Genomic DNA, 53,291 nt, shown 5'->3' on the forward strand with positions numbered 1-53,291 from the left:
TTTTTTTTAAAGATTTTATTTATTTGAGACAGAGAGAATGAGAGAGACAGAGAACACATGAGAGGGGGGAGGGTCCGAGGGAGAAGCAGGCTCCCTGCCGAGCAGGGAGCCCGATGCGGGACTCGATCCAGGGACTCCAGGATCATGACCTGAGCCGAAGGCAGTCGCTTAACCAACTGAGCCACCCAGGCGCCCGTGTTCCAACAGGTTTTACACAATAAAAGAGCTCTATTGTCAGAGTTGGGAACTGTTGTTTCTGCCTGCTCAGCATTCATCCCTCCCCTTGCTTGGAAACTATCCCTCAGCTTCCTTTGGGGACCCACCCTGCTCCCAAACCCTCCCATGGTTCCTGTAGTCTGCACAGGGTTGACCCCACCCATACACATGACTCAGACTGGGGGGGGACCCTGATTCAGTCCTGGACAAGGAGGATTTTCCTCCTCGCTGGCCATGGCAATCAGTTCAGGGAGCAGCATGAGACTCAAGCCAGGCAAGAGAGACTCATTTCAGGGCTTTTTACTAGAATCACTGGGAAGGAAAAGCCCTTTAGCCCTTTAGATCACTAGAAACCACCCCATGGAAAGGGCCTGCCTAAGAAGGCAGTACAGAAGAAAATAAAGTCAAAAGATGAAGACCAAGCACTGATCGCATCTCCTTCAAGCCCCTGGATTCAGCTGTGCCTGAACCCCACAGATAAAACCTTAGGCTGTTCGAATACCTGAACCAAAAAATTCCCTTTTTTGCTTGAGCACTTGTAACTGTAAGAATACGGACTCATGCACTGGATTATACAAAGTAAAACAAGGTTCCTTTACTATAGGGTTTCACAGAGCCTTCAAAATATTATTATGCAGTATGAATCTCAAACAGGGTGATATAATCTGCAGCCTCTCCCAAACTTAGGTATCCAATGCAGTTTTTTTGAAGACCATATCACAGTTTCCCTTCCATAGAAAACACCTTCAGAAAAGCTAACAGATAATTACCTGTAGGTTAACCTCATATTCAAATATTCCAAAGCTCCATTCCTTTATAATTCTGGACAAATTAGACAAATGGGAACTCATGTGTCCAGCACTGTTGATTCATTTGCCCAGACTTTAAAAATGTAGGTGTATAATTAATCATTTGTATTAAATTGGGATCATAAGCATAAACTATGGTATATTTTTCCAGACTTCATAAAATGTACGTGCAGCTGTGTGTGTACATACACTTTTTTAATTGCTACATTGGGGTCACAATTCCTGAGCTGCCATACTGTTGAGTTCTACATTTTAAACCATACTTTGGTGTCGAACCCCACTGCCAAGCTGTCCTTTCTGGTTAGGTCTTTGGCTCTAGCAGAAACCCCTGCTGCTCTTCTGAGGGCCAGTAAACCAGATAAGAGAAGCTCATTGGAACTGTATTTTTTTAAAAAGGAAGGAAAAATGAGGCAGAGGAGCCAATATGAGCAGAGTGAGCACCAGGATCGGGGGTGCACACTGCATGAAGTACCTGAGTTTCCATACATGAAACGCATGTCAGGGATTTTGGCAACTTAAAGGCAGCATGTGTCCAGGCTCTGGCCTCAGTTTTGGACATGGAAGTTTCCAAATAACTGGCCTTCGATATGGGAGGTGTTACAACACCGAGCCAAACAAAGAGCTGCTCCAAATTGATAGTAAGCACTGAACTCTGCTTAGGAACTTCAAAACGAAAAGTGAGGTTTGTGGGGTTTTTTTAAGTCTGGGAGAGCCTATCATCCTCAAAATTCCATTTCTTAGTTTATAAGTCATTCACTGGCAGAGACGCCAAATTTTAGTCATTTTTCAAGCATTCCGTCTGCCTATGTTTCTCAAGTCGCTACTTGCCTGCTTCAACGGTATTTGTGGGCTCCCCTGTTTTATGATCCTATGACATGAAATGGAAGGAGATTGGGACAGTGAGGGAGTAGCCCCACTGCCCCCTTGCCAGTGAAAGAATAGCCTTGGCCATGGGGAGATGGGCAGGGTGCAGGTGGACAGGCAGGCTGGTCTGGGCACCAAAAGCCCAAGAAAATCAGTGTTAGATTCCATCACAGGCATGGAAAGTTCCTGAATCCTTTTGGTTAACATTAACCTGGGTTTGCTGCCACACCCCAGGTCTTGACAAGAAAAAGCCATCAGGACTTCTCATGTCAGTGTCCAAAGATCCAGAGACAGGGACCAGGGGCACCTGTGATGCAGAAGTAGGACGTAAAGCACAGCCCAGCCTAGCGTTACCCTGATGCCTTTTCCAGAATCCAGAGCTTATGTTCTGGAAGGTTTACAGGCTCCAGGGCTCATGCTGCACCCCCAAAGTGGGGAGGAGCCAAGCACCTGCTAGGCCAGCCGTGTGGAAATTCCAAGCCTGCTCTGCCAAAGAAAACACCCCTGCCTGCCCGCCACCCCCAGTATTTATGCTCAGAAGGGCCTCTGTCTTCCCGCTTCCAGGCTGCTGACCAGATGTGGGCTGGCGGAATGGCAGGGCAGGCCTGAGGAGCCAGAGCGCCATTTAATCTGCGGCTAGAACCTGTGCACACCCCCACCTGGCCTGCTTACTTCCTCTTGGCAACCGCACAACTGAAAAGCACTTTGCGAGGAAACCAATCCTCAGTTCATCTTTATGCCCTGAGTAACCAGATCCCAAAAACGTGCATCACTGTGGAAAGGTATGGGCGTGCCAGTCCCATTGCTTTGCAGTTGTCAGTTTCCCTCCTGCTTTAGAGGCAGCAGCTTGGAGTGCGGTGGGGAGGACAGTGATTCTAACTATGTAGGTTATTTCCCATATATTTATGGCATTGAGACTGCAATGAAAGGTGTTCGGAGGGCACGACGTGAAAGCAAACCGTGAGACAGAATGCTTGCACCCCCAGCATGGAGCCTGGCCAGGACTGCTCCCCCTCGTGTCGCAACCAGGTTGCAGGGTCTCTGCTCAGTGGAGGGCTGTCTCCGAGCCCCCCAGGCCCTCCCTCTGTGAAACTGTTGGTGATACCTAAGAAGGGTCGGAGGGAGGATGGCTGAGGCCAAGGATGCTGGTGGGGGAGCACCATCTGATGCTATGTACACAGGCTTAGAAAAAGCCTGTGGTTCAGAAGCAAACGGCCCACACCAGGGCCCCCATCACCTGGACACACCGGTTGGCCTGGTACTTATTCCACACTGCCCACGTTTGCCCTTCTGTCCAGTCAGGGGGGAAAGTCACCCTCTAGGTATGCTGTCCAGTTAAGAAAATGCCAACAAAATCCCATTTGTGCTTTATCACTTTCACCTAGCTCCATCTATGCGAGGTCAAGGGGCAGCCTACCTGTTTGTGCTGGTCTCCTTCCTGCCCCGCTCACACACACCATAGTAAGCTATAATAAAGCAATAATGAAATTATCAAATGCCGTAGTGAAGAAGATGGGAGGAGGGTCATCAGTGGACAAGGGGTTTCAGGAAAGGTGAAGGAGACAAGACGTAGATGGGAGAATGAAGACTGACAAGTGCAGAAGGAGAAGCCGCTGCTTCAAACAAAACTGTCCCAAGAGAGCTGGAGCTGATAGGGAGCAGGTGTGCAAGGCAGAGCCCGGCCGGGGTTTGGGGTTGGAAACACCAGCTACCGTAGAAAGCAGGGGGACAAATGGTGCTAACAATGGGGATGGCATCTCCACCCTCCAGCCCCGGCCAGGCCTAAGACCTTAGAGCCAAGCCAAGAAAGGGAGGCTCTTCCTTCAAGACACTGACCCTTGTGAACATGCAACAAGTAATAGAATGCAGGGTCCTTTAACCTGTTCTTAGTGCTGTGTTTATACCTTAATTGGGAGGCAAAGTAGAGAGGGGATTCCTGATCCCCAAAAAATGAGAGTGATGTGCTGGGGCCCTGACTCATGCAGGTGGCCCACCATCCAGCGAACCAGGGGATAGGACCTGCCCTGCCCACATAGGGGCTGCCCTGTGCATGGCACAGGCAGGGAGTGGGATCCCATCCCATATCCGTGGCACCATATGGTTTGGGCACCATACCTCAAACCAGCAAACCATGTCCAACCAGTGCAGGGCTTCCACACCAACAAATCCCACTAGCTGCAGCCCATTGGCCCATCGGCCTCACTGGGAGACTCTGCTTTCCTCCGATAACACAGAGTTTGGGGGCGCCTGGGTGGCTCAGTCGGTTAAGGGTCTGCCTTTGGCTCGGGTCATGATCCCGGAGTCCTGGGATCAAGCACCAAGTCTGGTTCCCTGCTCAGCGGGGAGTCTGCTTCTCCCTCTCCCTCTGCCCCTTCCCCCCTGCTTGTGTGCTCTCTCTCAAATAAATAAAAGAGTTGGCCATCTTTGGCTTCAAAAGTCCTATCGCTGTTTTCTTCCCCGGAACCTCATCCCCAGAGCATACTGAGTTCTCCACTGGAGCAGGTTCCCTGCTTGGCCGTAAGATGTATTCTCTCTTTGCTCTCTAATAATTTTTCTCTCTTAATGTGCATATAGCTTTGAGGTGCTGGGCTGTGGTAGGTGATGAAGCTCCCACTTCATTCTCACAAGTGAGAAATTATACAATCTAAATTATAAATTCGTCCATATTTTCTGGAGAAGACCACGTGTTTGAAGGCCTCCATCGCCAGGGCTTGTCGAACACAATCCTATCACGTGCTACAGCAGTGCACTCATGCGTGTGCGGGTGTTTTAATAGAGCTGTTTCCCACAAACTCTTACATGGAAGCGGGATACACAGAACCGATGAACAAGAAGCCCCTGTCTCCCTCCTCCTGGCCCCAGTTACTTCCGAAGATGCCATTTCCAGGGAGCACAGGGAGCAACCCCAACTCAGAAAAACTAGAAACTATATGGGGAAAAAAAGTGAGTATTTTCCTTTGTAAATTAGGCCAAATAGAACACATGAGCAGTCCTGCTTACCTTCACACTTGTAAACAATGGCCAATAAAATCATGAGTAGATTCAGCGAGGCAGAAGTCAGCAGCCATCTTCATCATCCTCATCATCCTCACTCTCATCCTCACCTATATCTAAATTAGAGTTAACCATTAGCCAGGGCTAAGGGATTGACATATATTCTATCATTGACACCAACAATGAAGCCATGGGGCCACTACTGCTATTATTCACATTTTAAAGAATTTGACCAAGGTCTCCTAGCCAATGGGTGACAAGGGCCAGGAAGCAAGCCCAGGTCTGCTGGACTTTCTCCTTACACATATGTTGCTAACCACTGGGTTCCACTAGTCCCTGTAATAGCTACCTGTATCCCCTTTGTGTAGTTTGTGTTTCCTGTATTTTTCACTGTATTAACCACGTTCATAATAATAAGGATATTTTGAGACCAAAAAAGGACAGGTAGTAGGAGAGAGCAGATTCCTTAATTCTGGGAGACGTTGGCAAGGTAGGGATGCCCTAAGTGGCTCATCTGGCCTGGGGTCACCCTGGAGGTCACCCCTACATGGCACAAAGGAAGGACTCAGGGGAAATCCCTCACCCCAAGAGGGCTAGCACTCTTTAATCAGCCAGGTCCATCCATCCTTCTTCAGCTTCTTTGTACTCATCAGAAACATTAGAAAAGCTTATCGGTCTTGATATACTGAGCACTATCCTATAACTACACTGAGAAGGGGGAGAGAGAAGCAGGAAGTATAAACGAATTAAAATTCCCAATCTACCGAAACAGACCATGTCTAAAATCCATAAGTTAACCAACAATAGTATATGCATAGGACTTAGGAATATAAAGGAAAATATTAGCAGAAACAGATAAAATAATTTTAAATTCTTCTATGGGGAAGCAATAACGGGGGGAGGCCAAGGTGCTGGAGCCTAAGAGATTATTGCATTTTTATAAGCATTTAGCACTAGGTGGCTTTTCAAGTCAACTGCCAATATTTCTCTGATTTGTAAAACTTACGAAATAAAAGTAATAAAACCTACCCTCCTTAGTGGTCTTCTTTAGCTTAACACACTCCAGGAAGGAGCTCAGACAGAGAAAATGTGGTTTGATGTGCTGGGGGAGCCGTGCGATCTGGGACACAGCAGATAGGAGGTACCTGGCCCCATGGGAAGAACACTGGATCTTGAATCTGACGCCTGGGTTCCTATCTTGACCTTGGTGCTCTCCATGCTGTATGGCCTTGGGCAAGGTGCATAACTTCCCTGAGCCTCTCTACCCCATAGAGGCAGGTATCCAGACACCAAATAAGCAACAAGAGTATTAAATGATTTTGATCCCAACCCAGTGACACAAACCAACCCCATAGGGAGGCCACAAGGCACGGGGACCTGAGAGGTCTGGGCCAGGTAAGGAAGAGCCTTGGAAAGACAGGACCCCAGATAAAAGATACAGGTTTCTCACCCATGAACCAGGCACTGAACCTAAACCCAGCTCTACAGACTTGAGCCGAAATTTCCTCCTTTACACACCATTCCCAAGTTTATTCAGACCATGGAGTAGATTTTGGGTTCTGTGGACTCAGAAGGGAGGTGAGTGTCCCTGCTGTCAGTCCGCATCACTCTGAGTGAGGTTCACCCACACCGTGAACCCATCTGACCTGGCATAGGTCCTCTTGGACAAAATCTTTCCTCAATTCTTTCCCATTAAAAAAAATTTTTTTTAAATCATCGAATTACTTAGCCTTAGAATCAAGCCTTTGATCCAAAAGAGAAACCTCCAGCCCTTTCTCCAGGGCAGGGTCCAAATCATCACTATGTCAAGCTTTGTCACAAGTCTGGTCACAGCTGTTATTTTAGGAAAAGCAGATCTAGCCTTCTAAGAACCAGCCCAGCATAGGGCAATTTTTTCAGGCTCCAAGTACTTAGAGAGCCCACAGTTTCTGCTCACAGCCCAGGGGGAGCCTGCCAACTACCCGGTTGCCAAGGGTCCCTTTGCCTCCCCCTCGCCCTGGAATCAGAGCCAGCACTGGTTTGGGGGTAAGAGAGACCTGGCAAGTCCATGCTCCCCTGGGACTGCCGTAGGATCTCTTTCTCCCCTCTCCCCTTCCTGTGCCTAAAAAAACCCAAGCCCCATTCAGACAGCACTATTCTTACCAGTGTGTCATGGTGTGAAAAGGTAGAAAGATGCCCCGTAAAGCAGCCCTGGGCAGAGCGAACACAAAATTCCAGACTGAGTTCAAAGCACTCCCATGAGTACTGGAGTGCAATGGGGGCTGCAGTCTGAAACCTCCCCAAAGGTCCCAAGGAACACAGCCCGTCCTCTGCATAGACAGCACGTGGGGGTGAACACATAGACCTGCAGATTCATTCCCCCCAAAATAAAGTTTATTCTTCAGCACTTCATACTTGGCAAGGGTAAATTACAATGTCAATTCATACAATGATTAAATTAATAAAATATTTCTGGTTCAGAGAAAAACCCTTGAGACCAGCTTTGATTCCATCAGCACAAGGTAAAGGACCCAAGTGGGGGAGGCAGCAGAGGGAGGGTTAAGGGGAATACTTAGCCAGTGATTAAATGTCATTTTCCTTGAGTCAAGCGATTCTCATTTTATTCAAGTGTCCTGGAAATGATGATGAAGACTATTTTTTTTTTCCATTTTGGGGAATTCTTTTTTGGCCAATGAATAACTCTCAATCATCTGCTTTTAAAAGTATTGTGCAATTTCTAAGTAACGATTTTTAAAAATCAGGCTGACACTGCCAACTCCCGCTGGCTGGGGTTTTCCGAATCACCTACAGAAAAACAGCTGCTCTGCAGAGAGCCTGTCTGGGAAACTGGCCTGTATATCCTGTGCCCCAAAGCATCCGTTTCCTCAAAGATGTATCCAGGGGGCTCAGCGTAGGAAGCCAGGCACCTGCCCATATCCTTGGGAGTATAACTGATGCTGTATGTGGTCTGGCCCTCCACAGGGATATTTCCTTGGGGGCCGGCCCAGGGAGGCTTACAACTTTTGGTATTGATGGGTGGGTGGGGCACATAGTGCGCCCGAGTCGTGGTCAGACAATCCAAGGGCTCGGTGGGAATGTTCAGCTGGGGAACAGGCTTGACTAGTTCTGGGCGCATGCCAGGCCACTGTTTATAGTCGTCCTTGGTGGTAGTGGAGCCTTCAAAGCGGCTGCCACCCTTCTTGACTGAGAGCACCGGTCGGCAGGACTGAGCTGGGGCACCCTTAGGGTATGTGTAATGGGCCTGCACTGTTGTCAGAAGGTCCATCTTTTCTTCAGGAGGGACATAGGTGACAGGAATTTTGGAGAACATCTGGGGCGTTGGCCAAGCTTGGTACTTATCTCGAAACTCAGTGGTGTTAGAGAAAGGTGTGTCTAAACCACAGGGTCTGGCTGCTGGTTTCAAGCTCTTGGCTGGCTCTCCCATCAGGCCCCGGTAGGATTCTTTGTGGGTGGTAAGACTTTCAAAGGGGATTTCACAGGGTCTGAACTTCTCTGCTTCATACACAAAGTGCTTCTCCATAGGGTGGGCCACGTAGCTCATCTTGTAGTTAGTCAGATCCTCCAGGGGTATGTTACAGAGCTTGGGCATGGCCAGAGGCTTACAGCTCATGGTGTTCACTTGGCCCTTTACAGAATAGTCATCCTGGTGTGTAGTTCTACTATCAAACCTGGTTGATGCTGGCCGGTAGTGGCGTTCTGGACGAAGAAGCTCTCGTCTTGGTTGGTTCCAGGGTAAGTAATCAGCTGAAAATAAAACAATAGTGGTAATTACTTTAAATCAAGTCCACTTAACCTACATGTATTCTAAAGGGCCCCAAAACCTTAAACCAGTCTCCAATGAGATCATCCTTGAGACAAAGGAAGAATAGAGTAGATCTCTTCCACTACCTCAACCAAGGGCTTAATATTTCAACTTTATGGTATTTACAAGTTACTATGGCAGAACAGATAAATTTACAGGAGTCTCATCATAACCCACAATGCTACATGCAGGGATTTTAGAGGGTCCACAGCTGTGGGAGGATCTAGGAATTTGATTCCAGCTGAGGAGTGCAACCACTGGTGTACCTTGATCCAAGAACAGTTCTGTTCCTCTATGGGGAAGGGGCCCTCTCTGAATCAGCACAGAGTGGGAAGATGAGCATGGTGAGACAGGCGAGTCACAACCCACTGCTGGTGGGCCACCAGCCAGACCAAGCAGATCTCCCTTCTCATCCATGCGGTGACCATGATTATATCCCTATAACCCACACATTTAATCCACATAAATCAAATATGCTGCCCCAAGGGAATAAAGGCATTGTATTGGTTGGAGAGAGAACAGCAGCTGCCGCATGCATAGAGTTTATCATGTGATAGGCAATATTCTAAATACTTTCTATATTAACTTATTTTATCTTCAGACAGGCCTAATCAGGTGGGTGCTTTCGATATGCCCATTTTATAGATGCAGAAAGAGAGGCACAGAGAACTTAGGGAACTTGCCCAAGGTCGCTTGGCTAGAAGTGAAAAAGCATGGCTGCAAATCCAGGTCCAGAATCCATGCACTGGACCTACTCCACTACCTGGTTCTGACAATCAAGGAACACTGACTATGTACCAGCTAACTGTGCTCAGGGATATCCATACATGACCTTGTTTCATCTTACAATAATCCTTTGTATGGTGTAATTATCTCTATTTTACCAATTTCCAAGATCAGGTCTCAGCCTAAGAAACTTTTCTAAAAGTCATATGGCTAGAGAATTAAGAGTTGGAATTTAAATCATACAGTTGACTCCACAAACTCATGCTCTTCCCACAGCCTCTATTACAGCTAGGAGCACAATATATCTAGAGAGAATGAAGGTTTAAGGAAAGACTAATGAAATATAATCAGAGAATATTGGCAGAAGAAGAAGAATTTCAGAACACTTGAAGAATGAAAATAGGCCAACCATATCTAGGGGATATCTGTCTCAAGAGGAACCTTTGCTGTGGGACTGGCATGGCCACGATAATACGAGGCCTGCACCTAAAGGAAATCTCCCCTAAAGATGGCCTCCGTGCATCCTGAGGAGCAAGTTTTGTCCTCAAATTGCACTATAGGATGCTTTTAAAGTAACTTCCCCACACAAATCCTAGGGGCAGCTTTGAAACTAAAAATCTAGGTGAGAGGAGCATCTAAGTGGCTCAGTTGGTTAAGCAACTGCCTGCAGCTCAGGTCATGATCCTGGAGTCCCGGGATCGAGTCCCACATCAGGCTCTCTGCTCAGCAGGGAGTCTGCTTCTCCCTCTGACTCTCCTGCTTCTCATGCTCTCTCTCTCTCATTCTCGCTCTCTCAAATAAATAAATACATAAATAAAATCTTTAAAAAAAAAATCTAGGTGAGAAAAATAGGATAGCAAACCATACCATTCAAACACCTTGATAATGCTTCCATTCTTTTCATATTACTGGGCTCACAGCCAAGTCCTACATTGCCCCCACTGTGTCCATCAATTACCAGATCTAAAGAAACCAATATGAAATCCTAGTGAACCCTCTGAATCCACAGGGAATTCTCCTGCTTACAGCTTTACAAAGAGTTAAGAACAAAAGCAGCTTCTCAGGAGCCTTGGTTATATACAGCCAATACCAGGGGAGTCCACAGGCACACTTTTTAAAAACACTTTTACTGAAATATAATCTGTATAACACAAAATGCACCATCTTACATCTTTTAATTATGCAATAACTTTTACAGAGCTGGGCAACCATCACCAAAATCCAGTTATAGAACATTTCTGCCCCAAAAATATTGATCAAGCCCATCTGCAATTTATCTTTACTCCCATTACCAGACAACCATTCTATCTGCTCTTGGTCTCTATAGATGTGCCTTTTCTGGACATTTTATATAAATAGAATTACATAACATATAGTGTTCTGCATTTGGCTTTTTTTCATGGAACATAATTGAGATTCATCCCTGTTGTAGCATGTATCTGTTCACTCCTTTTATTGCTGAATAGTATTACATTATATGGATATACCAAATTTTGTTTACCCATTCATCGACTGATGAATATTTGGGTTGTTTCTACTTGTTGGCTATTAGGAAAATTTCTGCTATGAACATTCATGGTCAAGTCTTTGTGTGGATATATATTTCACTTCTCTTAGGTAGATACCAAGAGCAGAATGGCTAGATTATATGGCAAATATATGTTTAACTTTTTAAGATAATACAAACTTTCCAAAGTAGATGTACCATTTTACATTCTCACCAGCAATTTGTGAAAGTTCTAATTCCTCCATACTTTCACCAACACTTTCTTTTAAATTATAGACACTATAGTAGGTGTTTAGTGGTATCCCATTGCAGTTTACATTTCCCCAATAGCTCGTGATGGCAATAAAAAGAAACATAGAGTTAAACAAAACGAGCAGACACAGGAATGTGTCCCAAATGAAAGAACTAGACAAAGCCACACACACAAAAAAAGAGCTAAACAAAACAGAGATAGGCAATATGCTAGATAGAGAATTAAAAGTAGAAGTCATAAAGATACTCAATGGACCCAAGAGAAGAGTTTTCAGTGAGAACTTCAACAAAGAGACAGGAAATATAAAAAAGAACCAGTCACAACGGAATACATAACTGAAATTAAAAATACACCACAAGGGAATCAACAGCAGATTAGAGGATGCAGAAGAATGGGTCAATAATCTGGAAGACAGGATAATGAAAGCAACCAAGGCAAAGAGAAAAGAGAATATTTAAAAATGAGGATAGGTTAAGGGATATCTGCAACATCATCAAGCATAATAACATTCACACTATAGAGGCCCCAGAAGAAAGAGACGTAAGAGGGCAGAAAACCTATTTGAAGAAATAATAGCTGAAAGTTTTCCTAATCTATGGAATGAAACAGACAGCCAAGATCCAGGAGGCACAGAGAGCCCCTAACAAGATGAACCAAGGAGATCCACACCTAGACATATAATAATTAAAAGTCACAAAGGTTAAGGATAAAGAGAGAATCTTAAGAGCAGGAGGAGAAAACAGTTACATACAAGGGAAACCCCATAAGGTTGTGAGCTGATATTTCAGCAGAAACTTTGCAGGCCAGACTGGCATGATATATTCAAGGTGCTGAAAGGAAAAAACCTACAACCAAGAACACTCTACCCAGCAAGGCTATCATTCAGAATTGGAGGAGAGAAAGAATTTCCCAAACAAACAAAAGTTAAGAATTCATCACCACTAAACTAGACTTACAAGAAATGTTAAAGTGACTTCTTTAAGTGGAAAGAAAGTCCCACAACTAGAAGAAAATTGTGAAAGGAAAAAATTTCACAAGTAAAAGGAAACATATAGTAAAGGTAGTAGATTAATCATTTATGATGCCAGTATGGAGGTTAAAACACAAAAGTAGGAAGACCAGTTATATCTACAAAAATTAGTCAAGGGATACACAAAAAGATGTAAAATATGACATCAGGTACACAAACTGTAGATGGGGAGGAAAAATTAGTGCTTTTAGAATGTATTTAACCTTAAGCAATCACCAACTTAAAATAGACCTATAGACTGCCATACACATAGGAGGTTGTATATGAACCCAATGGTAACCATAAACCAAAAACTTATAATACACAAAAAATAAAGAGAAAGGAAACCAAGCATAGTATTAAAGAAAGAAAGCCATCAAATCACAAGGGAAGAGAACAAACCACAAGAAAAGAAGGAACAGAGATAAACTAAAAAAACAACCAGAAAATAATTAACAAAATTGCACTAAGTAGAGTCCAGGACCACCACATGGATTCACAGGTGAATTCCACCAAACATTTAAAGAGTTAATACCTATTCTCCTCAAATTACTCCAAAAAAATAGAGAAAGGAAAGCTTCCAAATACATTCTATGAGGCATTACCCTGATACCAAAACCAGACAAAGACACTATGAAAAAAGAGAACTATGTGAATTGTGCAAGACTGTTGAATCACAGATCTGTACCTCTGAAACAAATAATACAATATATGTTAAAAAAAAAAAAGAAGAAGAAGAAGAAGATAGCCGGAGGGGAAGAATGAAGGGGGGGAAATCGGAGGGGGAGACGAACCATGAGAGATGATGGACTCTGAAAAACAAACTGAGGGTTCTAGAGGGGAGGGGGGTGGGAGGATGGATTAGCCTGGTGATGGGTATTAAAGAGGGCATGGTCACTGGGTGTTATACACATGGAGCACTGGGTGTTATACACAAACAATGAATCATGGAACACTACATCAAAAACTAATGATGTAATGTATGGTAATTAAATAACAATAAAAAATTTTTTAAATAAAATAATGAGGTTAAAAAAGAGAGAGAGAGAGAACTACAGGCCAATATCCCTGATGAACATAGGTACAAATATCCTCAACAAAATATTAGCAAACCACATTCAAAAATACATAAAAGGAGACTGATGAATCACAGACATGTACCCCTGAAACAAATAATACATTATGTTAATAAAAAAATTAAAAATAAAATAAAATAAAAAATCATAAAGTGGTGTTTTCAAAATTGGGAAAAAAAATACATAAAAGGATCATTCACCATGATCAACTGGGATTTATTCCAAGGATGCAAGGATGATTCAATATGCATAAATCAGTCAACATATGCACATCAACAAAAAGATTAAAAACCATATAATCATCTCAATAGATGTATAAAAAAAAGCATTTGACAAAATTCAATATCTATTCATGATTAAAAAACAACAAAGTGGGTTTAGAGGGAACACTCTTCAACATCATAAAAGCTATATACGAAAAACCCACAGTTAACATCATCCTCAATGATGAAAAACTGAGAGCTTTACCTCTAAGTTCAGAAACAAGATAAGGATATCCATTCTTTCCACTTTTATTGAACATAGTACTGCAAGCCCTAACCCCAGCAATCAGACATCCAAATCAAATTAGCAAGGAAGAAGTTGTCACTATTTCCAGGTGACATAATACTATACAGAGAAAACCCTAAAGATTCCACAAAAAGACTACTAGAATAAATGAGTACAGTTATAGGATACAAAATTAACGCACAGAAATCAGTTGTGTTTCTGTACAGTAGTAAGAAAGTAGCAAAAAGGGGCATCTGACTCAGTAAGTTAAGCATCTGCCTTTGGCTCAGGTCATGATCCCAGGGTCCTGGGATCGAGCCCCGCATCAGGCTCTCTGCTCAGCAGGGAGTCTGCTTCTCTCTCTCCCTCTGCCCCTCCCCACCACTCATTCTCTCGCTCATTCTCAAATAAATAAAAACTTTTTTTAAAAAAAGTAGCAAAAAGAAAAATTAAAACAATTTTATTTACAAGTGTGCCAAAAAGAATAAAATACCTAGAATAAACTTAACTAAGAAGACAAAAGACCTGTACTCTGAAAACTATAAAACACTGATGAAAGAAATTAATGACACAAGGGGAAAGATATTCCATGGACTGGAAGAATTAATATTGTTAAGATGTCTATATTACCCAAAGCAATCTACAGATTCAGTGTAATCCCTATCAAAATACCAATAGCATTTTTCACAGAACTAGAACAAATAATCCTACAATTTGTAGGCAACCACAATACAAACCCAAACAGCCAAAGCAATCTTGAGAAGGAACAGAGGTATCATAATCCCAGATTTTAAGATATACTACAAAGCTATAGTAATCAAAACAGTATGGTACTGGCACTAAAATAGACTCACAGATCAATGGACAGAATTCAGAGCCTAGAAATAGACATATACATATATGATCAATCAATCTATGACAAAGGAACCAAGAATATGCAATGGGAAAAAGACACTCTCTTCAATAAATGGTGCTGGAAAAACTGGATAGCTACATGCAAAACAATGAAACTAGACCACTTTCTTAAACCATATACAAAAATAAATCAAAATAGTTTAAAAACCAAAATGTGACATCTCAAACCATAAAACTTCTAAAATATAGGCAGTAACCTCTTGGACAAATTTAGGATGATTTTTCTGGATCTGTCTCCTCAAGCAAGGGAAACAAAATCAAAAAAACTATTGGGACTACATCAAACTAAAAAGCTTTTGTACAGCAAAGGAAACCATCAGTAAGAGGAAAAGGTGACATACTGAATGGGAGAAGATATTTGCAAATCATATATGATAAGGGACTATTATCCAAAATATATAAAGAACTCCTACAACTCAATAGCAAAAAAAACACAACTCAATTTTAAAGTGGGGAGAGGACCTTAACAGACATTTTTCCAAACAAGATATATAGATGGCCAGCAGACACATGAAAAGTTGCTCAACATCACTAATCATTAGGGAAATGCAAATTAAAACCATAATAAGATATTACCTCAGACCAGTCAGAATGGCTAGTATCAAAAATACAAGAAAAACCAAATGTTGGTGAGGATATAGAGAAAAGGGAGCCCTCATACACTGTTGGTGGGAACTTAACCAAGTTAAATAAATTGGTGCCGCCACTCTGGAAGACAGTATGGAAGTTCCTCAAAATTTTTTAAATAGAAATATCATATGATCCAATAATTCCACTACTGGGTATTTACCCAAAGAAAATAAAAACACTGGGGCACCTGGGTGGCTCAGTCAGTTAAGCATCTGCCTTCAGCTTGGGTTGTGATCCCAGGGTCCTAGGATCGAGCCCCACATCGGGCCCTCTGCTCAGTGGGGAGCCTACTTCTCCCTCTCCCTCCCTGCTCCCCCTGCTTGTGTTCTGTCAAATGAATAAATAAAATCTTTAAAAAAAAAGAAAAGAAAAACACTAATTTGAAAAGATATATGAATCTCTATGTTTATTGCAGCATTACTTACAATAGCCAAGATATGGAAGCAACCCAAGTGTCCACTTATAGATGAATGAATAAAGAAGATGTGTTACATGCATACAATGGAATATTACCCGTAAAAAGAATGAAATCTTACCATGCATAACAACATGGATTGACCTAGAGGATATTACACTAAGTGAAATAAGTCAGACAGAGAAAGACCAATACCATATGATTTTGCGTGTATGTGGAATCTAAAAAACAAAACGAACAACAACAACAAAAATCAGACTCTTAAATACAAAGAACTGGTGATTGCCAAAAGGGTAATGGAGGCTGGGCAAAATGGGTGAGGGAGACTAAGAAATACAAACTTGCATTTATAAGTCACAGGGATAAAAAGTATAGCGTAGGGAATAGAGTCCATAATGTGTAATATACTTACCATGATGAGCATTTTATAATGTATATAATTGTTGAATCACTATGTTATACACCTGAAACCAATTTATTATATGTTAACTATATATTTCAAATGACATTTTTAAAATTTTAAAAGTAACAAACAATGTTGAATATCTCTGCATGTGCTTATTAGCCATTCATATGTCCTTCTTTGGTAAAATGTCTTCTCAAGTCATTTGCCCATTTTTTTAATTGTCATCTTACTATTGAGTTATGAGTTATTTGCATATTCTGGATACAAGTCCTATACCAGATAAGTGTTTGTAAGTATTTTTTCCTATTTATTACTTATAGCCTCATTTTCTTAATGGTGTCTTTTGAAGCACACAGAAGTTTTATATTTTTTTAAGATGAAATTTTTTCCTATGTCTTAGTCTAAAAGGTTTATAGTTTTAGCTCTTACATCTAGGTCTCTGATCCTTTCTGATTTTTGAGTATGATGTGAGGTAAAGATCTAAGTTCATCTTTTTGTATGTGGATCTTCAATTTTTCCAGCATCATTTGATAAAATGACAAAATTTTAGCTATTCTGGTTTATTTCAATTTAATATATAAAATTTGGGATCAGCTTTCCAATTTCTGGGGGTAAAAAACAGTCTGTTGGGACTTTGATAGAAACAGCATTGAATCTTTAGATCAGTTTGGGAGCAACTCTATCTTAATAGTATTGGTTTGTTTTTTGGTTTTTTTCCATGGTCTTTTTATTTTTTTTTATTTTTTTATTACGTTAATAGTATTGTATCTTCTAACCCATGTACATGGATTGTCTCACCATCTATTTAGATATTTCTCTCAGCACTGTTTTCAAAGTTCAGTGTACAAGTCTTACACTTCTTTTTCAAAAATTATCCCAAATATTTTATTAATTTTGAAGCTATTAAAGAGAACTTTTTCTTAATTTCATTTTCAGATTGTCAATGTTAATATATAGAAATACACATTATATACACTTGGCTGAATTTATGTATTCATTCTAGTAGTTCTCTGTGAATTCCTTAGGATTATCTGCATACAGGATTATGTTGTCTGAGAATAAAGACCGTTTTGTGTCTTCCTAATTTAGATGCATTTTTTTTTTAATTCTTCTTGCACTATGTACTGGCTATAACCTGTGGTACAATGTTCAATGGAAGGTGAAGGAGCAGACATCTAGACTGGTTCCCAATCTTAGAGAGGAAAGCACTCAGTCTTTCTGCATTAAGTATGATACTAGCTATAGGGTTTTCTATGGATACCCTTTAGCAGGCTGAGGAAGTTTCCTTCTAATAGTAGCTTGTTGAGAGCTTTTATGGTTATCAGATATTGTCAAATGCTTTCTCTGTGTCTACTAATCATGTGGCTTTGTCTTTTACTTTATAAATGTGGTATATTAATTTATTTTCTGATGTTAAAACAACCTTGCATTCCTGATACAATCCTTGCAGTTTTATAATTATTGGTTGTTTTTTAAAATAGAAAAAAGTAGACATTTACCTACATAATTACCTTTACCAGTGCTTTTTATTTCCTTATGTGGATTTGTGTTACCATTTAGTATTAATCCAGCCCAAAGGACTTCCTTTTTATTTCCTGTAAGGCAATAAATAAGTCAGCTAGTCTATCTTGGCATGTCCTTATTTTCTCTTAATTTTTGAAACATAATCTTTTACAGTTATAGAATCCTTGGTTGACAGATTGTTCCCTTCTGTACTTTGACTAGGCCATCTTGCTGCCTTTAGTCCTCCACTGTTTCTGATGAAAACTTAGTTGTTCTTGTCATTTCCCTGTATGTGATAAGTATTTTTTTCTCTTTTGCTTCTTTCCAAATCTTTGGCCTTGGCTTCCAACAGTTTAACTATTATGTGACTAAGTATGGATCTCTGTTTATTCCATTTGGACTATGCTTCCTGGATATAGAGATTAATATTTCTTCTGCCTTTTTCTTCTTCTGGGGTTCCCATCATGAGTATGTTGTATAGTTGATGATATCCCACAGCTCTGAGTTTCTTTCTTAATTTTTTCCTGTTCTTCAGATTGGGTAATATTTATTGATTTATCCCCATTTTCACTGATTCTTTCTTCTGCCAGTTCAAATCTAGTGTTAAGTCCCTATAATTATTTTGTTATTCTCCTTTCAATTGCAGTGTTTTCATTTAATTTTTATGGCTTCCTTTTATTGGCATTCTCTGATAGGAAATTGTTGTAATATTTTTATTTCTTTAAACATGGTTTCCTGGAGTGCCTGGGTGGCTCAGTTGGTTAAGCATCCAACTCTTTTTTTTTTAAGATTTTATTTATTTATTTGAGCGAGAGAGACAGAGAGAGCATGAGCAGGAGGAGGAGCAGAGGAGGATGGAGAAGCAGACACCCCACTGAGCAGGGAGCCCAACACAAGGCTGGATCCCAGGACTCCAGGATCATGACCTGAGCCGAAGGCAGATGCTTGCTTAACTGACTGAGCCACCCAGGCACCCCTAAGCATCTAACTCTTGATTTCAGCTCAGGTCATGATCTCAGGGTCATGAGATCAAGCCCCACATTAGGCTCTGTGCTGTGTGTGGAGCCTGCTTAAGATTCTCTCTCCCTCTCTTCTGTCTCCCAACCCCACCCCCCACCCCTCCCCTCACTCTCGCACATTCATGCACATGGTCTCTCTCTCAAAAAATTAATAAGAAATAAAAATAAGCATTGTTTTCTGTTGTTCTTTGAACATATTTATAATAAGTACTTTGAAATAGTCTGCTAGGTCTAATATCTGGGCCTCTTCAGAGGTAGTTTTTATTTACTGCTTTGTTTCCCTATTCATGGATTACATTTCCCTGTTCCTTTTTATACCTTATAATTTTTTGCTAAGAACTCACCATTTCAGATAATATGCTAGTTCCCACCCCCACTGCAAGCTGTTTTTGCTGTTCAGTGACTTGCCTGCAGTAATTCTTATGGAGGCTTTTCTCCCCAGCAGTGTGTGACGATTGATGTTTTGCTTAGTTTCTTCTTTTAATTGTTTTTAAGCCAAGATTCCTGAAAGTCACCCTGTGATAGCATTGTTTAGTAATTAGGCAATGATTATCAAAAGTTATGCTTAAACACCTTAAGCCAGTAAGGCTTTCATCCCTTTGCTAATGAATGTGTTGTGGGTTAGGGAACAAAGTCAAAGATCAGACCATTTACAACTCTGCCTTGGCGTTTACTTTCTTCCAGGATTTCTCATGTCTCCTCTGTACCTGGACCAGGCATCATCTTCAACCAGGATGATGAGTAGATCATTAGCCCTGTCTCTTGTCTCTCTTGAGCCTGTTTACTACCTTGCCCATATGCAGTCTTCTAGGCCATAAGGAATATGTATGAGCTTATCAAGGCCTTTCCTATTCTCTGGATCTCCTTGTTAGATTTCTGGCTGGTCTGCTGCCTACCCCAACTAATTCTGCAGTGGTCTTCACTGAGTTTTTTGCTACTGAGATCACTATTGTTTTTATTGAAACCTCTGGGTATGTACGCTACTCCAAATCAAGTTAGCCCAGACTAGCAGCAGAGCTGCTGGTTTTCACAGCCCAGCCTACCCAGGCAGAACCACCACACAGATCAAACTTGGGAGGAGGGGTGATGGAATGAGTCCCAGGATAAAACGCCACAAACTCTGACTTTTTAATGGTTTAGCAATTTTTCTTGAATAAATGCTTCTCAGTTTGTTGTGTGCCTTTAGTTGATTTCCAGAGCCCTAAAATGGTTGGTTTTTATTGTTTTGTCCATTTTTGTTGCTTTTTAGGAAGAGGATTTACTGAGATCCTCACTCCACCCCTCCAGAAGTCCTGACATCCCCACCCCCAGGCACACTTTTAAGTTTATTTTAGGCCAGTAATACTACCAACTATTTATTTTAAATTGGCCTCATTTTAATTGAAAATCTAATCTTTCTCTGAGAGCCATTAATGGCTCTATCAGCATCTTGAAAGCATTAGGGGGCCTCAGAGGGAACCATCTAGCTGAATATAAACCACATGTTTCCCTTTCAGACTTCAGCCCTCACTAAAATGGGGGCATCTACCTGTAGATGCCTACACACTGCCTCAAGGTGCCTGGGGGTGGGTGGGACAGGACTTTTCTGGCCCTCTTCTGTGATGGATGAAGTGTTAAGAAAACAGGTTCCTAGGCTGAAAGTTGCCTCATGTGATTTCTGATACCCAACAATACAGTCAAAACCACATATTATCCAACCTCCTAACTTCCTTCACCCAACATGTATTATAAAAAAGCCTGCATAGGACCCTAAATACCTCAGAATATGTACATGACAAACTATGTACATGCCTGAAAAGCCATCAGTAAAGCCCTTCAGGGCCAGGGCGTCATGTGGGTAATTGGCAAGAATCTCTTTAGAAGGGATTCCATTCAATAATATGTCTTTAAAAAAAACTTAGCTAAACCTAAAGCTGAGCATCAAGTAATTACACTTTCAATCTTTCCAATTGCACAGTGTTTTGAAAATGTCAAAATTACAACCAAATGCTGCTGGAGCATATTTAGGGTGGTTTTCTGGACCCCACTAAAGGTGCTGACCATAATAGAAGAAAAAAGTTTGCATAGTTTTCCTGTAGAACTACAGTAAGTGGAACATAGAGACATAATATAGATGGCACTGGTTGAAATACACACATTTAATGACCTTGGACTTCGGTTTTTCTTCTCCTTTGGGAGGAGAATCAATGTATGTCCATAAAACCATGAAGGGTGCTATGGAAAAGACTTCCTAAGGAAGCAAATGTCCACAAGAGACAGACAAGTCATGGAAAGGTGATACACGAAGTGATAAGGCAAGGGTGTGGTCCTCTCACACAATGCGTGAGGTTTTGCAGGACTGACCCAAGGGGAAAGTAAATGTCCTGGGTCTTCCCTGAGCTTCACTCCTGCTTTTAGCCAGGACCCACAGAATAATAGGCTGGGTGGGGGTTTGCATAAATCTAATGCCAAACTGTGTCACCTGGAGCCTTGTAAACAATGGTCCAGACTATTCATTTATTTCCTCACTAAACATACCTTTGTTGTGCCATCCTCTGTGCTAAATGATGGGAATACATATGTTGGGCTATCAAGGCCCACTTTTGGAAGCCACTGTCTCATAGGGAAGTAATGCAACGAATAAACTATTTCTCACTCCCAGACCTCTCTCTGCACCTAGGGCAAAGTGGAAAGGGGGAATTGAGCTGAGCAGGCAGTTGTACTGAAGAGCCTCTACCTCCACCAAGACTCATAAATCAAGGGGACCCATAAGGAGCATGTGAAGGAAAGGAGTTTGTAGCTGGACATACCCTACCAGAGTCCCTGCTCCTTCTCCCATCAGCGATAAGGGCTCACTCTAGTTTTGTGCCTCCTTCCTACCTTTTTAGGGTCCATGGCACCCCTTTTCTTGCCTTCTGTAAACACTAGATGGAAAGGGAGATAAAGGAGTCCTGTAGAGGCCAGGTTGCACCTGGTTGTAATGACTCCTTTGTAAAGCATCTACTACAGTGCCTGCCTTATGGCTGGCAAAGAAAAAGACAGATCCCTGCCATCTTAGAGATTACAGCCTGGCCAAGGAGACAAATGTTAAGTAAAAAAAAAAAATTACACACTGAATTACAAAACCGAGGATTACAAGGCACTCTTAGGGCATCTAATAGGATGTATATAGTCTGGTATGGAGGAAGGTCTAGAAAGGCTTCAAAGGGTGTGATATTTCTGCTGAGCATTGAAGGAGGAGTGCTAGACAAAGGAAAGGTGGAGGGCTCTATAAAGAGGAAGTAGCATGTGCAACATGCCCTGAGACAGAAAAGAAATGCAGGAAAGGAACTGAAAGAAGGTCTTGTGGCCAGCGCAGAGGGGCACCGGGAGGAGGCACCAGAATCTGCAAGGTACCTGAGGAGATGGTAAAGATTTGGGATTTTATCCTAAGAACCACAGTATTTGAGGAGTTTAAACAGAGAAGGGGTCAGATCATATTGCCATTTTTAAAAGATCTCCCTGGTTCCTTTCTGTGGAAAATGGATAAAAGCAGACAAGATTGGAGACATGCTCAGGTATACACTCAGGTGTAGACATGGAGAAGGCAGGATTTGGGTTTTGCTGGCAGGTAGCAACAAAAGGACAGAAGAGAGAGAGAGTAAAAGATGGGCTGCAATGATATACCAGAGAATAGGCTACATGGGCCACAGACACAGGAGGGATTGATGTGGAGATGGAAGGTTGAGGCCCCAGTGGACAAGGGATCCCAATGAGGCCAAAAACTGTCTTGGTGGGAATAGTTAAGAGAGCAAGCTGGGAGCACTGGATATTGGGGTGCATAAAGGAGGAGCCATTTCAGGGTATGACAATGTCCAAAATGCAGCCTGGCAGAAGGTGACTATGGAAGAGAAAGATACTAAAGATGAGGTGGCAAAATGACAAGGGTCCGGGGTCTTGGAAGAAGCAGAGAAGCTCGGCCATGTGTGCTGTCTTTGAAATGATAGATTTAGAGTCCCTAGAAGGGCTTCAGGAGGATTCCTACATCCCCGCAAGCCTCCCTACCTCCACTTGCCTAAATGTCTGGCTTGACTAAATAAAAGCAACTATTAGCACAGTCATTTAGGGATCCACAAACATGTGACGTGAACAGTTGAACATATATTCCTAGGGCAACCATGTGCCCACGTGCATCAGAAGCAGAAGAGTTAAGGACTACAAACTGGCCTCCCTCCCCATGGTCTCAGCCTGTGGCTTGTGCCCCACAGAGTGACTGCCACACTGCTTTCACTGTCCCTACCATTCCATATCCCATCTCTCCTACAGGACTATCAAGTCACGGCAGATCATTATGCTTCCTAATACCATGCCTGGGATGTAACAGATGCTCAATAAAGAATGAACCAGGGCGCTTGGGTGGCTCAGTTGGTTAAGCATCTCACTCTTGGTTTCGGCTCGGGTCGTGATCTCATGGGTTGTGAGATGGAGCCCTATGTCAGATTCCCCACACAGCATGGAGTCTCTTGAGATTCTCTCCCTCTGCCCCTCCCCAAGCCCCTCTCTCAAATAAATACATAAATAAATCTTTTTTTAAAAGAATGAATCAATCCCTTTTATCTGAAGTACAAAACTAGTAAAACTAATTTATGGTGTTAAAAGTCAGCATAATGGTTTATCCTAGATGGGATCAGTGTCCTATTTCTTGATCAGGGCACTATTTACAGGAATGTGTTCACTCAAAGTTCATTGGCCTGTATAATTAAGATTTGTACGTTTTTCTGTATGTACATTAGGTTTCCATAATTTTTTAAATGGATGAATGAATCAATGACTCAATCAGCAATGGAACCTAACTTAAACTTGACTTAAACTTGAAACACTTCCCCAATGTAAAATTCTAACAGCAAGTTAAGGCAGGTTGGTACATCTTTTCTATAAAAGACCAGATATTAAATGTCTTGGGCCTTACAGGCCATAGAGTCTCCATCACAACCACTCGGATTCACTGCTCTAGCACAGAAGTAGCCACGGATAATGTGTAAACAAATGAATGTGGCCATGCTCCAACAAAATGTACTTATGAATGCCAAACTTTGAACATCACATAATTTTCACATTTCCTAAAATAATAGTCTGATTTTTTTTAATCATTCAAAAATTTAAAACCATTCTCAGCTCTCCAGCTCTACAAAAACAGGCTGCAGACCAGATTTGGCCCACAGGATGTAGTACACCCGACCCCTGCACTCTGAGGGTGTACCTGCAAAACCCATTTCTTAGCCTGCATACAGGCTCAGCCTATCATTCCCCAACCTGCCCCTCAAGCACTCTCCCACCTTTGTAAGTAGGCAGACACTCCATCTTGTCACCACATGGGTATTTACTGTCCCGAGGCTTGATGGGGTCCATTCGACAGACAGGGTAGGGGTTATAATCTTGTTTATACGTTGTGAGCAGATCCATGTTCTCTTCACTTCGGACGAACTGGTCGGGCTGGTAGAACTTCACTGGTAACACTTTGTGAGGCCCAAAATCTCTCCTGAAAGGAAAATAAGCATACACCATTGACCCAGGAGAAGGCTCATAAGGGTTTCCATTTAACCCAATTCTACAAATGTTTGCTGTGAAGTCATCTTCTACTCTATCCCCCTAACTGCTCTTCCTCTTCTGTTGCCCACTTTCCCAAAAGGCACCACCATTCCCCTCTCTCTCACCCAAGTCAGACCCCCAGATGCCCGCCTGGACCCACCCCAACACGGCTCCAGGTAATCACTCACCAAGGGCAGCCCCCCCCCCATCTCATTGGTTTGTCTTTCCCCCTTGGTTCAGACCCTGACCATTTCTCACTTGGCTCATGTGACAATTTACCACCTGGGCATGCTGCTGCATTTCCCACCACTTCTACATCAATCCCCATAGTGTGACCAGAGTAAACTCTCTGAAATGAGATCACAAAATGGGATCATTTCACTCCCCACCTGAAAACTCTTCCAGATGAAACCAGACTCTCTAGCATGGCATATAAGCTTTCCTGGATCTGCCTCTGCCTTCCTCCCCAGCCTCATCTCCCACCTCCACCCCTGGCCCACGCTCCACTCCAACCACACTGAACCACTCAGAAGGCCTCTCTTCTGTCCCTGCCCTCTCCACCTTCTTTCCCTCCAGTCACTTGACTGGCGAGCTAACTTTTATTTTTCAGGTACCACCCACGACCTCCTCTTCTGTGCTTTCAGTAGCTTCTCCTGCAGATACTGATCTCCTTCCTCTACTTGACCCTACAGAAAACCTAGAGGGCAGGGCGCCTGGGTGGCTCAGTTGGTTGAGCGACTGCCTTCGGCTCAGGTCATGATCCTGGAGTCCTGGGATCGAGTCCCGCATCGGGCTTCCTGCTCGGCGGGGAGTCTGCTTCTCCCTCTGACCCTCCTCCCTCTCCTGCTGTCTGTCTCTCATTCCCTCTCTCAAATAAATAAATAAAATCTTTAAAAAAAAAAAAAAAAGAAAACCTAGAGGGCAGAAAAGCACAATAAATGGAGACACAGAGTCTTTCATTTCTCAGCTCTCTGGCATCAGGGCTTCCATTATTTCAGGGAGTATGAAAACAATAGGTCAGAAAAAGCATGATGGTCTTCAACTAGATAGGAAGCACTCCCTTCCCAGAACATCCTACAGCTCCAGAGATGCCAGGATGCTAACTGCACCATCACCAGGAATGATCCTGGCAAAACCAGGGCTCAGCTTGGGCTCGCAATGTCTGCCAGGGCAGTCTTGACTCCCCACTGCTCAGTGCCAACTCTTTTAAGCAAACATTTCCCCCCAAGGGTTTCTGATTTACACAACAGCCTGTTTTTGCTTGGAACCCATTTATCCAACTGGACAAGTGGAAGTGAGATTTTCCCTGACGGTGCTTGCCAAAACAACCTCGCCAAGGGAAGGGGGAAGTTTCCGGACAGGAAAACATCAGGCCCAAATACCAATAAAACCTACTTCCTGGCCAAAATCTGGAGCAGCATTACTGAGCCATGCCTGAATAACAAAGGTAACATGCTCCACTGTAACCTGTCTTGCATGAATTATACACATGATTGTGAATAAACCCAAGCTGGGACCTGAAAGCGCTTGGTGGGATGGGAGGAGGGAGGTAGGAAGCAGGAGAATTGGTCTCTCTAGGGCTCTAAGGGGGAAATGGGAGATGCTTCAGTTGAACTCCCAGTACCTCCCTCTGCGTACATTTAAAAATATCTCTCAGCAGCAGTTATAGGGTCTTCAGCCTGGGCTCCCTTCCCAAGGGCCCCATGTTGGCAAATAGCAAGAGGAAGCAGAGTGACCTGATGCATCTGGAAGCTGACTCTGTATAAATTGGGGCTTATGGAGGGAACAGGCTAAACAAGAAGCCAAGGGTCAGTTCCATATTTCTACTCTCTTTAGTGTACAAGTACCTCATGCTGGTGTCTGTTTAATACTTAGCCAACTGCAGCAGGGAACGAGAAGTGGCGGCCCTAGGCTGCAGAGCTGCAAAATGGCCTTCAGCAGACAGTGTGCTTCCAAAGGGGAGGTGAGCTCTCCTCACTCCGAAAAGGGGTGGTGACAGCCTGAGACCACACATCCCCACATAAACCCATGTTTGTTGATGGCAACCCAAGGGGTCAGCCCTCTTCATTTGCAAGAAGGAGTAGCAAGAGATATCTAGGGCAAGCAAAGAAGAACAGAGCTGAATGTCCAAGCTGCCCATGGAGCACTCCCAACCCCAAAGCAGCCAGGAGTGATTTCCAGTCACAGGCCCGCCATGTTTTGGCACCCTTCACACAGAGACATCCTCTTCTGCCATTATTTTAGTTAGGGAACCAACTCCCCCCTCAGAGAGGCTGTCAGAACCTTCCTTCAAGGGCCACCAAGCTCAATGACAATGAAAACGTGCTTAATGCCTTTATTTCCTGCTGTTTCCACAGGAAAAGAACAGATAAATGCCAACCAAACTCACCAGCTCATGAGCTATCCTGAAGTTGGTTACTCAAAGACAAAAACTGATACAGCAAAATCCTTGCTCACCATATTTAGGGAATGAAAATGTTAACTGAATCTCCTTCTCTGGTACAAAATTCAAGTTTCTTTGTGAAAGTACACCTAGGGTTGTATTTACTGATCAGCTATAACTAAGCAAAGGATCTTTGCAGGAGTTGGGGGTGGGGGAGTGATCTACTTCTGAAGAGTGGCAAAGTTTTAAGTTTAAAGTGTAATTCACTTATACCCCGCCCAAAAGTATTTACTGTGGCTGAAGAGTGAATTTGATCAAGACTGGGGGTTATATGCAACTGATGAATAATTGAACATTACATCTGAAACTAATAATTTACTATATGGTGTCTAATTGAATTTAAATTTAAAAAAGAGTGAATTTGATCAGAATATATGTGTTTCCTCATTATGTTTTTACGTTGAGGACAGTCACTGAAATCTACCATTAACCACAACATAACTACATGTCCCCAGTCTCACATAATCTAACAGCTTTTAAGGTCATGTAAGAGAAAAGTATTTTCTTCTTCCCAGAAATTGCTCAAATTTAGTAAGAACACATCCCTTTCTGGGGCGCCTGGGTGGCTCAGTCGTTAAGCATCTGCCTTTGGCTCAGGTCGTGATCCCATCGGGCTCCTTGCTCATAGGGGAGCCTGCTTCTCCCTCTCCCACTCCCCCTGTTAGTGTTCCCTCTCTCGCTGTGTCTCTGTCAAATAAATAAATAAAATCTTTAAAAAAAAAAAAAAAGAACATCCCTTTCTTCCTGTGTTACATTCCCTACCTAGTGCCTGTGCCCCTTGAGACTATGAACCAAGAAAAAAATTGGTCAAAGATGTTAAGTCTTTTTTAGGTGCATAGCCATAAAAAATTATATAGTATGGAAGGCCAAGAGAGTTAAACTCCAAGTTAAGCAAAGGTTAAAGTGGCCCTGCTGGGACAATCATAACAACTTGACTTCCAATCGTTAGGCAAAGCTAAAGAAAGATGTTTGACCGGAGTCCGACAAAGGAAGAAATATCGTAAGGTCCAACAAGGGTCCTGAGCCTTGGCGATTTTCATTGTGATAAAGAAACCATGTAATACTTTTTTTTAACCTATTGATGTTTATCCCCAAAAACTTCAGTACTTGTTAGTGTGTCCAATTAATCAGTTAAATGGAACCCTTTTTTTTTTCATTTTTTTTTATTATGTTATGTTAGTCACCATATTGTACTGCATTATAAATGGAACCCATTTTAAAAAGAGTTGCTCCTCTTGCCCAAAGCCAATCTCTTCACCCTTATCCTAAATCCCCTGTTTCTCAGGAAGTGGTCCATATACTAGTATGTGAGTTAACCTTTTTCTCCTACCAGCTCCTTTCTCTCAGTAAACATTCTTCAGTTTTTCCCAACTTTAAAGGAAAAAAAATAAAGTGACACAACCCTCACTGGCATCCACTCCCCTACCCTCTCTCTTCCAGGAAGCGTTGACTACACAGAGACTTGCCTCCCTCGCCTCCCACTCACACTCCCCCCATCCAATCAGGTTCTGCTAACCCTTCGCTCTAACCCAGAACCCCCAAGTCCCACCAGGTTTCCAAATCCAGTCATTGCTCTTCAGACTGTTATCCTCCTGAACATCCTGTAAGCATCCATACTCTGACTCAACTTTTGAACACTCTCCCCTTGATTTCTGTGATTCTCCTCCTCATGATTTGTCCTTTCTCTCAATATCCACTACAGGGTTTGGCTCTTTGTCAGTTGATTTGATTTCACGCCTTCCACACATAATTCTAACATTTCCCAGGGTAAAAGGCAACCTCTAAGAAAACCATTATGTCATCACGGGCAGGCTGGGAGCCCAGCCCTGCACACTGAGATAGACCATGAGGCAGATTCACAGGGCTTGATTCATGCCCCTGATCCTGATAAGGACACACTGAGCCCTCCTTGCCTATGCTGTGACAGACAGGATTCTAAGGACCAGCCTCCAGGATTCAAGTTACACAGTATCTGTCTCCTGCCCTACTCTCTCATCTCCTCAATGCCCACAAAAGCTGAAGCTAACATCTGTCACCACTTCACATAGGCTCTGCACAAAAATATGAAGAACTAGCTGTGAGCACTAAAGAGCGACCAAGATAGGCATATTCTGGAGCAAAGCCAACAGGTAGAAGAACGGAATGGTACTGCATGAGCCTCTGTGTAAGTTTCCATTTTGTAGTGGGATCTTTGTTTTTCCCAAAGCTTCCAGTCTGAAGGCAGGCTCCAGTCTGCACCAAGCCAAGAAGCTGTAAGTAAACAGAAGACCTCCCATATTTGACTGAAGAACCAGAGGACCAAGTTTGAGGCAACCACAGGTGCTGGAAAGTAAGGAAGAAATCCTGGAAAGGAGAAAACCCAAGACAGGAAGCTCTGGCTTCTGTACATAAACTGGACCCAGGTCTCCTGCTGACTTCACAAGCAACCTCACTAAAGATAAAGAACTGAACTAATGGGGCGCCTGGGTGGCTCAGTCAGTTAAGTGTCCGACTCTTGATTTCAGCTCAGGTCATGATCTCAGGATCAAGAGATCGAGCCCCTCCTGCTTAAGATTCTCCCTCTCCTCGGCACAGTCGGGCCACTCCTCCTCCAGCAGGGACCCAACAAGAGGCAGATCCAAGGTGACTCCCCTTCCTCCCCTGGGAGGAGCGGCGCAGGAGTGCACCGCAGGGATCTGCTGGGTTTGGAGACTCCACCCGGGGTCGTGCACCAGAGATAGAAACGCTCAGTCACAGGCCAGGTGAGCACTGAGTACAGCCGGAGACCCGGGAGACAGGAGTGACTGACTGCTTTTCTCTGGGGGTGCACTGAGGAGTGGGGTCCCGAGTTCTTGGCTCCTCCCGGGCGGAGATTGGGAGGCCGCCATTTTCACTCTCCACCTCCAAAGCTGTACGGAAAGCTTGCAGGGAACAAAAGCTCCCAAGAGCAAACCCGAGCAGATTACTTAGCCTGGACTGGGCAAGGGCGGGGCAATTCTGCCTCCGGCAAAGACATTTGGGAACCACGGCTACAGGCCCCTCCCCCAGAAGATCAGCAAGAACAGCCAGCCAAGACCAAGTTTACCGATCAATGAGAATGGCGGAACTCCAGCGCTAGGGGAATACAGCACATAGAATCCATGGCTTTTTCCCCATGATTCTTTAGTATTTCAAAGTTAATTTTTTTAATTTTCTTTTCTTTCTTTTTCTTTTTTTTTGAAATTTTCTTTTTCCCTTTTTCAACCAATATCTTATCAATCCCTTTTTTAAAAAATCTGTTTCATTTTTCATTTTTAGAATCATATTCTATCCCTTCAGAGTAGTTAACCTTATTTTTGGTATATGTATATATATATATAGTTCTCTCTTTAAAATTTTGGGATACAGTTTCTTCTAACAGACCAAAATATACCCTAAATCTCTAGTGTATGGCTTTGTTCTAGTCACCTGCCTGATCACATTCTCTCCCTTTTTTTTTTTTTAAATCCTCTTCTGTTTTCAACCAACTTCTTATCAATACCTTTTATAAAATCTTTTATAATTTTCATCTTTACAGTCATATTCCATCCCTTCATCATATTAACCCTTATTTTTGTACATATATAAATTTTTCCTTCTTTAAAATTTTGGGAGGCACTTTCTTCTAACAGACCAAAATACACCCAAAATCTACTGTGTGGCACTGATCTATGAACCAGCCTGATCATATCTGATCATATTCTGTTTTTTTTATCTTTTTCTTTTTCTTTCTTCTTTCTTTCCCTTTCTTTTCCCCCGGTTTCAGGTTTCTTCTGATTTGTTTAGCATATATTTTTCTGGGGTCATTGTTACCCTGTTACCATTTTGTTCTCTCATTCATCTGTTCTCCTCTGGACAAAATTACAAGATGGAAAAAATCACCTCAAAAAAAAGAACAAGAGGCAGCACTGACTGCTAGGACATCTTACAGACATTCGTAAGATGTCTGAACTAGAGTTCAGAATGACAACTTTAAAGATATTAGCTGGGCTTGAAAAAAGCATGGAAGATATTAGAGAAACCCTTCCTGGAGAAATAAAAGAACTAAAATCTAACCAAGTCGAAATAAAAAAGACTATTAATGAGGTGCAATCAAAAATGGAGGCTCTACCAAGATGTCCATCAACAGATGAATGGATAAAGAAGATGTGGTATATATATATACAATGGAATATTATGCAGCCATCAAAAGGAATGAGATCTTGCCATTTGCAATGACGTGGATGGAACTGGAGGGTGTTATGCTGACAGAAATAAGTCAATCAGAGAAAGACATGTATCATATGACCTCACTAATATGAGGAATTCTTAATCTCAGGAAACAAACTGAGGGTTGCTGGAGTGGGGGGAGGGGTGGGAGGGATGGGGTGGCTGGGTGATAGACATTGGGGAGGGTATGTGCTATGGTGAGACTGTGAATTGTGCAAGACTGTTGAATCACAGATCTGTACCTCTGAAACAAATAATGCAATATATGTTAAGAAAAAAAAGAAGAAGATAGCAGGAGGAGAAGAATGAAGGGGGGGAATCGGAGGGGTAGACGAACCATGAGAGACGATGGACTCTGAAAAACAAACAGGGTTCTAGAGGGGAGGGGGGTGGGAGGATGGATTAGCCTGGTGATGGGTATTGAGGAGGGCACATTCTGCATGGAGCACTGGGTGTTTTACGCAAACAATGAATCATGGAACACTACATCAAAAACTAATGATGTAATGTATGGTGATTAACATAACAGAACTAAAAAAAAAAATTTCCTTCTGCTCCTCCCTGGTTGCGTGCTCTCAAAAAAAAAAAAAAAAAAAAAACCTGAACTGAGATTGGAGCTGTCACCCAAGACACAGAGTTTACATTTTGAATCAAATCAAATTACCTCCTATCTGCCTTAAAAAAAACAGTAATATTAATAAACTCTTTGTAGGAATATAAAAAAATATCCAGAGTCTTTACAATATAACTTTAACAATGTACAGGATCAATCTAAAATCACTGACATACATACAGGAAAATGTGACCCATTCTCAAGGAAAAAAAAAAAAAAAAGATAATCCTGAAGGTAACTTCAAGCAGACCCAGATATTACAATTAGCGAACAAAGATTTTTAAAGCAGCTATTCTAACTATGCTAAGTTATAAAAAGCAAATAAGGTCATAATAAAATGTAGGAAATTCTTAAGAGAAATAGAAATTATCTAAAAATAATCAAAGGTAACTTCTAAAACTGAAAAATACAATATCTGAAATAAGACAGTCACTGGATGGGCTTAATATCAAAATAGAGCTGGAGGAGAGACTCTGTGAACTTGAGGACAGATGAACAGAAACTACCAATTTGATAAACAGAAAAAAAGGACTGACAGAAAGAAATGAACAGAGTCTCAGAGACAGAAAAAGTACTTGAAGAAATAATGGTCAAGATGTTCCCAAATTTAATCAAAGACACACAACATCAAAGGCTCCAAAATTGCCCAGGCAAGTCTAATGCTGAGACGTCTTTCGGCATTTCTTCTTAATTCTTGGGCCCAATCTACAGGGCAGGGGAGTAGGTATATCCCCAAGGGTATAGCTCTGGGTAGAGAAGTATGTATTTAAAAAGAAAATGGGTGAAATTCAATGAGTAGGGAAAGACTTAGGCCCACTACCAACTTTCCTGCTTTTTTCCTAGCATTTGAAGAGGATTCCAAATGCCTTTTAGCTCTTCTCGCTACCAACTTGCAACCCCCTGCCCTTGAGCCAAACCCATCAAGTCAGAACCCTATTCCATCTTCCCTCCTATGCCTCCAGTTCACTCTCCCCATGGTCCCACTCCCCTTAGGATAAAGATGTAATACCATCTTGAAGACTTACTTCTTTCCTCTCAGGTTATCCATTCCACCATCCTTAGAAATCTGCCTTAACTAACAAAATAATGTCCCAGAATGGGGCCCAAGTGTTTTACATGGTGACATGCCTAAAGGGAAATGAGGCTTGAAGGGCAAACCTCTTATGCACAAATTGATCTCCCGTCTATCTGAACTAAAGGCAGATCCTATAGAAGAAAATCACCATGGGCTGCAAGAAACTGCTTCATAGTAAGAAGGGCTAAAAATCACAAGCACTCCCCTCATGGCACCTGCTGTAAATCCCTAAGATTTACAGTCAGTAAGAGTTGTGTGCAGCTGTAATCATGCCTCATGCTGGGATGATAACCTTTCCAGAAACCAGGTGTTTTTTGTGTCTGGACTTAATCACCAAACTCAGCCAAGCCCTGAGCCACGTGACTTTTCATCCAGCAGGTGGCAGCCCCATGTCCAATCTCAGAAACTAAGTTGGGTCCCTTTACATAGAGAAGTGGGTGGGATGTTCAGGTAACAAGGGTTCGAAGGGCAGAGAACTGACAATCCATGTAGATAGAGGGATGTGCAGACACAGGGCTGACCCATCCCTTCCCCCGGAAGCCTCTGGTGAAGCACTCAGATAATGATTTCTCTACATTTCTGCAGATGGAATGATGTGCTGTATATACTAGTACACTGGCCAGAGTCTCTGCTAAGTTTATACAGTTCAGAAAATATGGTTGGTAAAATCTTGGGTTTTGTTCATTTATCTCAATAAAAGCTCACTTAAAAAAATTAATCCTGAGAGAGACATAGTTTTTTTCTCAGTCTATGAAAACTAGTGCCCAGCATGGCAGGCATAGGGCTGAGGTATGATAAACTCGAGGTACAGGTGAGGGAAGAGATGCCCTCTGCTCATTTCCCCCCTGGGTTCTGTCTCTGGGGAAGGACATAAAGAAGCATTTCTGCTCTTCTTCCTTCCCATGGGTAACCTTGCTCCTGCCACCTTTTCTTTTAAGGCCCTTATGGTCACGAACAACTTGTTTTGGAAATTCTTTTAGTATCTGCAGTCCTCCACTTTGGCCACATTTTGACATGAATGATATTGTCACTGTGGCTCTGGCAGGGACAGAGGGAACTTCTGGGTGATAGGTTTATGGCTCTTAGTGACATGAGACAAGGATAACTGAGGACAGGTCAGAGGGCAAGTTTTTGTTTTTGAAAAGCACCATCAGGAGGAAGGAAGGTGTGTGGGGCTCCATCTGGGGACCTCGGAGCTAGGTGATGGGGCAGGGCTCCTGCTGCAGAGAGAGGATTTGTCCTCATCCTCCTAAGCTTGTGGACAACAAATAAAGAGCAACCTCCAATATCCAACCCTCAAAGCATCCTTTCTGGGACAGAAAACCTACCCCTAATATAACAACAACTGAAGCTGTCCTGTCTCAATTTCCTGCACATTGGGTATGAAGAGAAGACCAGCACCTAGAGGCTGAGTGTGATATTTACAAGCTATTCCTCAATGCTACTCTCAACTTTCTCTACCCATTACATGTCTCTTATACATAGGCCTAGGACTCTTCATCAGCACTGACCATGGTTTCTTACAAGGAAAAGCAATGCTCGAGAATGGTACATATCTCTAGTGGTCTTTAGACTCTTAGAATCTAAGAGTGCTGTTTTTTTGGTAAAATGAAGCCCAAACTCATAATGTTTTATAAGCCATAGGTTGAAAAAAAAGGTTGCATAAAATATATATTTTAGTACTCAGAAACACTGTGCTTAAACCAAATCATATAAGAGATCTGTCGAGCATAAAGATGATCTGATTCGGGGCAGGGGGGCTGCGCCAAGGGGGAAAGAAAAAGAGATGATCTGATTCAAGTCATAATCTCAAAAGAGGATGTATCCAGGCCCATCGTGGGGAAAACCTGGAGGCAGAATGAGTTAGAGCTATTCTGCTTCACCTGAATCATCTGGGACCTTTACTAGGAAAGCACAAACTTATGAGCAAAGGGGGAGCAATAGGAAGAAAATTTACCAGGTCTTGAGTCCTATAATGTGCAAGCTCTGTGCTGCATTAATTTACATATTCTGTGATCTCCTCCTCCCAGCAATCCTGCCCTGTAGGGATGAGGAATGTTGGAGGCAGAGAAGGCATCTCTCTTTCAGGTCTCATCTGGGCTCTAAGTATACAATCTGGGACACTGCTCAACCGCACTCAAAGATGTTTCTACTCCACTGGGTCACCAATCACAGGTCACCACCCAGAGGTCACTAACCAAGTTGTCAGTGGCAGATTCTTGCAACATGCAGAGCAGACCTGAAATTGATCAGTCTCCCCACCCTCTCAATATAGATACCTCTGCAACCCTACCACACTGAGCCAGGTGGCTCAGTCTCTAAAACTCGATTCTCTAAAGAATCTGTGTTTGTTTGGGGTGCCTCGGTGGCTCAGTCGTTAGGCGTCTGCCTTCGGCTCAGGTCATGATTCCAGGGTCCTGGGATCGAGCCCCGCATCGGACTCCCTGCTCTGCAGGGAGCCTGCTTCTCCCTCTCCCGCTCCCCCTGCTTGTGTTCCTGCTCTCGCTATCTCTCTCTGTCAAATAAATAAATAAAATCTTTTAAAAAAATAAAATAAAATAAAGAATCTGTGTTTGGAGGTCAAGAGCAATTTAAAAGGGAATACCACTGACCTTTGAACATTGTAGAGGTAAGGGATGCTGACCTCCAATGCAGTCACAAATCCACATATAACTTTTGACTCCCCAAAAACAAACTGCTAATAGCCTACTGTTAACCAGAAGCCTTACCAGTAACAGTCAATTAACATATTTTATATGTGATATGTATTACATATATTGTATTCTTTCAGTAAAATAAGCTAGAAAAAAGTTAGGAAAAAAATCATAAGAGAAAATATTAACAGTGCTATATGTATTGAAAAAAACAAAATCCACATGTAAATGGACCCATGCAGTTCAAACCCATGCTGTTTAAGGGTCAACTGTAGTCTTTGTTCATTCTTGAAGAACATTCAAAGGGATCCCAATTCAAAGTCCACGGCATAATTCCTAGACAGCTCCCTCTGTATCATCAAGTTTCCTTTCATCACTATCACCATCACTACGCGGCCCAAGCTGACCTGGAGCTTAGGTGTCAAAGTCCACACTCACTTTCTAGCAGCATCCCCCTCTCCCCTCCAACTGTGTCATCCCTTTATACGTTACTTAACCTCCAACCCTTTGCTATGTAGATCCTTTTAGCCTTCCTCACCCCTAGACCAGCTGTAACAATTCTTTCTCTGTAAGAAGAGGTTGGGAAAAACTGAGCAGGCTAACAAATGTAGGATTTCCTTTCCGAGATACAGTATATTAACATCAAAGACTTCGATACTATACATTGACTCTGTACATTGATGCACTAAGACTGCACATTATATTCATATTGTACATTAGCCCTGGACATTATTTGTGTGCATTCATATATTTATTCTTCTTGTGCTCACCTTGATGTGGTCAGGCCTTCCATGGGTATGGACCCTTTCTGGTACTCCAGCTTGGGCTTGAAGGATTCTCTGGGCAGGTAAGAGTGATAGAGAGGGTAGTTCTCGGTGTATTCGGAGAGAAGACATGGTTTCTCTATTTTATCGTAAATCTTGGTAGGGAGATGTGGACAGTGATGCCGCCTATAAAAAAGACATGAAGTTAGGTCTGTTACCTTCTTGGAAACAACATATCCAGTCTGATAATGCCACCTCCTCAAAATGAGACCCCAGGTTTTAAAATCAAGACTGTCAGCATTGAAAACAGCAACTTAACTTTCCTTTCCTCTACTAAACTATGAAGTGAATAGAATTTTTTTAATGATGTATAACTGCAATTGGCTAATCATCAAAATTCCTTAAATCACAAAATTACACAAAAGCATGACCAATATTCAACCATTACAGATGCCATACTGCCTGTTTAAATACGAAATACGTCCGGTACCATAGTGGGTAAATCGTTGTGGCCCTAAGTCCTTCGAGTGATGCTCCCAGCTGGTCTCCGGATCACCCAGCAGTTAGGGTTCAACACCTGACCTGACAGTGTGCTGTAGGGCTGTGCACTAAGCCTTTCCTAGTTGGCTGGTTCCTGGCTCAACTCAGAATGTCACCTTTCCATACAAGTGGCATCACGCAGAGCAAAACCACATCAGTTCTGAGTACGCTACACACCACTGACTACGGGAACCTGTTTCACATTGAAAGTCTGGCTCATGTTTCAGGTCTCGCCTCAGCTGTTGCCTCCATAGAAAGACTTCCACTGGTTATCTTCTGCCTAAGATACACCCACCAGCCCTGCCCTGGCACACAGGATCTCTCATCCCAGTGCATGCCTTTCCCATTGCTTACTGCTTCCATTGGCAGGTTTGCTGGTGAATTTCTTCATGGTCCGTCTCATCTATCAAGCTCAGGACCTTTTCTATCATGCTCACTGCTGGAGCCCCTTATCCTGTCTGGTACATAGTAGGCTGTCAATAAACAATTACGGAACAAATGATGAAATACGTAAATAAATTATTAAATAAATGTGATGCCTCATTACACAAATAGATGATAGAAAATAATTTGAAAAAAAAAAGAAAGAAGAAAAAAGGAAAAATTTTTTTTAAAAATTGAAGTTATAATTTATGGTGAGTTTTCCCATTTTACACGCATGGTAATAAATGAACCTTATGATTCTACTTATTGCTGGACAAAGCGCAGCTGCTGGAGCTTTCAAAACCTAAACAGTATGTCAGTTATTCATATGCCCGCATACAATTCCTATAACCCAGCTGGGGCACCCCTTGTCTTCACCCCTTGTCTTCAGTTCCAACTTCCTGCTATCGAGGAATAGCACGGAATGGCATATTTTTAAACATTTTTTACACTGATTTTAATTAGAGAAATGAAAATACCCAGTATTCTGGGGCACCACATGGGGGGAGAGAGAGAAGGAGAGAAACAGAGAGATAATTCATCACTATTCATCTAGAGCTATTTTCCAGGCAACAGTTAGCATGCTGTCTATTCCTGTTGTTAGTAAGTTCCACCTTCTATATAAAACTTGCTGCTGTCACTGTTGTTACTACATACTTCTCTTCAACCTCCCAGGCCCTAGAGAAAACGATCAACACTGGTACGGTTCATATGGCTTGCACTGCCTATTAACAAGTACCTTTAAAGAGATCCCTATTTGTGGGGCACCTGGGTGGCTCAGTCAGTTAAGCATCCATGCGTAGCAGGGAGTCTGAGATTCTCTCTCTCCCTCTCTCTCTCTCCCTGCCCCCCATACTCAGTCTCTAAATAAATCTTTAAAAAAAGAGAGAGATCCCTGTATGATTTTTTTCTCTTTTATAAGTTTGTGTATCAGAAAAGCCTTAAGATGGCATAAACTTGCCACATTTATTTTTTTTTAAGATTTTTAAGTAATCTCTACACCCAATGTGGGGCTCAAACTCACAACCCCAAGGATCAAGAGTCGCAGGCTCCACCAACTGAGGCAGCCAGGCGCCTCTACTTTTTATTTTTGTTATTACTAAAGTACTACTCATTCATGGTAAATATTTTAGATTCTCCTAATTATTTACAAGGAAATCGTCCATAAATATGCTGTCCTTAGGGTATGAGTTTCAGTGTTAAGTACATTTAATAAAAGTTTAGTTGTCCTTTTTCAAAATGTACATTATTGGCATTTCATGGACAAAGATGATTGTGTATTTAACATTTTATATATTTAATAAAATATGCCCTAATCATGGGTACATAAGTTGACGAGTGCTTTAATCTTCTGTCCACTCAAGAGGTAATTGTTGTGTTTGCACAGTAAACAAAATAACCATACCCCATGCTATGTAAACATTAGATATTATTACCATTTCTGTGTTCACAGTCCATCCAATTATCTGAGTTTTCAATCTGAACCAATTAGCAACCTATCATTTTAGGATTCCTACAAACCACAAATCAAAAGCCAACAACTGCCGGCTACCAAAAATACCTCCACCGATTATTTTGTTTACCCACTCTGAGAAAAAAGTCAAGATTTTATTAATAATAACTTTGATTCAGGCACTTGCAATAAAATTGACCCCACAGGCATAGCAATGTTTTCCCTCTCCAGTGCCCTTGTTTAGCAAACCAGTAAAACTTTGATTTTATATAGCCCTCCCTTCCATGATGTTATTTTTTTTTACTTTACAGTATAAAGACTTATTCCTAAAGAAAAATAAATTCCATGGCAAAATACTACATTGTGATTGGTATCATGAGAGGGGATTTCAATATTGCAACAAGCTTCCACCCAGACACCAATGTTCCTTTAAGAGGAATGTTATCTATCTCGGCGAGGGGGGCGGGGAATTTTATTTGACTTGTTGCTAGTTAACTAAAATCTCACTTTGAAGTGTCAAAGACTCTTACTTGGAAGTAAACGTTTCACTACCTGTCTGCTCCTAGAGCCACCCCCTTTGCCTTACCTGTAACCCCAAACCCCAAGTATCCCTCTCAAGTCACCAAGCACCCTATCTCCACCCTATCACCCTACCTCATTATGCCAGTAATGTACATTTTGAAAAAGGACAACTAAACTTTTATTAAGTGTACTTAACACTGAAACTCATACCCTAAGGACAGCATATTTATGGACGATTTCCTTGTAAATAATTAGGAGAATCTAAAATATCTAAAAAATGCTATCTCCTCCTTGTTGGTCTGCCCACCCCTTTCCTAAAAGGGAAATCACTTCAGTTCTTAATTTTTAGCAGACCTAGTCAGTGATTGAAGAACGTGTGTGGAATCACCATGTTTGGGGTATTTTAAAGTAAGCCTGGGGGCACCTGGGTGGCTCAGTCATTAAGCGCCTGTCTTCGGCTCAGGTCATGGTCCCAGGGTCCTGGGATCGAGCCCCACATCGGGCTCCCTGCTCAGTGAGAAGCCTGCTTCTCCCTCTCCCACTCCCCCTGCTTGTGCTCTCTCTCTGTCTCTCTCTGTCAAATAAATAAAATCTTTAAAAAATAAAAAATAAAGTAAGCCTGACAGTCATGAGCCAAAGAAAGAAGACTTCTTCAAACTCTCTGATACTTGCATCCTCTGAGGAGCTGCCGTGGCCATCCTGTTGGGAGCGCATACTCCAACCAGCCTAGATGGGGCCACTAGGCAGAGAAGGCAAAGGGGAGGGAGGCGTCCTTACCAGAACTCTCTAAAGTCTTTCCACTCCAGAATTTACTAAAGAACCACAGGAAAAAGGAAATAATCCTGACTTTTTCCGATATTTGGTAAAGGGAATAGTGGAAACCTTTCAACAGAACACAGAAAAGGGGAGGAGGGGAAAGATGGCGGAGGAGTAGGGAACCCTATTTCAACTGGTCCCCGGAATTGAGCTGGATAACTACCAGACCACTCTGAGCACCCACGAAACCAGCCTGAGATGGAAGAAGATCTGGATCTCTACAAACAGAATATTGCAGGCGGTTGGTTTTGAGGTACGAAGGGGCGAGCCGTGATCCAGCGGGCAGATATCAGAGGATAAAGGGCAGCGGGAGGGAGCCTGGCCGTGGGGATCCTACACCGCGGGTGAGTGACAGCCTCGCACACTGCGGATGGGGCACAGACTCGCAGACCGGTAGCGGCCGGAGAGAACTTTAGGGCAGCCCCCGGGGTGGAAAACCAGACCGGCGGGGTCGCGCGCAGGCAAACTGCAGCCTCCGAGGCGGAAACCTGGTGCGCCGGGTCGCACGGGTGAACTGCAACCCCCGGGGGTGGAAACCCCGAGCTGCGGAGTCGCGAGCGGGCGCGAACTGGGAGCGGCTGGCGGTTTTAGAAGCACAAAGGGCAGAGAGTGCCCCTACCTGGAGGCAGGACTGGGAGCGCTGCAGAGGGGCGCACAACCCAGCTGCACTTATAGCAGCTGGACAGAAACGGAGACGGTGTGGCCTGGAGAGCTCACTGAAGAACAGACTGCGGTCTCTCTGCTCTGAGGCAGAGGGTTGGAAATGGTCTCTTCTGCTCTGACTCGCGGAAGAGACGCGGAAAGCCACCAGGGAAAGGCGCCAGAGAACAAAAGCCCCAAAGACTGATTCCCACTGAGCCCATCCCCTGCCACAGGGGGGCAGGGCAACTCCGCCCAAACAGGGTTGCCTGAGTAACAGCGCGGCAGGCCCCTCCCACAGAAGACAGGCTGGGAAAACAAGCGGCCAGCAACCCTAAGGTCCCAAGAAAACAGGTGCATCTTGCTTGGGTTCTGGTCAATAATTTGGACTCTATACATTCCCTCAAACACCCATCAACAGAATGACTAGGAGGAGGAGCCCCCAAAACAGAAGACTCAGAGATTATGACTTATGCTGCAGATTTACAAATGGATGCAGATATAACCAAGATGTCAGTGATGGAATTCAGGCTAGCAATTGTGAAGACAATGGCTAGAATGGAGAAATCAATTAATGGCAACATAAGAGTCTCTAAGGGCAGAAATAAAAGGTGAATTGGCAGAACTTAAAAATGCTATCAATGAGATCCAATCCAATCTAGATAATCTAACAGCTAGGGTAACTGAGACAGAAGAGAGAATAAGCGATCTGGAAGACAGTATAATAGATAAAAAGGGAAAAGAGGAGGCCAGGGTAAAACAACTCAGAATCCATGAAAATAGAATCAGAGAAATAAGTGACACCATGAGGCGTTCCAATGTCAGAATCATTGGAATCCCGGAGGGAGTGGAGAGAGAGAGAGGGCTAGAAGATGTATTTGAGCAAATCGTAGCTGAGAACTTCCCTAATCTGGGGAATGAAACAAACATTCATGTCCTAGAAGCAGAGAGGACCCCTCCTAAGATCAAGGAAAACAGGCCAACACCCCAGCATGTAAGAGTAAAACTTGCAAATCTTAGAACCAAGGAAACCATCTTAAGGGCAGTTAGGGGGAAGAGATTCCTTACGTACAGAGGGAGGAACATCAGAATAACGTCAGACCTATCCACAGAGACCTGGCAAGCCAGAAAGGCCTGGCAAGACATATTCAGAGTACTAAATGAGAAGAACATGCAGCCAAGAATACTTTATCTGGCAAGGCTTTCATTTAGAATGGATGGAGAGATGCAGAGCTTCCACGACCGGCAGAAGTTGAAAGAATATGTGACCACTAAGCCGGCCCTGCAAGAAATATTAAGGGGGGTTCTATAAAAGGAGAAAGACTCCAAGAGTGATCTACAACAGAAATTTACAGGGACAATGTATAAAAACAATGTCTTCACAGGCAACATGATGACAATTAATTCATATCTTTCAATAATCACTCTCAACGTGAATGGCCTAAATGCTCCCATAAAACGGCACAGGGTTGCAGATTGGATAAAAAGACAGGACCCATCCATATGCTGTCTACAAGAGACTCATTTTGAACCTAAAGATTCATCCAGACTGAAAGTGAAGGGATGGAGATCCATCTTCCATGCCAGCGGACCTCAAAAGAAAGCTGGGGTAGCAATTCTTATATCAGACAAATTAGATTTTAAACTGAAGTCTGTAATAAGAGACACAGAAGGACACTATATCATTCTTAAAGGGTCTATCCAACAAGAAGATCTAACAATTGTAAATATCTATGCCCCCAACATGGGAGCAGCCATATACATAAGCCAACTGTTAACCAAAATAAAGAGTCATATTGATAACAATACGTTAATTGTAGGAGACCTCAATGCTCACTCTCAGCAATGGACAGATCATCTAAGCAGAAAATCAACAAGGAAACAAGAGCTTTGAATGATACATTGGACCAGATGGACCTCATAGATATTTACAGAACATTCCACCCTAAAACAACAGAATACTCATTCTTCTTGAGCGCACATGGAACTTTCTCCAGAACAGACCATACACTGAGTCACAAATCAGGTCTCAACTGATACCAAAAGATTGAGATTATTCCCTGCATATTCTCAGACCACAATGCCCTAAAACTGGAACTCAATCACAAGAAAAAATTTGGCAGAAATTCAAACACTTGGAAGCTAAAGACCACTCTGCTCAAGAATGTTTGGGTGAACCAAGAAATCAAAGAAGAACTTAAACAATTCATGGAAATCAGTGAGAACAAAAACACATCGGTCCAAAACCTATGGGATACTGCAAAGGCAGTCCTAAGGGGGAAATACATAGCCATCCAAGCCTCACTCAAAAAAATAAAAAAATCCCGAATTCACCAACTAACTCTACACCTTAAAGAACTAGAGAAAAAGCAACAAATGACACCTAAGCCACGCATTAGAAGAGAAATAATTAAAATTAGAGCAGAGATCAATGAATTAGAAACCAGAAACACAGTAGATCAGATCAACGAAACTAGAAGTTGGTTCTTTGAAAGAATTAATAAGATTGATAAACCACTGGCCAGACTTATCCAAAAGAAGAGAGAAAGGACCCAAATTAATAAAATTATGAATGAAAGGGGAGAAATCACGACCAACACAAGGAAATAGAAACAATTATTAGAAATTATTATCAACAACTATATGCCAATAAACCGAGCAATCTGGATGAAATGGAGGCCTTCCTGGAAACCTATAAGCTGCCAAGACTGAAACAGTAAGAAATTGACAACCTGAATAGGCCAATAACCAGAAACAAGATTGAAGCAGTGATCAAAAACCTCCCAAAAAACAAGAGTCCAGGGCCTGATGGATTCCCTGGGGAATTCTACCAAACATCCAAAGAAGAAATAATACCTATTCTACTGAAGCTGTTTCAAAAAACAGAAACAGAAGGAAAACTTCCAAACTCATTCTATGAGGCCAGCATTACCTTAATCACCAAATCAGTCAAAGACCCCATCAAAAAGGAGAATTTCAGACCGATATCCCTGATGAATATGGATTCCAAAATCCTCAACAAAATCCTAGCTAATAGGATCCAACAATACATTAAAAGGATCATCCACCACGACCAAATGGGATTTATCCCTAGGATGCAAGCGTGGTTCAACATTTGCAAATCAATCAATGTGACAGAACACATTAATAAGAGGAGGGAGAAGAACATATGGCCCTCTCAATTGATGCAGAAAAAGCATTTGACAAAATACAACATCCTTCCTGATTAAAACTCTTCAGAGTATAGGGATAGAGGGAACATTCCTCAAGTTCATAAAATCCATCTATGAAAAACCCACAGTGAATATCATCCTCAATGGGGAAAAGCTGAGAGCCTTTCCCTTAAGATCAGGAACACGTCAAGGGTGCCCACTCTCACCACTGTTGTTTAACATAGTACTAGAAGTCCTAGCAACAGCAATCAGACAACAAAAAGAAATAAAAGGTATTCAAATTGGCAAAGAAGAAGTCAAACTCTCTCTTTTCGCAGATGACATGATACTTTATGTGGAAAACCCAAAAGACTCCACCCCCAAATTACTAGAACTCATACAGCAATTCAGTAATGTGGCAGGATATAAAATCAATGCACAGAAATCAGTTGCTTTCTTATACACTAACAACGCAACTGTAGAAAGAGAAATTAAAGAAACAATTCCATTTACAATAGCACCAAAAACCATAAGATACCTCGGAATAAACCTAACCAAAGAGATAAGGGATCTATACTCTAGGAACTACAAAACACTCATGAAAGAAATTGAAGAAGACACAAAAAGATAGAAAAATATTCCATGCTCATGAATCGAAAGAATAAACATTGCTAAAATGACTATGCTACCCGGAGCAATCTATACCTTCAATGCCATCCCGATCAAAATTCCAATGACATTTTTCAAAGTGCTGGAACAAACAATCCTAAAATTTGTATGGAATCAGAAAAGACGAATCGCCAAGGAGATGTTGAAAAAGAAAAACAAAGCTGGGAGCATCACGTTGCCTGATTTCAAGCTATATTACAAATCAGTGATCACCAAGACAGCATGGTACTGGCACAAAAACAGACATACAGACCAATGGAACAGAATAGAGAACCCAGATATGGACCCTCAACTCTATGGTCAAATAATCTTTGACAAAGCAGGAAAAAACATGCAATGGAAAAAAGACAGTCTCTTCAATAAATGGTGCTGGGAAAATTGGACAGCCACATGCAGAAGAATGAAACTCGACCATTCTCTAACACCACTCACAAAGATAAACTCCAAGTGGATGAAAGACCTCAATGTGAGACAGGAATCCATCAAAATCCTAGAGGAGAACATAGGCAGTAACCTCTTTGACATCACTCACAGCAACTTCTTTCAAGATACATCTCCAAAAGTTAGTGAAACAAAAGCAAAATGAACTTTTGGGACTTCATCAGATAAAAAGCTTCTGCACAGCAAAGGAAACAGTCAACAAAACAAAGAGGCAACCCACAGAATGGGAGAAGATATTTGCAAATGACACTACAGATAAAGGGCTGGTATCCAAGATCTATAAAGAACTTCTCAAACTCAACACCCAAAAAACAAATAATCAAGTCAAAAAGTGGGCAGAAGATATGAAAAGACACTTCTCTGAAGAAGACATACAAATGGCTAACAGACACATGAAAAAATGTTCATCATCATTAGCCATCAGGGAAATCCAAATCAAAACCACACTGAGATACCACCTTACACCAGTTAGAATGGCCAAAATGGACAGGGAAAGAAACAACAAATGTTGGAGAGGTTGTGGAGAAAGAGGAATCCTCTTAGACTGTTGGTGGGAATGCAAGTTGGTACAGCCACTTTGGAAAACAGTGTGGAGGTTCCCCAAAAATTTAAAAATAGAGCTACCCTATGACCCAGCAATTGCACTCCTGGGTATTTACCCCAAAGACACAGATGTAGTGAAAAGAAGGGCCCTATGCACCCCAATGTTCATGGCAGCAATGTCCACAATAGCCAAACTGTGGAAAGAGCCGAGATGCCCTTCAACAGATGAATGGGTAAAGAAGATGTGGTCCATATATACAATGGAATATTATTCAGCCATCAGAAAAGATGAATACCCAACTTTTACATCAACATGGATGGGACTGGAGGAGATTATGCTAAGCGAAATAAGTCAAGCAGAGAAAGTCAATTATCATATGGTTTCACTTATTTGTGGAACATAAGGAATAACATGGAGGACATTAGGAGAAGGAAGGGAAAAATGGGGAGGGGGAATTGGAGGGAGAGATGAACCATGAGAGACTATGGACCTGAGAAACAAACAGGGTTCTATAGGGGAAGGGGAAGGGGGGATTGGTTAGCCCGTTGATGGGTATTAAGGAGGGCACGTACTGCATGGAGCACTGGGTGTTATACGAAAACAATGGATCGTGGATCACTACATCAAAAACTAATGATGTATTGTATGGTGACTAACATAATAAAATTAAAAACTAAAAAAAAAAAAAGAACACAGAAAAGGTTAATAATAGTTGACTCTGAGCACTGACTCCAAGCTAGAACCAAGGAATTTTAAAAATTAAATTTTAAAAGGAGCCATGGAGAATATCTGATGCAATGTCCTTACAATGCTGACAAAAAAATCAGAAGCTCAGAGAACAATATACATGACAAAGCCATGGACAGCATCTAGTTCTCTTTTGCATCTGAATGACCAGATTCATTTCCTGACATCTAGGTCTCAAGGAACCATAGAATGGAGGAAAGAACTTTAAAGATATGACAAGTATCTCTAGCATAGCACCATCTGATAGATAGAAAGCAAGCCAGGTAGGAGAGCCACACACATCAATTTAAATGTTCTAGGAGCCACATTAAAATGGTAAAAAGAGACAGGTAAAATTATTTTTAATATCTTATTTAATCCAATATATTCCATTTCAACATATAATCAATATAAAAAAATAAAGATATTTTACTTTCATACTACATCTTCAAAATCCAATAGGTGTTTTACATTGACAGCACATCTCAATTAGGAATACCACATTTCGGGGCACCTGGGTGACTCAGTCAGTGAAGCATCCAGCTCCTAATTTCAGCTCAGGTCACCATCTCAGGGTCATGAGATCAAGCCCCACATCAAGCTCCACACTCAGCACAGAGTTTGCTTGAGATTCTGCCTCTCCCTCTGCCTCCTTCCCTCCCCACCCCCACATGCACACTCTAAATAAATAAATAAATAAACTCTTAAAAAAAAAAAAGAATGCCACATTTCAAGGGCTCAGTAGCCACACGCAGTGGTGGCACTTGGATACTGGTTTTCCCTGCAGGTGGAAGAAAGAAAAAGATACCTAGAAATATTTTTCTTGACTGTTATCGTATTTATCTCCTCCTTAGACTCTCTGACCTGCCTTCATGGGACATAAACAGAGGCCTTAAGAGACATGAAAAAATTGAATTTTCCCTACTTCTCACTCCACAGAGCCAAGCTTCAGTTCCACACACCTGTGATGCTCTCCGGAGCTGCTCTCTTTCCTGCCTCTTCCACATTCCTAAAATGCTCCTCCTTCTTCAAGGCCCATCTTGAAAGCTGTCCCTACCACCACCAACAACAACAACCAGGAAGCTACTAAAAATACCACTGCACTGTCAGGGGCTTTGACTCACTCTCTTCTCTGAGTGTGCATGGCTCTGTGTCCCTACCTCTTTCGGGACACGTTCTGTACTGCCTTGCACGGGCATCTACTCATAAACTTTCAGGTCAAGAGTTCTCATGGCTGCAAACACAGATGTTCATCATGGCAAAAAGCTGATGAAAAGCATGGCAATTCTTCCTGCCACCAACAAGCAGCATGGATAATGGCCAGTGTACTCTAACTTAGGACTTCTCAAGCAAAGAAACTCCTAATCCTCTTTTAGATCATAACCTCTTTGTAAACAATATAGCATCTATGGATATCAATGACTTCTCTTGCCTCTATCATGGTGTTCCAGACTCCCCCCACTCCCAAGCTTAGCCTGGTGTGGGCAGTGAAGAAGGCTCTCTTTCACTCTGGGAGGCAGTGCAAGTGGCAGAAAGGGACTCTGGAGGCAGGAAGATCTGGTTTCCAATTTTAGCTCTGTCACTGACTGCTTGTGTAATGTTCAGGAATTTTTCTTCCTTAGTTAACTCTTCTGAGCTTCAATTTCTTCCAGATCTGTAGACAATTTCTACTTAGTAGGATTGTGTGGATTAAATCAAATACTGGACATAAAATGCCTAGCCCAGTCCAAGGCAAGCAGTCTGAAATTAATAAGCTGTTTATTGAGCAATTACTATCCACCACATGGGCTAAGAGTTTTATATGTTATTCCATCTAATCCTCACAGCAATGCTACAAGCAAGACACTATTATGCCCATTTTATAAACATGAAACTGAGACATAGGAGGTGCTATTTTGCTCAAGGCCACATAACCAGACTGCAATGAAATCAGGACGAAAAGCCCAGATCTTCTGCCTGATTCCAAAGCCTGCGCCCTTAATCATGGCCATATACTGTGTGGTTTCAGGGGGTGCTAGCCTGTACTAAATACCTGTTTCCTGGCTGCTAGGCAGGTATTTGGCAGTTCTTAGACCTGCCCCTTCCCCTTCACTACACTCAGAATCTTCCAAGGCAGGATATGCTCCTCTTTCCCAAGGGCCCTGAAACTATTCTGAAACAAACCAACAAATACATACAATTCTAAATACTCTTTAAAATTCTGACCTTGGGGAACAAGATGGCGGAGGACAAGGAGACCTGATTTCGTCTGGTCCCAGGAATTCAGCTGGATAGGGATCAAACCATTCTGAACACTTACAAACTCAACAGGAGATTGAAGAAAGTAGCAACAACTCTCTGAACAGAAAAGCGACCACTTTCTGGAAGGTAGGACGTGAGGAGAAGTGAATCTGAGGCGATATTCAGGAGGATAGACGGCGGGGGAGGGGCCTCTGTCGGCCACTTCTGGCAAGTGACAGAGCCTCGGAGCACAAAATCGGAACTTTTAGAAGTTGGCTCCGCTGAGGGACGTCACTCCGGTGGCTAAGCGGGGGGTGGAACCCTCGTGGGACAGTGTGGTCTCAGGACCCTCGGGGTCACAGAAAGACCGGGGGTGCCTGAGTGTGGCAGAGCTCCCAGGGATCGGAGCGGGGAAGCCGGCTGCAGAGACGGAGCCGAGATGCAGGCTCTCAGCTCGGGGTTGCCATAAACCGTGATCCGCGGCACAGTCGGGCCCCTGCTCCTCCAGCAGGGACCCAACAAGCGGCAGATCCGGGAGACTCCCCTTCCTCCCCCAGGAGGAGCGGTGTGGGAGCGCACCACAGGGATCTGCTGGGTTTGAAGACTCCGCACCAAGTCAGGTGCCAGGATAGAAACGCTCGGTCACAGGCCGGGTGAGCACAGGGTGCGGCCAGAGCCCAGGGAGACGGGAGCAACTGACTGCTTTTCTCTGGGGGCGCACTGAGGAGCGGGGCCCCGAGTTCTCGGCTCCTCTGGGCAGAGATTGGGAGGCCGTCACTTTCACTCTCGGCCTCCAAAGCTGTACCGAATGCTTGCAGGGAACAAAAGCTCCCAAGAGCAAACCCGAGCAGATTATTTAGCCCAGAGCCGGCATGGGCGGGGCAATTCCGCCTCCGGCAAAGACATTTGGGAACCACGGCAACAGGCCCCTCCCCCAGAAGATCAGCAAGAACAGCCAGCCAAGACCAAGTTTACCCATCAATGAGAACAGCATAACTCCAGCGCTAGGGGAATACTGCACATAGAATTCACGGCTTTTTTCCCATGATTCTTTAGTCTTTCAAAGTTAATTTTTTTTAACTTTTTTCTGAATTTTTCTTTTTCCCTTTTTCAACCAACATCTTATCAATCCCTTTTTTAAAAAAGATATTTTATTTTTTCATTTTTAGAGTCATATTCTATCCCTTCATAGTAGTTACCCTTATTTTTGGCATATATATATATATATATATATATATATATATATATATATAAGCTGTTCTCTCTTTAAAATTTTGGGAGGCACTTTCTTCTAAAAGACCAAAATACGCCCAAAATCTAGTGTGTGGCACTGATCTATGCACCAACCTGATCATATTTGACCATATTCTGTTTTTTGTTTTGTTTTGTTTTTGTTTGTTTTTACCTTTTTCTTTTTCGTTTCTTTTTCCTTTCCCTTTCTTCCCCCCCCCCCCCCCCAGTTTCAGGTCTCTTCTGATTTGTTTAGTGTATATTTTCTGGGGACGTTGTTACCCTGTTATCATTTTGTTCTCTCATTCATCTGTTCTCCTCTGGACAAAATGACAAGACGGAAAAAATCACCTCAAAAAAAAGAACAAGAGGCAGTACTGACTGCCAGGGACCTAATCAATACAGACATTAGTAAGATGTCGGAACTAGAGTTCAGAATGACAACTTTAAAGATACTAGCTGGGCTTGAAAAAAGCATGGAAGATATTAGAGAAACCCTTCCTGGAGAAATAAAAGAACTAAAATCTAACCAAGTCGAAATCAAAAAGGTTATTAATGAGGTGCAATAAAAAATGGAGGCTCTAACTGCTAGGATAAATGAGGCAGAAGAAAGAATCAGTGATATAGAAGACCAAATGATGGAAAATAAAGAAGCTGAGAAAAAAGAGAGATAAACAACTACCAGATCACGAAGGCAGAATTCGAGAGATAACTGATACCGTAAGACGAAACAACATTAAATAATTGGGATCCCAGAAGAAGAAAGAAAGAGGGGTAGAAGGTATACTGGAGCAAATTATAGCAGAGAACTTCCTAATCTGGGGAAGGAAACAGGCATCAAAATCCAGGAGGCACAGAGAACCCCTCTCAAAACCAATAAAAATAGGTCAACACCCCGACATCTAATAGTAAAATTTACATGTCTCAGAGACAAAGAGAAAATCCTGAAAGCAGCTCGGGAGAAGAGATATGTAACCTACAATTGTAGAAACATTAGATTGGCAACAGACCTATCCACAGAGACCTGGCAGGCCAGAAAGGACTGGCATGATATATGCAGAGCACTAAATTAGAGAAAAATATGCAGCCAAGAATACTATATCCAGCTAGGCTGTCACTGAAAATAGAAGGAGAGATAAAAAGCTTCCAGGACACACAAAAACTAAGGAATTTGCAAACACAAAACCAGCCCTACAAGAAATCTTGAAAGGAGTCCTCTAAGCAAAGAGAGAGCCTAAAAGCAACATAGACCAGAAAGGAACACAGACAATATACAGTTACAGTCACCTTACAGGCAATACAATGGCACTAAATTCACATCTCTCAATAGTTACCCTGAATGTAAATGGGCTAAATGCCCCAATCAAAAGACACAGGCTATCAGATTGGATAAAAAAAAAAAAAAAACAAGACCCATCGATATGCTGTCTGCAAGAGACTCACTTTAGACCCAAAGACACCGCCAGATTGAAAGTGAGGGGGTGGAAAACCATTTACCATGCTAATGGACACCAAAAGAAAGCTGGGGGGGCAATCCTTCTATCAGACAAATTAGATTTTAAACCAAAGACTGTAATAAGAGATGAGGAAGGACACTATATCCTACTTAAAGGGTCTATCCAACAAGAAGATCTAACAATTGTAAATATCTATGCCCCTAACATGGGAGCAGCCAATTATATAAGCCAATTAATAACAAAAGCAAACAAACACATCGACAACAATACAATAATAGTGGGGGACTTTAACACCCCCCTCACTGAAATGGACAGGTCATCTAAGCAAAAGATCAACAAGGAAATAAAGACTTTAAATGACACACTGGACCAAATGGACTTCACAGATATATTCAGAACATTCCATCCCAAAGCAACAGAATACACATTCTTCTCAAGTGCCCACAGAACATTCTCCAGAATAGATCATATCCTAGGTCACAAATCAGGTCTCAACCGGTACCAAAAGATAGGGATCATTCCCTGCATATTTTCAGACCACAATGCTTTGAAACTAGAACTCAATCACAAGTGGAAAGTCAGAAAGAACTCAAATACATGGAGGCTAAACAGCATCCTACTAAAGAATGAATGGGTCAACCAGGAAATTAAAGAAGAATTTAAAAAATTCACGGAAACCAATGAAAATGAAAACACAACTGTTCAAAATCTTTGGGATGCAGCAAAGGCAGTCCTAAGAGGAAAGTATAGAGCAATACAAGCCTTTCTCAAGAAACAAGAAAGGTCTCAAATACACAACCTAACCCTACACCTAAAGGAGCTAGAGAAGGAACAGCAAATAAAGCCTATAACCAGCAGGAGAAGAGAAATAATAAAGATCAGAGCAGAAATCAATGAAATAGAAATCAAAAGAACAGTAGACCAGATCAACAAAACTAGGAGCTGGTTCTTTGAAAGAATTAACAAGATTAATAAAGCCCTGGCCAGACTTATCAAAAAGAAAAGAGAAATGACCCAAATAAATAAAATCATGAATAAAAGAGGAGAGGTCACAACCAACACCAAAGAAATACAAACAATTATAAGAACATATTATGAGCAATTATATGCCAGCAAATTAGATAACCTGGAAGAAATGGATGCATTCCTAGAGATGTATCAGCTACCAAAACTGAACCAGGAAGAAAGAGAAAACCTGAACAGACCTATAACCACTAAGGAAATTGAAGCAGTCATCAAAAATCTCCCAACAGGGATGCCTGGGTGGCTGAGATGGTTAAGCATCTGCCTTTGGCTCAGGTCAGGATCCCACGGTCCTGGGATCGAGCCCCACATCGGGCTCGGTGCTCAGCAGGGAGCCTGCTTCTCCCTCTCCCTCTGCCTGCCTGACTGCCAACTTGTGATCTCTCTCTCTCTCTCTCTCTCTCTCTGTCAAATAAATAAATAAAATCTTTAAAAAAAAAAAATCTCCCAACAAACAAAACCCCAGGACCACATGGCTTCCCAGGGGAATTCTACCAAATATTTAAAGAAGAATTAATACCTATTCTTCTGAAACTGTTACAAAAAATAGAAATGGAAGGAAAACGTCCACACTCGTTTTAGGAGGCCACCATTACCTTGATCCCAAAACCAGACAAAGACCCCATCAAAAAGGAGAATTACAGACCAATATCCCTGATGAACATGGATGCAAAAATTCTCACCAAAATACTAGCCAATAGGACCCAACAGTACATTAAAAGGATTATTCACCACGATCAAGTGGGATTTATCCCTGGGCTGCAAGGCTGGTTCAACATCCGCAAAGCAATCAATGTGATACAAGACATTAATAAAAGAAAGAACAAGAACCATATGATCCTCTCAACAGATGCAGAAAAAGCATTTGACAAAGTACAGCATCCTTTCTTGATCAAAACCCCTCAGAGTATAGGGATAGAGGGTACATACCTCAATATCATAAAAGCCATCTATGAAAAACCTACAGCAAAAATCATTCTCAATGGGGAAAAACTGAGCTTTCCCCCTAAGGTCAGGAATGCGGTAGTGATGTCCACTATCACCACTACTATTCAACACAGTATTAGAAGTCCTAGCCACAGCAATCAGACAACAAAAAGAAATAAAAAGCATCCAAATTGGCAAAGAAGTAGTCAAACTCTCACTCTTCACAGATGATAGGATACTTTATGTGGAAAACCCAAAAGACCCCACCCCAAAACTGCTAGAACTCATACAGGAATTCAGTAAAGTGGCAGGATATAAAATCAATGCACAGAAATCAGTCACATTCCTATACGCCAACAACAAGACAGAAGAAAGAGAAATTAAGGAGTCGATCCCATTTACAATTGCACCCAAAACCGTAAGATACCTAGGAATAAATCTAACCAAAGAGGCAAAGGATCTGTACTCAGAAAAATATAAAATACTCATGAAAGAAATTGAGGAAGACACAAAGAAATGGAAAAACATTCCGTGTTCATGGATTGGAAGAACAAATATTGTGAAGATGTCAATG

At 42.3% G+C, this 53,291-nt stretch overlaps 1 protein-coding gene across 1 annotated transcript; it reads right to left on the reverse strand.

Moving 5' to 3' along the window:
- Positions 1-7,620: 7,620 nt before the first annotated feature.
- SAXO1 (stabilizer of axonemal microtubules 1) lies at positions 7,621-36,906 on the reverse strand. Its single transcript, XM_021682438.1, has 4 exons — positions 36,830-36,906; positions 35,942-36,121; positions 23,928-24,130; positions 7,621-8,627 (listed from the first exon to the last, which is right to left on the reverse strand). Exons 1-4 carry the CDS (start codon positions 36,904-36,906, stop codon positions 7,621-7,623), a joined length of 1,467 nt encoding a protein of 488 aa, XP_021538113.1.
- Between the last annotated feature and the right edge of the window lie 16,385 nt (positions 36,907-53,291).

The sequence above is a fragment of the Neomonachus schauinslandi genome, chromosome 13 (assembly GCF_002201575.2).
Source record: "Neomonachus schauinslandi chromosome 13, ASM220157v2, whole genome shotgun sequence".
NCBI lineage: Eukaryota > Metazoa > Chordata > Mammalia > Carnivora > Phocidae > Neomonachus > Neomonachus schauinslandi.

Excerpts from the sequence above, each read along its gene's own strand:
- SAXO1 (XM_021682438.1), bottom strand. The coding sequence starts at position 36,906 with ATGATAGAAAAGGTCCTGAGCTTGATAGATGAGACGGACCATGAAGAA. Across the intron at positions 24,131-35,941 it reads GAAGGCCTGACCACATCAAG|GAGAGATTTTGGGCCTCACA; the intron begins GTGAGCACAAGA and ends TTTTCCTTTCAG. Across the intron at positions 8,628-23,927 it reads GTGTCTGCCTACTTACAAAG|CTGATTACTTACCCTGGAAC; the intron begins GTGGGAGAGTGC and ends TTTTATTTTCAG.